Below are 72,089 nucleotides of genomic sequence, written 5' to 3'. Positions count from 1 at the left end.
TCCATTACATGTTTCATCACAATGCTTAATGGCTCTTGTCATCACAATGCTCCATGGCGCTTCTCATCACAATGTTCCATGCCCCTTGTCATCACAATGCCCCATAACCCCTTTTATCACAATAATCCATGACCCCTTTCATTACAATACTCCAGTACGCCTTTCATCACAATGCTGCATGGCCCTTGTCATCACAATGCTCCTTATCCACTGTCATCACAATGATTCATTACCACTTTCATCACAATGATCCATGACCCATCTCATCACAATGCTCCATGTTGAGGTTTTCTCCATTCTCCGGTCTTCTCCATGCTCCATGCCCTTGTCATCACAAAGCCCCATGACCCGTTTCATCCTAATGCTAAAAGGCCCTTGTCATCAAAATGCTACATGGAGCTTGTCATCACAATGCTCCATGCCCAATGTCATCAAAATGTTCCGTGACCACATTCATCACAATGCTCCATGACCTTGTCAGGACAACACTCCATGACCCCTGTCATCACAAGGCTCCATGGCCCTTGACATCACAATTCACCATGACACCTGACAACACAATGCTCCAGTACGCCTTTCATCACAATTCTCTAGGACCCCTGTCATCACAATGCACCATGATCCTTTTCATGACAGTAATCTATGACCCCTTTCATCACAATGCTCCAGTATGCCTTTCATCACAATGCTCGATGCCCCCTGTCATCACAATGCCCCATGACCACTGTCATCAAAATATTCAATGCCCCCTGTAGTCACAATGCTCCATAATCCCTGTCATCACAATGCTCCATGGTGATTGTCATCACAATGCTCCATGCCCCCTGTCATCGCAATGCTTCAAGACAACTTTCATCACAATGCTCCGTGACCCATTTCAAAACAATGCTCCATGACCTCTTTCATCACCATGCCCCATGACCTCTGACATCACAATGCTCCATGATCCATTTCATCAGAATGCTCCATGACCACTTTCAACACAATGCTGCATGATAGTTATCATGACAATGATCCATGACCACTTTCATCATAATGCCCTGGTATGCCTTTCACCAAAATGCTCCATGATCGCTGTCATCACAATGCTCCATGACCCCTGTCATGACAATGCTTCATGACAACATTCATCACAATCCTCAGTGAACTGTGTCATCACACTGCTTGTGTACCCCTTTCGTCACAATTCTCCATGGCCGCTGTCATCACAATGCTCCATAGCCCTTGTCATCACAATGCGTCATGACCCCTCACATCACAGTGCTCCATGACCCGTTTCATCACAATGCTTCATGCTCCTTGTCATCACAATTCTCCAGGACCACATTCATCACAAAGCTCCATGACACGTTTCATCACAATGCTAAAAGGCTCTTTTCATTAAAATGCTCCATGTCACTTGTCATCATAATGCTCCATGACCACATTCATCACAATGCTCCATGACCACATTCATCACAATGCTCAATGACACGTTTCATCACAATGCTAAAAGGCCCTTGTCATCACAATGTTCCATGGCGCTTCTCATCACAATGTTCCACACCCCCTGTTATCACAATGCCCCATAACACCTTTTATCACAATGCTCCATTACCCCTTTCATCACAATGCTCCCTGACCATTTTCATCACATTGCTCCATGACCCTAGCATCACAATGCTCAATGATCTCTTTCATCACAATAATCGATGAACCCTTTCATTACAATGCTCCAGTACGCATTTCATCACAATGCTCCATGCCCCCTGTCATCACAATGCCCAATGACCCATGTCATCAGAATGCTCCAAGGCCCTTGTCATCACAATGCTCCATGCGCCCTGTCATCACAATGCTTCATTACCACTTTCATCACAATGATCCATGACTCCTTTCATCACAATGCTCCTTGGTCTGTGTCATCACAATGCTCCTTGGTCTGTGTCATCACAATGCTCCATGACCCCTGTCATCATAATGCTTCATGACAACTTTCATCATAATGCTCAATGACCCGTGTCATCACAATGCTCGTGTACACATTTCATCACAATGGTCCATGGCTACTGTCATCGCAAGGCTCCATGACACCTGTCATCACAATGCTCCATGTCCACTGTCATCACCATGCTCCTTAACCCCTGACATCACAATGCTCCATGATCATTGTCATCACAATGCTCCAGTACCCCTTTCATCAGAATTCTTCATGCCCTCTGTCACCACAATGATCCATAACCGCTTTCATCACAATGCCCCATGACCTCTTTCATCACAAGTCTCCATGGAATTTGTCATCACAATGCTCCATGCCGGTGTCATCACAATGCTCCATGACACTTGTCATCACAGTGCTCCATGACCCATTTCAACACAATGCTCCATGACCGCTTTCATCATAATGCTCCATGATCGCTATCATCACAATGATCCATGACCCCTTTCATCACAATGCACCTTGGCTCGTGTCATCACAATGCTCCATGCCCCCTGTCATCACAATGCCCCATGAGCCCTGTCATCACAATGCTCCATGACCCCTGTCACCACAATGATCCATGACACTTTTCATCACAATGCTCCATGGTCCTTATCATCACACTGATCAATGCCCCCTGTCATTCAAATGCTTCAGGAACATTTTCATCACAATGCTCCTTATCCCATATCATCACAATTATCCATGACCCTTGTTGCCACAATGCTCCATGGCCCCTGTTATCACTATGCTCCATGACCACTGTCATCACAATGCTCCATGCCCCTTTTCATCACAATGATCCATGGCGCATTTCATCACAATGCTCCATGCCCACTGTCATTGTAATGCTCCATGAACATTCATCACAAAGCTCCATGACATGTTTCATCACAATGCTCAATAACCCCTGTCATCACAATGCTCCATGGCCCATTTCATCACAATGCTCCATGATCCCTGATATCACAATGCTCTGTGACACAATCCATCACAATGCTCAATGAACCCTGTCATCACAATGCTCCATGGCCCTTGTCATCAATGCTCCATGATCACTGATATCACAAAGCTACATGACACATTTCATCACAATGCACCATGACCCCTGTCATAACAATGCTCCGTGACCACATTCATCACGAAGCTCCATGACCCGTTTTATCACAATTCTAAAAGTCCCTTGTCACCAAAATTATCCATGACCCCTTTCATCACAATGCACCGTGGCCCGTGTCATCACAATGCTCTATGGCCGCTGTCATCACAATGTTCCCTAACTCTTTTGATCACAATCCTCCATGACCGCTCTCATTACAATACTCCATGCTGTGATCTTCTCCAGGCTCCATGCCCTTGTCATCACAATGCTACATGACCCTTTTCATCACAATGTTAAATTGCCCTTGTCATCACAATGCTCCATGACCCATGTCATCACAATGCTCCATGGACGTTCCCATGACAATGCGCCATGACTGCTTTCATCACAATGCTCCATGACCCTTGTCATCATAATGCTCCATGCTGTGGTCTTCACCATGTTCCATGCCGTTGTCATCACAGTGCTCCATGACCCTTTTCATCACAATGTTAAAGGATCCTTGTCATCAAAATGCACCATGAACCATGTCATTACAAGGCTCGATGGGCCTTCCCATGACAATGCACCAAGACTGCTTTCATCACAATGTTCCATGACCCCTGGCATCACAATGCTAAAAGGCCCTTGTCATCAAATTGCTAGATGGAGCTTGTCATCACAATGCTCCATGCCCAATGTCATCAAAATGCTCCATGACCACATTCATCACAATGCTCCATTACATGTTTCATCACAATGCTTAATGGCTCTTGTCATCACAATGCTCCATGGCGCTTCTCATCACAATGTTCCATGCCCCTTGTCATCACAATGCCCCATAACCCCTTTTATCACAATAATCCATGACCCCTTTCATTACAATACTCCAGTACGCCTTTCATCACAATGCTGCATGGCCCTTGTCATCACAATGCTCCTTATCCACTGTCATCACAATGATTCATTACCACTTTCATCACAATGATCCATGACCCATCTCATCACAATGCTCCATGTTGAGGTTTTCTCCATTCTCCGGTCTTCTCCATGCTCCATGCCCTTGTCATCACAAAGCCCCATGACCCGTTTCATCCTAATGCTAAAAGGCCCTTGTCATCAAAATGCTACATGGAGCTTGTCATCACAATGCTCCATGCCCAATGTCATCAAAATGTTCCGTGACCACATTCATCACAATGCTCCATGACCTTGTCAGGACAACACTCCATGACCCCTGTCATCACAAGGCTCCATGGCCCTTGACATCACAATTCACCATGACACCTGACAACACAATGCTCCAGTACGCCTTTCATCACAATTCTCTAGGACCCCTGTCATCACAATGCACCATGATCCTTTTCATGACAGTAATCTATGACCCCTTTCATCACAATGCTCCAGTATGCCTTTCATCACAATGCTCGATGCCCCCTGTCATCACAATGCCCCATGACCACTGTCATCAAAATATTCAATGCCCCCTGTAGTCACAATGCTCCATAATCCCTGTCATCACAATGCTCCATGGTGATTGTCATCACAATGCTCCATGCCCCCTGTCATCGCAATGCTTCAAGACAACTTTCATCACAATGCTCCGTGACCCATTTCAAAACAATGCTCCATGACCTCTTTCATCACCATGCCCCATGACCTCTGACATCACAATGCTCCATGATCCATTTCATCAGAATGCTCCATGACCACTTTCAACACAATGCTGCATGATAGTTATCATGACAATGATCCATGACCACTTTCATCATAATGCCCTGGTATGCCTTTCACCAAAATGCTCCATGATCGCTGTCATCACAATGCTCCATGACCCCTGTCATGACAATGCTTCATGACAACATTCATCACAATCCTCAGTGAACTGTGTCATCACACTGCTTGTGTACCCCTTTCGTCACAATTCTCCATGGCCGCTGTCATCACAATGCTCCATAGCCCTTGTCATCACAATGCGTCATGACCCCTCACATCACAGTGCTCCATGACCCGTTTCATCACAATGCTTCATGCTCCTTGTCATCACAATTCTCCAGGACCACATTCATCACAAAGCTCCATGACACGTTTCATCACAATGCTAAAAGGCTCTTTTCATTAAAATGCTCCATGTCACTTGTCATCATAATGCTCCATGACCACATTCATCACAATGCTCCATGACCACATTCATCACAATGCTCAATGACACGTTTCATCACAATGCTAAAAGGCCCTTGTCATCACAATGTTCCATGGCGCTTCTCATCACAATGTTCCACACCCCCTGTTATCACAATGCCCCATAACACCTTTTATCACAATGCTCCATTACCCCTTTCATCACAATGCTCCCTGACCATTTTCATCACATTGCTCCATGACCCTAGCATCACAATGCTCAATGATCTCTTTCATCACAATAATCGATGAACCCTTTCATTACAATGCTCCAGTACGCATTTCATCACAATGCTCCATGCCCCCTGTCATCACAATGCCCAATGACCCATGTCATCAGAATGCTCCAAGGCCCTTGTCATCACAATGCTCCATGCGCCCTGTCATCACAATGCTTCATTACCACTTTCATCACAATGATCCATGACTCCTTTCATCACAATGCTCCTTGGTCTGTGTCATCACAATGCTCCATGACCCCTGTCATCACAATGCTTCATGACAACTTTCATCATAATGCTCAATGACCCGTGTCATCACAATGCTCGTGTACACATTTCATCACAATGGTCCATGGCTACTGTCATCGCAAGGCTCCATGACACCTGTCATCACAATGCTCCATGTCCACTGTCATCACCATGCTCCTTAACCCCTGACATCACAATGCTCCATGATCATTGTCATCACAATGCTCCAGTACCCCTTTCATCAGAATTCTTCATGCCCTCTGTCACCACAATGATCCATAACCGCTTTCATCACAATGCCCCACGACCTCTTTCATCACAAGTCTCCATGGAATTTGTCATCACAATGCTCCATGCCGGTGTCATCACAATGCTCCATGACACTTGTCATCACAGTGCTCCATGACCCATTTCAACACAATGCTCCATGACCGCTTTCATCATAATGCTCCATGATCGCTATCATCACAATGATCCATGACCCCTTTCATCACAATGCACCTTGGCTCGTGTCATCACAATGCTCCATGCCCCCTGTCATCACAATGCCCCATGAGCCCTGTCATCACAATGCTCCATGACCCCTGTCACCACAATGATCCATGACACTTTTCATCACAATGCTCCATGGTCCTTATCATCACACTGATCAATGCCCCGTGTCATTCAAATGCTTCATGAACATTTTCATCACAATGCTCCTTATCCCATATCATCACAATTATCCATGACCCTTGTTGCCACAATGCTCCATGGCCCCTGTTATCACTATGCTCCATGACCACTGTCATCACAATGCTCCATGCCCCTTTTCATCACAATGATCCATGGCGCATTTCATCACAATGCTCCATGCCCACTGTCATTGTAATGCTCCATGAACATTCATCACAAAGCTCCATGACATGTTTCATCACAATGCTCAATAACCCCTGTCATCACAATGCTCCATGGCCCATTTCATCACAATGCTCCATGATCCCTGATATCACAATGCTCTGTGACACAATCCATCACAATGCTCAATGAACCCTGTCATCACAATGCTCCATGGCCCTTGTCATCAATGCTCCATGATCACTGATATCACAAAGCTACATGACACATTTCATCACAATGCACCATGACCCCTGTCATAACAATGCTCCGTGACCACATTCATCACGAAGCTCCATGACCCGTTTTATCACAATTCTAAAAGTCCCTTGTCACCAAAATTATCCATGACCCCTTTCATCACAATGCACCGTGGCCCGTGTCATCACAATGCTCTATGGCCGCTGTCATCACAATGTTCCCTAACTCTTTTCATCACAATCCTCCATGACCGCTCTCATTACAATACTCCATGCTGTGATCTTCTCCAGGCTCCATGCCCTTGTCATCACAATGCTACATGACCCTTTTCATCACAATGTTAAATTGCCCTTGTCATCACAATGCTCCATGACCCATGTCATCACAATGCTCCATGGACGTTCCCATGACAATGCGCCATGACTGCTTTCATCACAATGCTCCATGACCCTTGTCATCATAATGCTCCATGCTGTGGTCTTCACCATGTTCCATGCCGTTGTCATCACAGTGCTCCAAGACCCTTTTCATCACAATGTTAAAGGACCCTTGTCATCAAAATGCACCATGAACCATGTCATTACAAGGCTCGATGGGCCTTCCCATGACAATGCACCAAGACTGCTTTCATCACAATGTTCCATGACCCCTGGCATCACAATGCTAAAAGGCCCTTGTCATCAAATTGCTAGATGGAGCTTGTAATCACAATGCTCCATGCCCAATGTCATCAAAATGCTCCATGACCACATTCATCACAATGCTCCATTACATGTTTCATCACAATGCTTAATGGCTCTTGTCATCACAATGCTCCATGGCGCTTCTCATCACAATGTTCCATGCCCCTTGTCATCACAATGCCCCATAACCCCTTTTATCACAATAATCCATGACCCCTTTCATTACAATACTCCAGTACGTCTTTCATCACAATGCTGCATGGCCCTTGTCATCACAATGCTCCTTATCCACTGTCATCACAATGATTCATTACCACTTTCATCACAATGATCCATGACCCATCTCATCACAATGCTCCATGTTGAGGTTTTCTCCATTCTCCGGTCTTCTCCATGCTCCATGCCCTTGTCATCACAAAGCCCCATGACCCGTTTCATCCTAATGCTAAAAGGCCCTTGTCATCAAAATGCTACATGGAGCTTGTCATCACAATGCTCCATGCCCAATGTCATCAAAATGTTCCGTGACCACATTCATCACAATGCTCCATGACCTTGTCAGGACAACACTCCATGACCCCTGTCATCACAAGGCTCCATGGCCCTTGACATCACAATTCACCATGACACCTGACAACACAATGCTCCAGTACGCCTTTCATCACAATTCTCTAGGACCCCTGTCATCACAATGCACCATGATTCTTTTCATGACAGTAATCTATGACCCCTTTCATCACAATGCTCCAGTATGCCTTTCATCACAATGCTCGATGCCCCCTGTCATCACAATGCCCCATGACCACTGTCATCAAAATATTCAATGCCCCCTGTAGTCACAATGCTCCATAACCCCTGTCATCACAATGCTCCATGGTGATTGTCATCACAATGCTCCATGCCCCCTGTCATCGCAATGCTTCAAGACAACTTTCATCACAATGGTCCGTGACCCATTTCAACACAATGCTCCATGACCTCTTTCATCACCATGCCCCATGACCTCTGACATCACAATGCTCCATGATCCATTTCATCAGAATGCTCCATGACCACTTTCAACACAATGCTGCATGATAGTTATCATGACAATGATCCATGACCACTTTCATCATAATGCCCTGGTATGCCTTTCACCAAAATGCTCCATGATCGCTGTCATCACAATGCTCCATGACCCCTGTCATGACAATGCTTCATGACAACATTCATCACAATCCTCAGTGAACTGTGTCATCACACTGCTTGTGTACCCATTTCGTCACAATTCTCCATGGCCGCTGTCATCACAATGCTCCATAGCCCTTGTCATCACAATGCGTCATGACCCCTCACATCACAATGCTCCATGACCCGTTTCATCACAATGCTTCATGCTCCTTGTCATCACAATTCTTCAGGACCACATTCATCACAAAGCTCCATGACACGTTTCATCACAATGCTAAAAGGCTCTTTTCATTAAAATGCTCCATGTCACTTGTCATCATAATGCTCCATGACCACATTCATCACAATGCTCCATGACCACATTCATCACAATGCTCAATGACACGTTTCATCACAATGCTAAAAGGCCCTTGTCATCACAATGTTCCATGGCGCTTCTCATCACAATGTTCCACACCCCCTGTTATCACAATGCCCCATAACACCTTTTATCACAATGCTCCATTACCCCTTTCATCACAATGCTCCCTGACCATTTTCATCACATTGCTCCATGACCCTAGCATCACAATGCTCAATGATCTCTTTCATCACAATAATCGATGAACCCTTTCATTACAATGCTCCAGTACGCATTTCATCACAATGCTCCATGCCCCCTGTCATCACAATGCCCAATGACCCATGTCATCAGAATGCTCCAAGGCCCTTGTCATCACAATGCTCCATGCGCCCTGTCATCACAATGCTTCATTACCACTTTCATCACAATGATCCATGACTCCTTTCATCACAATGCTCCTTGGTCTGTGTCATCACAATGCTCCATGACCCCTGTCATCACAATGCTCCATGACCCCTGTCATCACAATGCTTCATGACAACTTTCATCATAATGCTCAATGACCCATGTCATCACAATGCTCGTGTACACATTTCATCACAATGGTCCATGGCTACTGTCATCGCAAGGCTCCATGACACCTGTCATCACAATGCTCCATGTCCACTGTCATCACCATGCTCCTTAACCCCTGACATCACAATGCTCCATGATCATTGTCATCACAATGCTCCAGTACCCCTTTCATCAGAATTCTTCATGCCCTCTGTCACCAGAATTATCCATAACCGCTTTCATCACAATGCCCCATGACCTCTTTCATCACAAGTCTCCATGGAATTTGTCATCACAATGCTCCATGCCAGTGTCATCACAATGCTCCATGACACTTGTCATCACAGTGCTCCATGACCCATTTCAACACAATGCTCCATGACCGCTTTCATCATAATGCTCCATGATCGCTATCATCACAATGATCCATGACCCCTTTCATCACAATGCACCTTGGCTCGTGTCATCACAATGCTCCATGCCCCCTGTCATCACAATGCCCCATGAGCCCTGTCATCACAATGCTCCATGACCCCTGTCACCACAATGATCCATGACACTTTTCATCACAATGCTCCATGGTCCTTATCATCACACTGATCAATGCCCCCTGTCATTCAAATGCTTCAGGAACATTTTCATCACAATGCTCCTTATCCCATATCATCACAATTATCCATGACCCTTGTTGCCACAATGCTCCATGGCCCCTGTTATCACTATGCTCCATGACCACTGTCATCACAATGCTCCATGCCCCTTTTCATCACAATGATCCATGGCGCATTTCATCACAATGCTCCATGCCCACTGTCATTGTAATGCTCCATGAACATTCATCACAAAGCTCCATGACATGTTTCATCAAAATGCTCAATAACCCCTGTCATCACAATGCTCCATGGCCCATTTCATCACAATGCTCCATGATCCCTGATATCACAATGCTCTGTGACACAATCCATCACAATGCTCAATGAACCCTGTCATCACAATGCTCCATGGCCCTTGTCATCAATGCTCCATGATCACTGATATCACAAAGCTACATGACACATTTCATCACAATGCACCATGACCCCTGTCATAACAATGCTCCGTGACCACATTCATCACGAAGCTCCATGACCCATTTTATCACAATTCTAAAAGTCCCTTGTCACCAAAATTATCCATGACCCCTTTCATCACAATGCACCGTGGCCCGTGTCATCACAATGCTCTATGGCCGCTGTCATCACAATATTCCCTAACTCTTTTCATCACAATCCTCCATGCTGTGATCTTCTCCAGGCTCCATGCCCTTGTCATCACAATGCTACATGACCCTTTTCATCACAATGTTAAATTGCCCTTGTCATCACAATGCTCCATGACCCATGTCATCACAATGCTCCATGGACGTTCCCATGACAATGCGCCATGACTGCTTTCATCACAATGCTCCATGACCCTTGTCATCATAATGCTCCATGCTGTGGTGTTCACCATGTTCCATGCCGTTGTCATCACAGTGCTCCATGACCCTTTTCATCACAATGTTAAATGACCCTTGTCATCAAAATGCACCATGAACCATGTCATTACAAGGCTCGATGGGCCTTCCCATGACAATGCACCAAGACTGCTTTCATCACAATGTTCCATGACCCCTGGCATCACAATGCTAAAAGGCCCTTGTCATCAAATTGCTAGATGGAGCTTGTAATCACAATGCTCCATGCCCAATGTCATCAAAATGCTCCATGACCACATTCATCACAATGCTCCATTACATGTTTCATCACAATGCTTAATGGCTCTTGTCATCACAATGCTCCATGGCGCTTCTCATCACAATGTTCCATGCCCCTTGTCATCACAATGCCCCATAACCCCTTTTATCACAATAATCCATGACCCCTTTCATTACAATACTCCAGTACGTCTTTCATCACAATGCTGCATGGCCCTTGTCATCACAATGCTCCTTATCCACTGTCATCACTATGATTCATTACCACTTTCATCACAATGATCCATGACCCATCTCATCACAATGCTCCATGTTGAGGTTTTCTCCATTCTCTGGTCTTCTCCATGCTCCATGCCCTTGTCATCACAAAGCCCCATGACCCGTTTCATCCTAATGCTAAAAGGCCCTTGTCATCAAAATGCTACATGGAGCTTGTCATCACAATGCTCCATGCACAATGTCATCAAAATGTTCCGTGACAACATTCATCACAATGCTCCATGACCTTGTCAGGACAACACTCCATGACCCCTGTCATCACAAGGCTCCATGGCCCTTGACATCACAATTCACCATGACACCTGACAACACAATGCTCCAGTACGCCTTTCATCACAATTCTCTAGGACCCCTGTCATCACAATGCACCATGATCCTTTTCATGACAGTAATCTATGACCCCTTTCATCACAATGCTCCAGTATGCCTTTCATCACAATGCTCGATGCCCCCTGTCATCACAATGCCCCATGACCACTGTCATCAAAATATTCAATGCCCCCTGTAGTCACAATGCTCCATAACCCCTGTCATCACAATGCTCCATGGTGATTGTCATCACAATGCTCCATGCCCCCTGTCATCGCAATGCTTCAAGACAACTTTCATCACAATGCTCCATGACCCATTTCAACACAATGCTCCATGAGCTCTTTCATCACCATGCCCCATGACCTCTGACATCACAATGCTCCATGATCCATTTCATCAGAATGCTCCATGACCACTTTCAACACAATGCTGCATGATAGTTATCATGACAATGATCCATGACCACTTTCATCATAATGCCCTGGTACGCCTTTCACCAAAATGCTCCATGATCGCTGTCATCACAATGCTCCATGACCCCTGTCATGACAATGCTTCATGACAACATTCATCACAATCCTCAGTGAACTGTGTCATCACACTGCTTGTGTACCCCTTTCGTCACAATTCTCCATGGCCGCTGTCATCACAATGCTCCATAGCCCTTGTCATCACAATGCGTCATGACCCCTCACATCACAATGCTCCATGACCCGTTTCATCACAATGCTTCATGCTCCTTGTCATCACAATTCTCCAGGACCACATTCATCACAAAGCTCCATGACACGTTTCATCACAATGCTAAAAGGCTCTTTTCATTAAAATGCTCCATGTCACTTGTCATCATAATGCTCCATGACCACATTCATCACAATGCTCCATGACCACATTCATCACAATGCTCAATGACACGTTTCATCACAATGCTAAAAGGCCCTTGTCATCACAATGTTCCATGGCGCTTCTCATCACAATGTTCCACACCCCCTGTTATCACAATGCCCCATAACACCTTTTATCACAATGCTCCATTACCCCTTTCATCACAATGCTCCCTGACCATTTTCATCACATTGCTCCATGACCCTAGCATCACAATGCTCAATGATCTCTTTCATCACAATAATCGATGAACCCTTTCATTACAATGCTCCAGTACGCATTTCATCACAATGCTCCATGCCCCCTGTCATCACAATGCCCAATGACCCATGTCATCAGAATGCTCCAAGGCCCTTGTCATCACAATGCTCCATGCGCCCTGTCATCACAATGCTTCATTACCACTTTCATCACAATGATCCATGACTCCTTTCATCACAATGCTCCTTGGTCTGTGTCATCACAATGCTCCATGACCCCTGTCATCACAATGCTCCATGACCCCTGTCATCACAATGCTTCATGACAACTTTCATCATAATGCTCAATGACCCGTGTCATCACAATGCTCGTGTACACATTTCATCACAATGGTCCATGGCTACTGTCATCGCAAGGCTCCATGACACCTGTCATCACAATGCTCCATGTCCACTATCATCACCATGCTCCTTAACCCCTGACATCACAATGCTCCATGATCATTGTCATCACAATGCTCCAGTACCCCTTTCATCAGAATTCTTCATGCCCTCTGTCACCACAATGATCCATAACCGCTTTCATCACAATGCCCCATGACCTCTTTCATCACAAGTCTCCATGGAATTTGTCATCACAATGCTCCATGCCGGTGTCATCACAATGCTCCATGACACTTGTCATCACAGTGCTCCATGACCCATTTCAACACAATGCTCCATGACCGCTTTCATCATAATGCTCCATGATCGCTATCATCACAATGATCCATGACCCCTTTCATCACAATGCACCTTGGCTCGTGTCATCACAATGCTCCATGCCCCCTGTCATCACAATGCCCCATGAGCCCTGTCATCACAATGCTCCATGACCCCTGTCACCACAATGATCCATGACACTTTTCATCACAATGCTCCATGGTCCTTATCATCACACTGATCAATGCCCCCTGTCATTCAAATGCTTCAGGAACATTTTCATCACAATGCTCCTTATCCCATATCATCACAATTATCCATGACCCTTGTTGCCACAATGCTCCATGGCCCCTGTTATCACTATGCTCCATGACCACTGTCATCACAATGCTCCATGCCCCTTTTCATCACAATGATCCATGGCGCATTTCATCACAATGCTCCATGCCCACTGTCATTGTAATGCTCCATGAACATTCATCACAAAGCTCCATGACATGTTTCATCACAATGCTCAATAACCCCTGTCATCACAATGCTCCATGGCCCATTTCATCACAATGCTCCATGATCCCTGATATCACAAAGCTCTGTGACACAATCCATCACAATGCTCAATGAACCCTGTCATCACAATGCTCCATGGCCCTTGTCATCAATGCTACATGATCACTGATATCACAAAGCTACATGACACATTTCATCACAATGCACCATGACCCCTGTCATAACAATGCTCCGTGACCACATTCATCACGAAGCTCCATGACCCGTTTTATCACAATTCTAAAAGTCCCTTGTCACCAAAATTATCCATGACCCCTTTCATCACAATGCACCGTGGCCCGTGTCATCACAATGCTCTATGGCCGCTGTCATCACAATGTTCCCTAACTCTTTTCATCACAATCCTCCATGACCGCTCTCATTACAATACTCCATGCTGTGATCTTCTCCAGGCTCCATGCCCTTGTCATCACAATGCTACATGACCCTTTTCATCACAATGTTAAATTGCCCTTGTCATCACAATGCTCCATGACCCATGTCATCACAATGCTCCATGGACGTTCCCATGACAATGCGCCATGACTGCTTTCATCACAATGCTCCATGACCCTTGTCATCATAATGCTCCATGCTGTGGTCTTCACCATGTTCCATGCCGTTGTCATCACAGTGCTCCATGACCCTTTTCATCACAATGTTAAATGACCCTTGTCATCAAAATGCACCATGAACCATGTCATTACAAGGCTCGATGGGCCTTCCCATGACAATGCACCAAGACTGCTTTCATCACAATGTTCCATGACCCCTGGCATCACAATGCTAAAAGGCCCTTGTCATCAAATTGCTAGATGGAGCTTGTCATCACAATGCTCCATGCCCAATGTCATCAAAATGCTCCATGACCACATTCATCACAATGCTCCATTACATGTTTCATCACAATGCTTAATGGCTCTTGTCATCACAATGCTCCATGGCGCTTCTCATCACAATGTTCCATGCCCCTTGTCATCACAATGCCCCATAACCCCTTTTATCACAATAATCCATGACCCTTTTCATTACAATACTCCAGTACGTCTTTCATCACATTGCTGCATGGCCCTTGTCATCACAATGCTCCTTATCCACTGTCATCACAATGATTCATTACCACTTTCATCACAATGATCCATGACCCATCTCATCACAATGCTCCATGTTGAGGTTTTCTCCATTCTCCGGTCTTCTCCATGCTCCATGCCCTTGTCATCACAAAGCCCCATGACCCGTTTCATCCTAATGCTAAAAGGCCCTTGTCATCAAAATGCTACATGGAGCTTGTCATCACAATGCTCCATGCCCAATGTAATCAAAATGTTCCGTGACCACATTCATCACAATGCTCCATGACCTTGTCAGGACAACACTCCATGACCCCTGTCATCACAAGGCTCCATGGCCCTTGACATCACAATTCACCATGACACCTGACAACACAATGCTCCAGTACGCCTTTCATCACAATTCTCTAGGACCCCTGTCATCACAATGCACCATGATCCTTTTCATGACAGTAATCTATGACCCCTTTCATCACAATGCTCCAGTATGCCTTTCATCACAATGCTCGATGCCCCCTGTCATCACAATGCCCCATGACCACTGTCATCAAAATATTCAATGCCCCCTGTAGTCACAATGCTCCATGCCCCCTGTCATCGCAATGCTTCAAGACAACTTTCATCACAATGCTCCGTGACCCATTTCAAAACAATGCTCCATGACCTCTTTCATCACCATGCCCCATGACCTCTGACATCACAATGCTCCATGATCCATTTCATCAGAATGCTCCATGACCACTTTCAACACAATGCTGCATGATAGTTATCATGACAATGATCCATGACCACTTTCATCATAATGCCCTGGTATGCCTTTCACCAAAATGCTCCATGATCGCTGTCATCACAATGCTCCATGACCCCTGTCATGACAATGCTTCATGACAACATTCATCACAATCCTCAGTGAACTGTGTCATCACACTGCTTGTGTACCCCTTTCGTCACAATTCTCCATGGCCGCTGTCATCACAATGCTCCATAGCCCTTGTCATCACAATGCGTCATGACCCCTCACATCACAATGCTCCATGACCCGTTTCATCACAATGCTTCATGCTCCTTGTCATCACAATTCTCCAGGACCACATTCATCACAAAGCTCCATGACACGTTTCATCACAATGCTAAAAGGCTCTTTTCATTAAAATGCTCCATGTCACTTGTCATCATAATGCTCCATGACCACATTCATCACAATGCTCCATGACCACATTCATCACAATGCTCAATGACACGTTTCATCACAATGCTAAAAGGCCCTTGTCATCACAATGTTCCATGGCGCTTCTCATCACAATGTTCCACACCCCCTGTTATCACAATGCCCCATAACACCTTTTATCACAATGCTCCATTACCCCTTTCATCACAATGCTCCCTGACCATTTTCATCACATTGCTCCATGACCCTAGCATCACAATGCTCAATGATCTCTTTCATCACAATAATCGATGAACCCTTTCATTACAATGCTCCAGTACGCATTTCATCACAATGCTCCATGCCCCCTGTCATCACAATGCCCAATGACCCATGTCATCAGAATGCTCCAAGGCCCTTGTCATCACAATGCTCCATGCGCCCTGTCATCACAATGCTTCATTACAACTTTCATCACAATGATCCATGACTCCTTTCATCACAATGCTCCTTGGTCTGTGTCATCACAATGCTCCATGACCCCTGTCATCACAATGCTCCATGACCCCTGTCATCACAATGCTTCATGACAACTTTCATCATAATGCTCAATGACCCGTGTCATCACAATGCTCGTGTACACATTTCATCACAATGGTCCATGGCTACTGTCATCGCAAGGCTCCATGACACCTGTCATCACAATGCTCCATGTCCACTGTCATCACCATGCTCCTTAACCCCTGACATCACAATGCTCCATGATCATTGTCATCACAATGCTCCAGTACCCCTTTCATCAGAATTCTTCATGCCCTCTGTCACCACAATGATCCATAACCGCTTTCATCACAATGCCCCATGACCTCTTTCATCACAAGTCTCCATGGAATTTGTCATCACAATGCTCCATGCCGGTGTCATCACAATGCTCCATGACACTTGTCATCACAGTGCTCCATGACCCATTTCAACACAATGCTCCATGACCGCTTTCATCATAATGCTCCATGATCGCTATCATCACAATGATCCATGACCCCTTTCATCACAATGCACCTTGGCTCGTGTCATCACAATGCTCCATGCCCCCTGTCATCACAATGCCCCATGAGCCCTGTCATCACAATGCTCCATGACCCCTGTCACCACAATGATCCATGACACTTTTCATCACAATGCTCCATGGTCCTTATCATCACACTGATCAATGCCCCCTGTCATTCAAATGCTTCAGGAACATTTTCATCACAATGCTCCTTATCCCATATCATCACAATTATCCATGACCCTTGTTGCCACAATGCTCCATGGCCCCTGTTATCACTATGCTCCATGACCACTGTCATCACAATGCTCCATGCCCCTTTTCATCACAATGATCCATGGCGCATTTCATCACAATGCTCCATGCCCACTGTCATTGTAATGCTCCATGAACATTCATCACAAAGCTCCATGACATGTTTCATCACAATGCTCAATAACCCCTGTCATCACAATGCTCCATGGCCCATTTCATCACAATGCTCCATGATCCCTGATATCACAATGCTCTGTGACACAATCCATCACAATGCTCAATGAACCCTGTCATCACAATGCTCCATGGCCCTTGTCATCAATGCTCCATGATCACTGATATCACAAAGCTACATGACACATTTCATCACAATGCACCATGACCCCTGTCATAACAATGCTCCGTGACCACATTCATCACGAAGCTCCATGACCCGTTTTATCACAATTCTAAAAGTCCCTTGTCACCAAAATTATCCATGACCCCTTTCATCACAATGCACCGTGGCCCGTGTCATCACAATGCTCTATGGGCGCTGTCATCACAATGTTCCCTAACTCTTTTCATCACAATCCTCCATGACCGCTCTCATTACAATACTCCATGCTGTGATCTTCTCCAGGCTCCATGCCCTTGTCATCACAATGCTACATGACCCTTTTCATCACAATGTTAAATTGCCCTTGTCATCACAATGCTCCATGACCCATGTCATCACAATGCTCCATGGACGTTCCCATGACAATGCGCCATGACTGCTTTCATCACAATGCTCCATGACCCTTGTCATCATAATGCTCCATGCTGTGGTCTTCACCATGTTCCATGCCGTTGTCATCACAGTGCTCCATGACCCTTTTCATCACAATGTTAAATGACCCTTGTCATCAAAATGCACCATGAACCATGTCATTACAAGGCTCGATGGGCCTTCCCATGACAATGCACCAAGACTGCTTTCATCACAATGTTCCATGACCCCTGGCATCACAATGCTAAAAGGCCCTTGTCATCAAATTGCTAGATGGAGCTTGTCATCACAATGCTCCATGCCCAATGTCATCAAAATGCTCCATGACCACATTCATCACAATGCTCCATTACATGTTTCATCACAATGCTTAATGGCTCTTGTCATCACAATGCTCCATGGCGCTTCTCATCACAATGTTCCATGCCCCTTGTCATCACAATGCCCCATAACCCCTTTTATCACAATAATCCATGACCCCTTTCATTACAATACTCCAGTACGCCTTTCATCACAATGCTGCATGGCCCTTGTCATCACAATGCTCCTTATCCACTGTCATCACAATGATTCATTACCACTTTCATCACAATGATCCATGACCCATCTCATCACAATGCTCCATGTTGAGGTTTTCTCCATTCTCCGGTCTTCTCCATGCTCCATGCCCTTGTCATCACAAAGCCCCATGACCCGTTTCATCCTAATGCTAAAAGGCCCTTGTCATCAAAATGCTACATGGAGCTTGTCATCACAATGCTCCATGCCCAATGTCATCAAAATGTTCCGTGACCACATTCATCACAATGCTCCATGACCTTGTCAGGACAACACTCCATGACCCCTGTCATCACAAGGCTCCATGGCCCTTGACATCACAATTCACCATGACACCTGACAACACAATGCTCCAGTACGCCTTTCATCACAATTCTCTAGGACCCCTGTCATCACAATGCACCATGATCCTTTTCATGACAGTAATCTATGACCCCTTTCATCACAATGCTCCAGTATGCCTTTCATCACAATGCTCGATGCCCCCTGTCATCACAATGCCCCATGACCACTGTCATCAAAATATTCAATGCCCCCTGTAGTCACAATGCTCCATAACCCCTGTCATCACAATGCTCCATGGTGATTGTCATCACAATGCTCCATGCCCCCTGTCATCGCAATGCTTCAAGACAACTTTCATCACAATGCTCCATGACCCATTTCAACACAATGCTCCATGAGCTCTTTCATCACCATGCCCCATGACCTCTGACATCACAATGCTCCATGATCCATTTCATCAGAATGCTCCATGACCACTTTCAACACAATGCTGCATGATAGTTATCATGACAATGATCCATGACCACTTTCATCATAATGCCCTGGTACGCCTTTCACCAAAATGCTCCATGATCGCTGTCATCACAATGCTCCATGACCCCTGTCATGACAATGCTTCATGACAACATTCATCACAATCCTCAGTGAACCGTGTCATCACACTGCTTGTGTACCCCTTTCGTCACAATTCTCCATGGCCGCTGTCATCACAATGCTCCATAGCCCTTGTCATCACAATGCGTCATGACCCCTCACATCACAATGCTCCATGACACGTTTCATCACAATGCTAAAAGGCTCTTTTCATCAAAATGCTCCATGTCACTTGTCATCATAATGCTCCATGACCACATTCATCACAATGCTCCATGACCACATTCATCACAATGCTCAATGACACGTTTCATCACAATGCTAAAAGGCCCTTGTCATCACAATGTTCCATGGCGCTTCTCATCACAATGTTCCACACCCCCTGTTATCACAATGCCCCATAACACCTTTTATCACAATGCTCCATTACCCCTTTCATCACAATGCTCCCTGACCATTTTCATCACATTGCTCCATGACCCTAGCATCACAATGCTCAATGATCTCTTTCATCACAATAATCGATGAACCCTTTCATTACAATGCTCCAGTACGCATTTCATCACAATGCTCCATGCCCCCTGTCATCACAATGCCCAATGACCCATGTCATCAGAATGCTCCAAGGCCCTTGTCATCACAATGCTCCATGCGCCCTGTCATCACAATGCTTCATTACCACTTTCATCACAATGATCCATGACTCCTTTCATCACAATGCTCCTTGGTCTGTGTCATCACAATGCTCCATGACCCCTGTCATCACAATGCTCCATGACCCCTGTCATCACAATGCTTCATGACAACTTTCATCATAATGCTCAATGACCCGTGTCATCACAATGCTCGTGTACACATTTCATCACAATGGTCCATGGCTACTGTCATCGCAAGGCTCCATGACACCTGTCATCACAATGCTCCATGTCCACTGTCATCACCATGCTCCTTAACCCCTGACATCACAATGCTCCATGATCATTGTCATCACAATGCTCCAGTACCCCTTTCATCAGAATTCTTCATGCCCTCTGTCACCACAATGATCCATAACCGCTTTCATCACAATGCCCCATGACCTCTTTCATCACAAGTCTCCATGGAATTTGTCATCACAATGCTCCATGCCGGTGTCATCACAATGCTCCATGACACTTGTCATCACAGTGCTCCATGACCCATTTCAACACAATGCTCCATGACCGCTTTCATCATAATGCTCCATGATCGCTATCATCACAATGATCCATGACCCCTTTCATCACAATGCACCTTGGCTCGTGTCATCACAATGCTCCATGCCCCCTGTCATCACAATGCCCCATGAGCCCTGTCATCACAATGCTCCATGACCCCTGTCACCACAATGATCCATGACACTTTTCATCACAATGCTCCATGGTCCTTATCATCACACTGATCAATGCCCCCTGTCATTCAAATGCTTCAGGAACATTTTCATCACAATGCTCCTTATCCCATATCATCACAATTATCCATGACCCTTGTTGCCACAATGCTCCATGGCCCCTGTTATCACTATGCTCCATGACCACTGTCATCACAATGCTCCATGCCCCTTTTCATCACAATGATCCATGGCGCATTTCATCACAATGCTCCATGCCCACTGTCATTGTAATGCTCCATGAACATTCATCACAAAGCTCCATGACATGTTTCATCACAATGCTCAATAACCCCTGTCATCACAATGCTCCATGGCCCATTTCATCACAATGCTCCATGATCCCTGATATCACAATGCTCTGTGACACAATCCATCACAATGCTCAATGAACCCTGTCATCACAATGCTCCATGGCCCTTGTCATCAATGCTCCATGATCACTGATATCACAAAGCTACATGACACATTTCATCACAATGCACCATGACCCCTGTCATAACAATGCTCCGTGACCACATTCATCACGAAGCTCCATGACCCGTTTTATCACAATTCTAAAAGTCCCTTGTCACCAAAATTATCCATGACCCCTTTCATCACAATGCACCGTGGCCCGTGTCATCACAATGCTCTATGGGCGCTGTCATCACAATGTTCCCTAACTCTTTTCATCACAATCCTCCATGACCGCTCTCATTACAATACTCCATGCTGTGATCTTCTCCAGGCTCCATGCCCTTGTCATCACAATGCTACATGACCCTTTTCATCACAATGTTAAATTGCCCTTGTCATCACAATGCTCCATGACCCATGTCATCACAATGCTCCATGGACGTTCCCATGACAATGCGCCATGACTGCTTTCATCACAATGCTCCATGACCCTTGTCATCATAATGCTCCATGCTGTGGTCTTCACCATGTTCCATGCCGTTGTCATCACAGTGCTCCATGACCCTTTTCATCACAATGTTAAATGACCCTTGTCATCAAAATGCACCATGAACCATGTCATTACAAGGCTCGATGGGCCTTCCCATGACAATGCACCAAGACTGCTTTCATCACAATGTTCCATGACCCCTGGCATCACAATGCTAAAAGGCCCTTGTCATCAAATTGCTAGATGGAGCTTGTCATCACAATGCTCCATGCCCAATGTCATCAAAATGCTCCATGACCACATTCATCACAATGCTCCATTACATGTTTCATCACAATGCTTAATGGCTCTTGTCATCACAATGCTCCATGGCGCTTCTCATCACAATGTTCCATGCCCCTTGTCATCACAATGCCCCATAACCCCTTTTATCACAATAATCCATGACCCCTTTCATTACAATACTCCAGTACGCCTTTCATCACAATGCTGCATGGCCCTTGTCATCACAATGCTCCTTATCCACTGTCATCACAATGATTCATTACCACTTTCATCACAATGATCCATGACCCATCTCATCACAATGCTCCATGTTGAGGTTTTCTCCATTCTCCGGTCTTCTCCATGCTCCATGCCCTTGTCATCACAAAGCCCCATGACCCGTTTCATCCTAATGCTAAAAGGCCCTTGTCATCAAAATGCTACATGGAGCTTGTCATCACAATGCTCCATGCCCAATGTCATCAAAATGTTCCGTGACCACATTCATCACAATGCTCCATGACCTTGTCAGGACAACACTCCATGACCCCTGTCATCACAAGGCTCCATGGCCCTTGACATCACAATTCACCATGACACCTGACAACACAATGCTCCAGTACGCCTTTCATCACAATTCTCTAGGACCCCTGTCATCACAATGCACCATGATCCTTTTCATGACAGTAATCTATGACCCCTTTCATCACAATGCTCCAGTATGCCTTTCATCACAATGCTCGATGCCCCCTGTCATCACAATGCCCCATGACCACTGTCATCAAAATATTCAATGCCCCCTGTAGTCACAATGCTCCATAACCCCTGTCATCACAATGCTCCATGGTGATTGTCATCACAATGCTCCATGCCCCCTGTCATCGCAATGCTTCAAGACAACTTTCATCACAATGCTCCATGACCCATTTCAACACAATGCTCCATGAGCTCTTTCATCACCATGCCCCATGACCTCTGACATCACAATGCTCCATGATCCATTTCATCAGAATGCTCCATGACCACTTTCAACACAATGCTGCATGATAGTTATCATGACAATGATCCATGACCACTTTCATCATAATGCCCTGGTACGCCTTTCACCAAAATGCTCCATGATCGCTGTCATCACAATGCTCCATGACCCCTGTCATGACAATGCTTCATGACAACATTCATCACAATCCTCAGTGAACCGTGTCATCACACTGCTTGTGTACCCCTTTCGTCACAATTCTCCATGGCCGCTGTCATCACAATGCTCCATAGCCCTTGTCATCACAATGCGTCATGACCCCTCACATCACAATGCTCCATGACCCGTTTCATCACAATGCTTCATGCTCCTTGTCATCACAATTCTCCAGGACCACATTCATCACAAAGCTCCATGACACGTTTCATCACAATGCTAAAAGGCTCTTTTCATCAAAATGCTCCATGTCACTTGTCATCATAATGCTCCATGACCACATTCATCACAATGCTCCATGACCACATTCATCACAATGCTCAATGACACGTTTCATCACAATGCTAAAAGGCCCTTGTCATCACAATGTTCCATGGCGCTTCTCATCACAATGTTCCACACCCCCTGTTATCACAATGCCCCATAACACCTTTTATCACAATGCTCCATTACCCCTTTCATCACAATGCTCCCTGACCATTTTCATCACATTGCTCCATGACCCTAGCATCACAATGCTCAATGATCTCTTTCATCACAATAATCGATGAACCCTTTCATTACAATGCTCCAGTACGCATTTCATCACAATGCTCCATGCCCCCTGTCATCACAATGCCCAATGACCCATGTCATCAGAATGCTCCAAGGCCCTTGTCATCACAATGCTCCATGCGCCCTGTCATCACAATGCTTCATTACCACTTTCATCACAATGATCCATGACTCCTTTCATCACAATGCTCCTTGGTCTGTGTCATCACAATGCTCCATGACCCCTGTCATCACAATGCTCCATGACCCCTGTCATCACAATGCTTCATGACAACTTTCATCATAATGCTCAATGACCCGTGTCATCACAATGCTCGTGTACACATTTCATCACAATGGTCCATGGCTACTGTCATCGCAAGGCTCCATGACACCTGTCATCACAATGCTCCATGTCCACTGTCATCACCATGCTCCTTAACCCCTGACATCACAATGCTCCATGATCATTGTCATCACAATGCTCCAGTACCCCTTTCATCAGAATTCTTCATGCCCTCTGTCACCACAATGATCCATAACCGCTTTCATCACAATGCCCCATGACCTCTTTCATCACAAGTCTCCATGGAATTTGTCATCACAATGCTCCATGCCGGTGTCATCACAATGCTCCATGACACTTGTCATCACAGTGCTCCATGACCCATTTCAACACAATGCTCCATGACCGCTTTCATCATAATGCTCCATGATCGCTATCATCACAATGATCCATGACCCCTTTCATCACAATGCACCTTGGCTCGTGTCATCACAATGCTCCATGCCCCCTGTCATCACAATGCCCCATGAGCCCTGTCATCACAATGCTCCATGACCCCTGTCACCACAATGATCCATGACACTTTTCATCACAATGCTCCATGGTCCTTATCATCACACTGATCAATGCCCCCTGTCATTCAAATGCTTCAGGAACATTTTCATCACAATGCTCCTTATCCCATATCATCACAATTATCCATGACCCTTGTTGCCACAATGCTCCATGGCCCCTGTTATCACTATGCTCCATGACCACTGTCATCACAATGCTCCATGCCCCTTTTCATCACAATGATCCATGGCGCATTTCATCACAATGCTCCATGCCCACTGTCATTGTAATGCTCCATGAACATTCATCACAAAGCTCCATGACATGTTTCATCACAATGCTCAATAACCCCTGTCATCACAATGCTCCATGGCCCATTTCATCACAATGCTCCATGATCCCTGATATCACAATGCTCTGTGACACAATCCATCACAATGCTCAATGAACCCTGTCATCACAATGCTCCATGGCCCTTGTCATCAATGCTCCATGATCACTGATATCACAAAGCTACATGACACATTTCATCACAATGCACCATGACCCCTGTCATAACAATGCTCCGTGACCACATTCATCACGAAGCTCCATGACCCGTTTTATCACAATTCTAAAAGTCCCTTGTCACCAAAATTATCCATGACCCCTTTCATCACAATGCACCGTGGCCCGTGTCATCACAATGCTCTATGGCCGCTGTCATCAAAATGTTCCCTAACTCTTTTCATCACAATCCTCCATGACCGCTCTCATTACAATACTCCATGCTGTGATCTTCTCCAGGCTCCATGCCCTTGTCATCACAATGCTACATGACCCTTTTCATCACAATGTTAAATTGCCCTTGTCATCACAATGCTCCATGACCCATGTCATCACAATGCTCCATGGACGTTCCCATGACAATGCGCCATGACTGCTTTCATCACAATGCTCCATGACCCTTGTCATCATAATGCTCCATGCTGTGGTCTTCACCATGTTCCATGCCGTTGTCATCACAGTGCTCCATGACCCTTTTCATCACAATGTTAAAGGATCCTTGTCATCAAAATGCACCATGAACCATGTCATTACAAGGCTCGATGGGCCTTCCCATGACAATGCACCAAGACTGCTTTCATCACAATGTTCCATGACCCCTGGCATCACAATGCTAAAAGGCCCTTGTCATCAAATTGCTAGATGGAGCTTGTCATCACAATGCTCCATGCCCAATGTCATCAAAATGCTCCATGACCACATTCATCACAATGCTCCATTACATGTTTCATCACAATGCTTAATGGCTCTTGTCATCACAATGCTCCATGGCGCTTCTCATCACAATGTTCCATGCCCCTTGTCATCACAATGCCCCATAACCCCTTTTATCACAATAATCCATGACCCCTTTCATTACAATACTCCAGTACGCCTTTCATCACAATGCTGCATGGCCCTTGTCATCACAATGCTCCTTATCCACTGTCATCACAATGATTCATTACCACTTTCATCACAATGATCCATGACCCATCTCATCACAATGCTCCATGTTGAGGTTTTCTCCATTCTCCGGTCTTCTCCATGCTCCATGCCCTTGTCATCACAAAGCCCCATGACCCGTTTCATCCTAATGCTAAAAGGCCCTTGTCATCAAAATGCTACATGGAGCTTGTCATCACAATGCTCCATGCCCAATGTCATCAAAATGTTCCGTGACCACATTCATCACAATGCTCCATGACCTTGTCAGGACAACACTCCATGACCCCTGTCATCACAAGGCTCCATGGCCCTTGACATCACAATTCACCATGACACCTGACAACACAATGCTCCAGTACGCCTTTCATCACAATTCTCTAGGACCCCTGTCATCACAATGCACCATGATCCTTTTCATGACAGTAATCTATGACCCCTTTCATCACAATGCTCCAGTATGCCTTTCATCACAATGCTCGATGCCCCCTGTCATCACAATGCCCCATGACCACTGTCATCAAAATATTCAATGCCCCCTGTAGTCACAATGCTCCATAACCCCTGTCATCACAATGCTCCATGGTGATTGTCATCACAATGCTCCATGCCCCCTGTCATCGCAATGCTTCAAGACAACTTTCATCACAATGCTCCATGACCCATTTCAACACAATGCTCCATGAGCTCTTTCATCACCATGCCCCATGACCTCTGACATCACAATGCTCCATGATCCATTTCATCAGAATGCTCCATGACCACTTTCAACACAATGCTGCATGATAGTTATCATGACAATGATCCATGACCACTTTCATCATAATGCCCTGGTACGCCTTTCACCAAAATGCTCCATGATCGCTGTCATCACAATGCTCCATGACCCCTGTCATGACAATGCTTCATGACAACATTCATCACAATCCTCAGTGAACCGTGTCATCACACTGCTTGTGTACCCCTTTCGTCACAATTCTCCATGGCCGCTGTCATCACAATGCTCCATAGCCCTTGTCATCACAATGCGTCATGACCCCTCACATCACAATGCTCCATGACCCGTTTCATCACAATGCTTCATGCTCCTTGTCATCACAATTCTCCAGGACCACATTCATCACAAAGCTCCATGACACGTTTCATCACAATGCTAAAAGGCTCTTTTCATCAAAATGCTCCATGTCACTTGTCATCATAATGCTCCATGACCACATTCATCACAATGCTCCATGACCACATTCATCACAATGCTCAATGACACGTTTCATCACAATGCTAAAAGGCCCTTGTCATCACAATGTTCCATGGCGCTTCTCATCACAATGTTCCACACCCCCTGTTATCACAATGCCCCATAACACCTTTTATCACAATGCTCCATTACCCCTTTCATCACAATGCTCCCTGACCATTTTCATCACATTGCTCCATGACCCTAGCATCACAATGCTCAATGATCTCTTTCATCACAATAATCGATGAACCCTTTCATTACAATGCTCCAGTACGCATTTCATCACAATGCTCCATGCCCCCTGTCATCACAATGCCCAATGACCCATGTCATCAGAATGCTCCAAGGCCCTTGTCATCACAATGCTCCATGCGCCCTGTCATCACAATGCTTCATTACCACTTTCATCACAATGATCCATGACTCCTTTCATCACAATGCTCCTTGGTCTGTGTCATCACAATGCTCCATGACCCCTGTCATCACAATGCTCCATGACCCCTGTCATCATAATGCTTCATGACAACTTTCATCATAATGCTCAATGACCCGTGTCATCACAATGCTCGTGTACACATTTCATCACAATGGTCCATGGCTACTGTCATCGCAAGGCTCCATGACACCTGTCATCACAATGCTCCATGTCCACTGTCATCACCATGCTCCTTAACCCCTGACATCACAATGCTCCATGATCATTGTCATCACAATGCTCCAGTACCCCTTTCATCAGAATTCTTCATGCCCTCTGTCACCACAATGATCCATAACCGCTTTCATCACAATGCCCCATGACCTCTTTCATCACAAGTCTCCATGGAATTTGTCATCACAATGCTCCATGCCGGTGTCATCACAATGCTCCATGACACTTGTCATCACAGTGCTCCATGACCCATTTCAACACAATGCTCCATGACCGCTTTCATCATAATGCTCCATGATCGCTATCATCACAATGATCCATGACCCCTTTCATCACAATGCACCTTGGCTCGTGTCATCACAATGCTCCATGCCCCCTGTCATCACAATGCCCCATGAGCCCTGTCATCACAATGCTCCATGACCCCTGTCACCACAATGATCCATGACACTTTTCATCACAATGCTCCATGGTCCTTATCATCACACTGATCCATGCCCCCTGTCATTCAAATGCTTCAGGAACATTTTCATCACAATGCTCCTTATCCCATATCATCACAATTATCCATGACCCTTGTTGCCACAATGCTCCATGGCCCCTGTTATCACTATGCTCCATGACCACTGTCATCACAATGCTCCATGCCCCTTTTCATCACAATGATCCATGGCGCATTTCATCACAATGCTCCATGCCCACTGTCATTGTAATGCTCCATGAACATTCATCACAAAGCTCCATGACATGTTTCATCACAATGCTCAATAACCCCTGTCATCACAATGCTCCATGGCCCATTTCATCACAATGCTCCATGATCCCTGATATCACAATGCTCTGTGACACAATCCATCACAATGCTCAATGAACCCTGTCATCACAATGCTCCATGGCCCTTGTCATCAATGCTCCATGATCACTGATATCACAAAGCTACATGACACATTTCATCACAATGCACCATGACCCCTGTCATAACAATGCTCCGTGACCACATTCATCACGAAGCTCCATGACCCGTTTTATCACAATTCTAAAAGTCCCTTGTCACCAAAATTATCCATGACCCCTTTCATCACAATGCACCGTGGCCCGTGTCATCACAATGCTCTATGGCCGCTGTCATCACAATGTTCCCTAACTCTTTTGATCACAATCCTCCATGACCGCTCTCATTACAATACTCCATGCTGTGATCTTCTCCAGGCTCCATGCCCTTGTCATCACAATGCTACATGACCCTTTTCATCACAATGTTAAATTGCCCTTGTCATCACAATGCTCCATGACCCATGTCATCACAATGCTCCATGGACGTTCCCATGACAATGCGCCATGACTGCTTTCATCACAATGCTCCATGACCCTTGTCATCATAATGCTCCATGCTGTGGTCTTCACCATGTTCCATGCCGTTGTCATCACAGTGCTCCATGACCCTTTTCATCACAATGTTAAAGGATCCTTGTCATCAAAATGCACCATGAACCATGTCATTACAAGGCTCGATGGGCCTTCCCATGACAATGCACCAAGACTGCTTTCATCACAATGTTCCATGACCCCTGGCATCACAATGCTAAAAGGCCCTTGTCATCAAATTGCTAGATGGAGCTTGTCATCACAATGCTCCATGCCCAATGTCATCAAAATGCTCCATGACCACATTCATCACAATGCTCCATTACATGTTTCATCACAATGCTTAATGGCTCTTGTCATCACAATGCTCCATGGCGCTTCTCATCACAATGTTCCATGCCCCTTGTCATCACAATGCCCCATAACCCCTTTTATCACAATAATCCATGACCCCTTTCATTACAATACTCCAGTACGCCTTTCATCACAATGCTGCATGGCCCTTGTCATCACAATGCTCCTTATCCACTGTCATCACAATGATTCATTACCACTTTCATCACAATGATCCATGACCCATCTCATCACAATGCTCCATGTTGAGGTTTTCTCCATTCTCCAGTCTTCTCCATGCTCCATGCCCTTGTCATCACAAAGCCCCATGACCCGTTTCATCCTAATGCTAAAAGGCCCTTGTCATCAAAATGCTACATGGAGCTTGTCATCACAATGCTCCATGCCCAATGTCATCAAAATATTCCGTGACCACATTCATCACAATGCTCCATGACCTTGTCAGGACAACACTCCATGACCCCTGTCATCACAAGGCTCCATGGCCCTTGACATCACAATTCACCATGACACCTGACAACACAATGCTCCAGTACGCCTTTCATCACAATTCTCTAGGACCCCTGTCATCACAATGCACCATGATCCTTTTCATGACAGTAATCTATGACCCCTTTCATCACAATGCTCCAGTATGCCTTTCATCACAATGCTCGATGCCCCCTGTCATCACAATGCCCCATGACCACTGTCATCAAAATATTCAATGCCCCCTGTAGTCACAATGCTCCATAATCCCTGTCATCACAATGCTCCATGGTGATTGTCATCACAATGCTCCATGCCCCCTGTCATCGCAATGCTTCAAGACAACTTTCATCACAATGGTCCGTGACCCATTTCAACACAATGCTCCATGACCTCTTTCATCACCATGCCCCATGACCTCTGACATCACAATGCTCCATGATCCATTTCATCAGAATGCTCCATGACCACTTTCAACACAATGCTGCATGATAGTTATCATGACAATGATCCATGACCACTTTCATCATAATGCCCTGGTATGCCTTTCACCAAAATGCTCCATGATCGCTGTCATCACAATGCTCCATGACCCCTGTCATGACAATGCTTCATGACAACATTCATCACAATCCTCAGTGAACTGTGTCATCACACTGCTTGTGTACCCCTTTCGTCACAATTCTCCATGGCCGCTGTCATCACAATGCTCCATAGCCCTTGTCATCACAATGCGTCATGACCCCTCACATCACAATGCTCCATGACCCGTTTCATCACAATGCTTCATGCTCCTTGTCATCACAATTCTCCAGGACCACATTCATCACAAAGCTCCATGACACGTTTCATCACAATGCTAAAAGGCTCTTTTCATCAAAATGCTCCATGTCACTTGTCATCATAATGCTCCATGACCACATTCATCACAATGCTCCATGACCACATTCATCACAATGCTCAATGACACGTTTCATCACAATGCTAAAAGGCCCTTGTCATCACAATGTTCCATGGCGCTTCTCATCACAATGTTCCACACCCCCTGTTATCACAATGCCCCATAACACCTTTTATCACAATGCTCCATTACCCCTTTCATCACAATGCTCCCTGACCATTTTCATCACATTGCTCCATGACCCTAGCATCACAATGCTCAATGATCTCTTTCATCACAATAATCGATGAACCCTTTCATTACAATGCTCCAGTACGCATTTCATCACAATGCTCCATGCCCCCTGTCATCACAATGCCCAATGACCCATGTCATCAGAATGCTCCAAGGCCCTTGTCATCACAATGCTCCATGCGCCCTGTCATCACAATGCTTCATTACCACTTTCATCACAATGATCCATGACTCCTTTCATCACAATGCTCCTTGGTCTGTGTCATCACAATGCTCCATGACCCCTGTCATCACAATGCTTCATGACAACTTTCATCATAATGCTCAATGACCCGTGTCATCACAATGCTCGTGTACACATTTCATCACAATGGTCCATGGCTACTGTCATCGCAAGGCTCCATGACACCTGTCATCACAATGCTCCATGTCCACTGTCATCACCATGCTCCTTAACCCCTGACATCACAATGCTCCATGATCATTGTCATCACAATGCTCCAGTACCCCTTTCATCAGAATTCTTCATGCCCTCTGTCACCACAATGATCCATAACCGCTTTCATCACAATGCCCCACGACCTCTTTCATCACAAGTCTCCATGGAATTTGTCATCACAATGCTCCATGCCGGTGTCATCACAATGCTCCATGACACTTGTCATCACAGTGCTCCATGACCCATTTCAACACAATGCTCCATGACCGCTTTCATCATAATGCTCCATGATCGCTATCATCACAATGATCCATGACCCCTTTCATCACAATGCACCTTGGCTCGTGTCATCACAATGCTCCATGCCCCCTGTCATCACAATGCCCCATGAGCCCTGTCATCACAATGCTCCATGACCCCTGTCACCACAATGATCCATGACACTTTTCATCACAATGCTCCATGGTCCTTATCATCACACTGATCAATGCCCCGTGTCATTCAAATGCTTCATGAACATTTTCATCACAATGCTCCTTATCCCATATCATCACAATTATCCATGACCCTTGTTGCCACAATGCTCCATGGCCCCTGTTATCACTATGCTCCATGACCACTGTCATCACAATGCTCCATGCCCCTTTTCATCACAATGATCCATGGCGCATTTCATCACAATGCTCCATGCCCACTGTCATTGTAATGCTCCATGAACATTCATCACAAAGCTCCATGACATGTTTCATCACAATGCTCAATAACCCCTGTCATCACAATGCTCCATGGCCCATTTCATCACAATGCTCCATGATCCCTGATATCACAATGCTCTGTGACACAATCCATCACAATGCTCAATGAACCCTGTCATCACAATGCTCCATGGCCCTTGTCATCAATGCTCCATGATCACTGATATCACAAAGCTACATGACACATTTCATCACAATGCACCATGACCCCTGTCATAACAATGCTCCGTGACCACATTCATCACGAAGCTCCATGACCCGTTTTATCACAATTCTAAAAGTCCCTTGTCACCAAAATTATCCATGACCCCTTTCATCACAATGCACCGTGGCCCGTGTCATCACAATGCTCTATGGCCGCTGTCATCACAATGTTCCCTAACTCTTTTCATCACAATCCTCCATGACCGCTCTCATTACAATACTCCATGCTGTGATCTTCTCCAGGCTCCATGCCCTTGTCATCACAATGCTACATGACCCTTTTCATCACAATGTTAAATTGCCCTTGTCATCACAATGCTCCATGACCCATGTCATCACAATGCTCCATGGACGTTCCCATGACAATGCGCCATGACTGCTTTCATCACAATGCTCCATGACCCTTGTCATCATAATGCTCCATGCTGTGGTCTTCACCATGTTCCATGCCGTTGTCATCACAGTGCTCCAAGACCCTTTTCATCACAATGTTAAAGGACCCTTGTCATCAAAATGCACCATGAACCATGTCATTACAAGGCTCGATGGGCCTTCCCATGACAATGCACCAAGACTGCTTTCATCACAATGTTCCATGACCCCTGGCATCACAATGCTAAAAGGCCCTTGTCATCAAATTGCTAGATGGAGCTTGTAATCACAATGCTCCATGCCCAATGTCATCAAAATGCTCCATGACCACATTCATCACAATGCTCCATTACATGTTTCATCACAATGCTTAATGGCTCTTGTCATCACAATGCTCCATGGCGCTTCTCATCACAATGTTCCATGCCCCTTGTCATCACAATGCCCCATAACCCCTTTTATCACAATAATCCATGACCCCTTTCATTACAATACTCCAGTACGTCTTTCATCACAATGCTGCATGGCCCTTGTCATCACAATGCTCCTTATCCACTGTCATCACAATGATTCATTACCACTTTCATCACAATGATCCATGACCCATCTCATCACAATGCTCCATGTTGAGGTTTTCTCCATTCTCCGGTCTTCTCCATGCTCCATGCCCTTGTCATCACAAAGCCCCATGACCCGTTTCATCCTAATGCTAAAAGGCCCTTGTCATCAAAATGCTACATGGAGCTTGTCATCACAATGCTCCATGCCCACTGTCATTGTAATGCTCCATGAACATTCATCACAAAGCTCCATGACATGTTTCATCACAATGCTCAATAACCCCTGTCATCACAATGCTCCATGGCCCATTTCATCACAATGCTCCATGATCCCTGATATCACAAAGCTCTGTGACACAATCCATCACAATGCTCAATGAACCCTGTCATCACAATGCTCCATGGCCCTTGTCATCAATGCTACATGATCACTGATATCACAAAGCTACATGACACATTTCATCACAATGCACCATGACCCCTGTCATAACAATGCTCCGTGACCACATTCATCACGAAGCTCCATGACCCGTTTTATCACAATTCTAAAAGTCCCTTGTCACCAAAATTATCCATGACCCCTTTCATCACAATGCACCGTGGCCCGTGTCATCACAATGCTCTATGGCCGCTGTCATCACAATGTTCCCTAACTCTTTTCATCACAATCCTCCATGACCGCTCTCATTACAATACTCCATGCTGTGATCTTCTCCAGGCTCCATGCCCTTGTCATCACAATGCTACATGACCCTTTTCATCACAATGTTAAATTGCCCTTGTCATCACAATGCTCCATGACCCATGTCATCACAATGCTCCATGGACGTTCCCATGACAATGCGCCATGACTGCTTTCATCACAATGCTCCATGACCCTTGTCATCATAATGCTCCATGCTGTGGTCTTCACCATGTTCCATGCCGTTGTCATCACAGTGCTCCATGACCCTTTTCATCACAATGTTAAATGACCCTTGTCATCAAAATGCACCATGAACCATGTCATTACAAGGCTCGATGGGCCTTCCCATGACAATGCACCAAGACTGCTTTCATCACAATGTTCCATGACCCCTGGCATCACAATGCTAAAAGGCCCTTGTCATCAAATTGCTAGATGGAGCTTGTCATCACAATGCTCCATGCCCAATGTCATCAAAATGCTCCATGACCACATTCATCACAATGCTCCATTACATGTTTCATCACAATGCTTAATGGCTCTTGTCATCACAATGCTCCATGGCGCTTCTCATCACAATGTTCCATGCCCCTTGTCATCACAATGCCCCATAACCCCTTTTATCACAATAATCCATGACCCTTTTCATTACAATACTCCAGTACGTCTTTCATCACATTGCTGCATGGCCCTTGTCATCACAATGCTCCTTATCCACTGTCATCACAATGATTCATTACCACTTTCATCACAATGATCCATGACCCATCTCATCACAATGCTCCATGTTGAGGTTTTCTCCATTCTCCGGTCTTCTCCATGCTCCATGCCCTTGTCATCACAAAGCCCCATGACCCGTTTCATCCTAATGCTAAAAGGCCCTTGTCATCAAAATGCTACATGGAGCTTGTCATCACAATGCTCCATGCCCAATGTAATCAAAATGTTCCGTGACCACATTCATCACAATGCTCCATGACCTTGTCAGGACAACACTCCATGACCCCTGTCATCACAAGGCTCCATGGCCCTTGACATCACAATTCACCATGACACCTGACAACACAATGCTCCAGTACGCCTTTCATCACAATTCTCTAGGACCCCTGTCATCACAATGCACCATGATCCTTTTCATGACAGTAATCTATGACCCCTTTCATCACAATGCTCCAGTATGCCTTTCATCACAATGCTCGATGCCCCCTGTCATCACAATGCCCCATGACCACTGTCATCAAAATATTCAATGCCCCCTGTAGTCACAATGCTCCATGCCCCCTGTCATCGCAATGCTTCAAGACAACTTTCATCACAATGCTCCGTGACCCATTTCAAAACAATGCTCCATGACCTCTTTCATCACCATGCCCCATGACCTCTGACATCACAATGCTCCATGATCCATTTCATCAGAATGCTCCATGACCACTTTCAACACAATGCTGCATGATAGTTATCATGACAATGATCCATGACCACTTTCATCATAATGCCCTGGTATGCCTTTCACCAAAATGCTCCATGATCGCTGTCATCACAATGCTCCATGACCCCTGTCATGACAATGCTTCATGACAACATTCATCACAATCCTCAGTGAACTGTGTCATCACACTGCTTGTGTACCCCTTTCGTCACAATTCTCCATGGCCGCTGTCATCACAATGCTCCATAGCCCTTGTCATCACAATGCGTCATGACCCCTCACATCACAATGCTCCATGACCCGTTTCATCACAATGCTTCATGCTCCTTGTCATCACAATTCTCCAGGACCACATTCATCACAAAGCTCCATGACACGTTTCATCACAATGCTAAAAGGCTCTTTTCATTAAAATGCTCCATGTCACTTGTCATCATAATGCTCCATGACCACATTCATCACAATGCTCCATGACCACATTCATCACAATGCTCAATGACACGTTTCATCACAATGCTAAAAGGCCCTTGTCATCACAATGTTCCATGGCGCTTCTCATCACAATGTTCCACACCCCCTGTTATCACAATGCCCCATAACACCTTTTATCACAATGCTCCATTACCCCTTTCATCACAATGCTCCCTGACCATTTTCATCACATTGCTCCATGACCCTAGCATCACAATGCTCAATGATCTCTTTCATCACAATAATCGATGAACCCTTTCATTACAATGCTCCAGTACGCATTTCATCACAATGCTCCATGCCCCCTGTCATCACAATGCCCAATGACCCATGTCATCAGAATGCTCCAAGGCCCTTGTCATCACAATGCTCCATGCGCCCTGTCATCACAATGCTTCATTACCACTTTCATCACAATGATCCATGACTCCTTTCATCACAATGCTCCTTGGTCTGTGTCATCACAATGCTCCATGACCCCTGTCATCACAATGCTCCATGACCCCTGTCATCACAATGCTTCATGACAACTTTCATCATAATGCTCAATGACCCGTGTCATCACAATGCTCGTGTACACATTTCATCACAATGGTCCATGGCTACTGTCATCGCAAGGCTCCATGACACCTGTCATCACAATGCTCCATGTCCACTGTCATCACCATGCTCCTTAACCCCTGACATCACAATGCTCCATGATCATTGTCATCACAATGCTCCAGTACCCCTTTCATCAGAATTCTTCATGCCCTCTGTCACCACAATGATCCATAACCGCTTTCATCACAATGCCCCATGACCTCTTTCATCACAAGTCTCCATGGAATTTGTCATCACAATGCTCCATGCCGGTGTCATCACAATGCTCCATGACACTTGTCATCACAGTGCTCCATGACCCATTTCAACACAATGCTCCATGACCGCTTTCATCATAATGCTCCATGATCGCTATCATCACAATGATCCATGACCCCTTTCATCACAATGCACCTTGGCTCGTGTCATCACAATGCTCCATGACCCCTGTCATCACAATGCCCCATGAGCCCTGTCATCACAATGCTCCATGACCCCTGTCACCACAATGATCCATGACACTTTTCATCACAATGCTCCATGGTCCTTATCATCACACTGATCAATGCCCCCTGTCATTCAAATGCTTCAGGAACATTTTCATCACAATGCTCCTTATCCCATATCATCACAATTATCCATGACCCTTGTTGCCACAATGCTCCATGGCCCCTGTTATCACTATGCTCCATGACCACTGTCATCACAATGCTCCATGCCCCTTTTCATCACAATGATCCATGGCGCATTTCATCACAATGCTCCATGCCCACTGTCATTGTAATGCTCCATGAACATTCATCACAAAGCTCCATGACATGTTTCATCACAATGCTCAATAACCCCTGTCATCACAATGCTCCATGGCCCATTTCATCACAATGCTCCATGATCCCTGATATCACAATGCTCTGTGACACAATCCATCACAATGCTCAATGAACCCTGTCATCACAATGCTCCATGGCCCTTGTCATCAATGCTCCATGATCACTGATATCACAAAGCTACATGACACATTTCATCACAATGCACCATGACCCCTGTCATAACAATGCTCCGTGACCACATTCATCACGAAGCTCCATGACCCGTTTTATCACAATTCTAAAAGTCCCTTGTCACCAAAATTATCCATGACCCCTTTCATCACAATGCACCGTGGCCCGTGTCATCACAATGCTCTATGGGCGCTGTCATCACAATGTTCCCTAACTCTTTTCATCACAATCCTCCATGACCGCTCTCATTACAATACTCCATGCTGTGATCTTCTCCAGGCTCCATGCCCTTGTCATCACAATGCTACATGACCCTTTTCATCACAATGTTAAATTGCCCTTGTCATCACAATGCTCCATGACCCATGTCATCACAATGCTCCATGGACGTTCCCATGACAATGCGCCATGACTGCTTTCATCACAATGCTCCATGACCCTTGTCATCATAATGCTCCATGCTGTGGTCTTCACCATGTTCCATGCCGTTGTCATCACAGTGCTCCATGACCCTTTTCATCACAATGTTAAATGACCCTTGTCATCAAAATGCACCATGAACCATGTCATTACAAGGCTCGATGGGCCTTCCCATGACAATGCACCAAGACTGCTTTCATCACAATGTTCCATGACCCCTGGCATCACAATGCTAAAAGGCCCTTGTCATCAAATTGCTAGATGGAGCTTGTCATCACAATGCTCCATGCCCAATGTCATCAAAATGCTCCATGACCACATTCATCACAATGCTCCATTACATGTTTCATCACAATGCTTAATGGCTCTTGTCATCACAATGCTCCATGGCGCTTCTCATCACAATGTTCCATGCCCCTTGTCATCACAATGCCCCATAACCCCTTTTATCACAATAATCCATGACCCCTTTCATTACAATACTCCAGTACGCCTTTCATCACAATGCTGCATGGCCCTTGTCATCACAATGCTCCTTATCCACTGTCATCACAATGATTCATTACCACTTTCATCACAATGATCCATGACCCATCTCATCACAATGCTCCATGTTGAGGTTTTCTCCATTCTCCGGTCTTCTCCATGCTCCATGCCCTTGTCATCACAAAGCCCCATGACCCGTTTCATCCTAATGCTAAAAGGCCCTTGTCATCAAAATGCTACATGGAGCTTGTCATCACAATGCTCCATGCCCAATGTCATCAAAATGTTCCGTGACCACATTCATCACAATGCTCCATGACCTTGTCAGGACAACACTCCATGACCCCTGTCATCACAAGGCTCCATGGCCCTTGACATCACAATTCACCATGACACCTGACAACACAATGCTCCAGTACGCCTTTCATCACAATTCTCTAGGACCCCTGTCATCACAATGCACCATGATCCTTTTCATGACAGTAATCTATGACCCCTTTCATCACAATGCTCCAGTATGCCTTTCATCACAATGCTCGATGCCCCCTGTCATCACAATGCCCCATGACCACTGTCATCAAAATATTCAATGCCCCCTGTAGTCACAATGCTCCATAACCCCTGTCATCACAATGCTCCATGGTGATTGTCATCACAATGCTCCATGCCCCCTGTCATCGCAATGCTTCAAGACAACTTTCATCACAATGCTCCATGACCCATTTCAACACAATGCTCCATGAGCTCTTTCATCACCATGCCCCATGACCTCTGACATCACAATGCTCCATGATCCATTTCATCAGAATGCTCCATGACCACTTTCAACACAATGCTGCATGATAGTTATCATGACAATGATCCATGACCACTTTCATCATAATGCCCTGGTACGCCTTTCACCAAAATGCTCCATGATCGCTGTCATCACAATGCTCCATGACCCCTGTCATGACAATGCTTCATGACAACATTCATCACAATCCTCAGTGAACCGTGTCATCACACTGCTTGTGTACCCCTTTCGTCACAATTCTCCATGGCCGCTGTCATCACAATGCTCCATAGCCCTTGTCATCACAATGCGTCATGACCCCTCACATCACAATGCTCCATGACCCGTTTCATCACAATGCTTCATGCTCCTTGTCATCACAATTCTCCAGGACCACATTCATCACAAAGCTCCATGACACGTTTCATCACAATGCTAAAAGGCTCTTTTCATCAAAATGCTCCATGTCACTTGTCATCATAATGCTCCATGACCACATTCATCACAATGCTCCATGACCACATTCATCACAATGCTCAATGACACGTTTCATCACAATGCTAAAAGGCCCTTGTCATCACAATGTTCCATGGCGCTTCTCATCACAATGTTCCACACCCCCTGTTATCACAATGCCCCATAACACCTTTTATCACAATGCTCCATTACCCCTTTCATCACAATGCTCCCTGACCATTTTCATCACATTGCTCCATGACCCTAGCATCACAATGCTCAATGATCTCTTTCATCACAATAATCGATGAACCCTTTCATTACAATGCTCCAGTACGCATTTCATCACAATGCTCCATGCCCCCTGTCATCACAATGCCCAATGACCCATGTAATCAGAATGCTCCAAGGCCCTTGTCATCACAATGCTCCATGCGCCCTGTCATCACAATGCTTCATTACCACTTTCATCACAATGATCCATGACTCCTTTCATCACAATGCTCCTTGGTCTGTGTCATCACAATGCTCCATGACCCCTGTCATCACAATGCTCCATGACCCCTGTCATCACAATGCTTCATGACAACTTTCATCATAATGCTCAATGACCCGTGTCATCACAATGCTCGTGTACACATTTCATCACAATGGTCCATGGCTACTGTCATCGCAAGGCTCCATGACACCTGTCATCACAATGCTCCATGTCCACTGTCATCACCATGCTCCTTAACCCCTGACATCACAATGCTCCATGATCATTGTCATCACAATGCTCCAGTACCCCTTTCATCAGAATTCTTCATGCCCTCTGTCACCACAATGATCCATAACCGCTTTCATCACAATGCCCCATGACCTCTTTCATCACAAGTCTCCATGGAATTTGTCATCACAATGCTCCATGCCGGTGTCATCACAATGCTCCATGACACTTGTCATCACAGTGCTCCATGACCCATTTCAACACAATGCTCCATGACCGCTTTCATCATAATGCTCCATGATCGCTATCATCACAATGATCCATGACCCCTTTCATCACAATGCACCTTGGCTCGTGTCATCACAATGCTCCATGACCCCTGTCATCACAATGCCCCATGAGCCCTGTCATCACAATGCTCCATGACCCCTGTCACCACAATGATCCATGACACTTTTCATCACAATGCTCCATGGTCCTTATCATCACACTGATCAATGCCCCCTGTCATTCAAATGCTTCAGGAACATTTTCATCACAATGCTCCTTATCCCATATCATCACAATTATCCATGACCCTTGTTGCCACAATGCTCCATGGCCCCTGTTATCACTATGCTCCATGACCACTGTCATCACAATGCTCCATGCCCCTTTTCATCACAATGATCCATGGCGCATTTCATCACAATGCTCCATGCCCACTGTCATTGTAATGCTCCATGAACATTCATCACAAAGCTCCATGACATGTTTCATCACAATGCTCAATAACCCCTGTCATCACAATGCTCCATGGCCCATTTCATCACAATGCTCCATGATCCCTGATATCACAATGCTCTGTGACACAATCCATCACAATGCTCAATGAACCCTGTCATCACAATGCTCCATGGCCCTTGTCATCAATGCTCCATGATCACTGATATCACAAAGCTACATGACACATTTCATCACAATGCACCATGACCCCTGTCATAACAATGCTCCGTGACCACATTCATCACGAAGCTCCATGACCCGTTTTATCACAATTCTAAAAGTCCCTTGTCACCAAAATTATCCATGACCCCTTTCATCACAATGCACCGTGGCCCGTGTCATCACAATGCTCTATGGCCGCTGTCATCACAATGTTCCCTAACTCTTTTCATCACAATCCTCCATGACCGCTCTCATTACAATACTCCATGCTGTGATCTTCTCCAGGCTCCATGCCCTTGTCATCACAATGCTACATGACCCTTTTCATCACAATGTTAAATTGCCCTTGTCATCACAATGCTCCATGACCCATGTCATCACAATGCTCCATGGACGTTCCCATGACAATGCGCCATGACTGCTTTCATCACAATGCTCCATGACCCTTGTCATCATAATGCTCCATGCTGTGGTCTTCACCATGTTCCATGCCGTTGTCATCACAGTGCTCCATGACCCTTTTCATCACAATGTTAAATGACCCTTGTCATCAAAATGCACCATGAACCATGTCATTACAAGGCTCGATGGGCCTTCCCATGACAATGCACCAAGACTGCTTTCATCACAATGTTCCATGACCCCTGGCATCACAATGCTAAAAGGCCCTTGTCATCAAATTGCTAGATGGAGCTTGTCATCACAATGCTCCATGCCCAATGTCATCAAAATGCTCCATGACCACATTCATCACAATGCTCCATTACATGTTTCATCACAATGCTTAATGGCTCTTGTCATCACAATGCTCCATGGCGCTTCTCATCACAATGTTCCATGCCCCTTGTCATCACAATGCCCCATAACCCCTTTTATCACAATAATCCATGACCCCTTTCATTACAATACTCCAGTACGCCTTTCATCACAATGCTGCATGGCCCTTGTCATCACAATGCTCCTTATCCACTGTCATCACAATGATTCATTACCACTTTCATCACAATGATCCATGACCCATCTCATCACAATGCTCCATGTTGAGGTTTTCTCCATTCTCCGGTCTTCTCCATGCTCCATGCCCTTGTCATCACAAAGCCCCATGACCCGTTTCATCCTAATGCTAAAAGGCCCTTGTCATCAAAATGCTACATGGAGCTTGTCATCACAATGCTCCATGCCCAATGTCATCAAAATGTTCCGTGACCACATTCATCACAATGCTCCATGACCTTGTCAGGACAACACTCCATGACCCCTGTCATCACAAGGCTCCATGGCCCTTGACATCACAATTCACCATGACACCTGACAACACAATGCTCCAGTACGCCTTTCATCACAATTCTCTAGGACCCCTGTCATCACAATGCACCATGATCCTTTTCATGACAGTAATCTATGACCCCTTTCATCACAATGCTCCAGTATGCCTTTCATCACAATGCTCGATGCCCCCTGTCATCACAATGCCCCATGACCACTGTCATCAAAATATTCAATGCCCCCTGTAGTCACAATGCTCCATAACCCCTGTCATCACAATGCTCCATGGTGATTGTCATCACAATGCTCCATGCCCCCTGTCATCGCAATGCTTCAAGACAACTTTCATCACAATGCTCCATGACCCATTTCAACACAATGCTCCATGAGCTCTTTCATCACCATGCCCCATGACCTCTGACATCACAATGCTCCATGATCCATTTCATCAGAATGCTCCATGACCACTTTCAACACAATGCTGCATGATAGTTATCATGACAATGATCCATGACCACTTTCATCATAATGCCCTGGTACGCCTTTCACCAAAATGCTCCATGATCGCTGTCATCACAATGCTCCATGACCCCTGTCATGACAATGCTTCATGACAACATTCATCACAATCCTCAGTGAACCGTGTCATCACACTGCTTGTGTACCCCTTTCGTCACAATTCTCCATGGCCGCTGTCATCACAATGCTCCATAGCCCTTGTCATCACAATGCGTCATGACCCCTCACATCACAATGCTCCATGACCCGTTTCATCACAATGCTTCATGCTCCTTGTCATCACAATTCTCCAGGACCACATTCATCACAAAGCTCCATGACACGTTTCATCACAATGCTAAAAGGCTCTTTTCATCAAAATGCTCCATGTCACTTGTCATCATAATGCTCCATGACCACATTCATCACAATGCTCCATGACCACATTCATCACAATGCTCAATGACACGTTTCATCACAATGCTAAAAGGCCCTTGTCATCACAATGTTCCATGGCGCTTCTCATCACAATGTTCCACACCCCCTGTTATCACAATGCCCCATAACACCTTTTATCACAATGCTCCATTACCCCTTTCATCACAATGCTCCCTGACCATTTTCATCACATTGCTCCATGACCCTAGCATCACAATGCTCAATGATCTCTTTCATCACAATAATCGATGAACCCTTTCATTACAATGCTCCAGTACGCATTTCATCACAATGCTCCATGCCCCCTGTCATCACAATGCCCAATGACCCATGTCATCAGAATGCTCCAAGGCCCTTGTCATCACAATGCTCCATGCGCCCTGTCATCACAATGCTTCATTACCACTTTCATCACAATGATCCATGACTCCTTTCATCACAATGCTCCTTGGTCTGTGTCATCACAATGCTCCATGACCCCTGTCATCACAATGCTCCATGACCCCTGTCATCACAATGCTTCATGACAACTTTCATCATAATGCTCAATGACCCGTGTCATCACAATGCTCGTGTACACATTTCATCACAATGGTCCATGGCTACTGTCATCGCAAGGCTCCATGACACCTGTCATCACAATGCTCCATGTCCACTGTCATCACCATGCTCCTTAACCCCTGACATCACAATGCTCCATGATCATTGTCATCACAATGCTCCAGTACCCCTTTCATCAGAATTCTTCATGCCCTCTGTCACCACAATGATCCATAACCGCTTTCATCACAATGCCCCATGACCTCTTTCATCACAAGTCTCCATGGAATTTGTCATCACAATGCTCCATGCCGGTGTCATCACAATGCTCCATGACACTTGTCATCACAGTGCTCCATGACCCATTTCAACACAATGCTCCATGACCGCTTTCATCATAATGCTCCATGATCGCTATCATCACAATGATCCATGACCCCTTTCATCACAATGCACCTTGGCTCGTGTCATCACAATGCTCCATGCCCCCTGTCATCACAATGCCCCATGAGCCCTGTCATCACAATGCTCCATGACCCCTGTCACCACAATGATCCATGACACTTTTCATCACAATGCTCCATGGTCCTTATCATCACACTGATCAATGCCCCCTGTCATTCAAATGCTTCAGGAACATTTTCATCACAATGCTCCTTATCCCATATCATCACAATTATCCATGACCCTTGTTGCCACAATGCTCCATGGCCCCTGTTATCACTATGCTCCATGACCACTGTCATCACAATGCTCCATGCCCCTTTTCATCACAATGATCCATGGCGCATTTCATCACAATGCTCCATGCCCACTGTCATTGTAATGCTCCATGAACATTCATCACAAAGCTCCATGACATGTTTCATCACAATGCTCAATAACCCCTGTCATCACAATGCTCCATGGCCCATTTCATCACAATGCTCCATGATCCCTGATATCACAATGCTCTGTGACACAATCCATCACAATGCTCAATGAACCCTGTCATCACAATGCTCCATGGCCCTTGTCATCAATGCTCCATGATCACTGATATCACAAAGCTACATGACACATTTCATCACAATGCACCATGACCCCTGTCATAACAATGCTCCGTGACCACATTCATCACGAAGCTCCATGACCCGTTTTATCACAATTCTAAAAGTCCCTTGTCACCAAAATTATCCATGACCCCTTTCATCACAATGCACCGTGGCCCGTGTCATCACAATGCTCTATGGCCGCTGTCATCAAAATGTTCCCTAACTCTTTTCATCACAATCCTCCATGACCGCTCTCATTACAATACTCCATGCTGTGATCTTCTCCAGGCTCCATGCCCTTGTCATCACAATGCTACATGACCCTTTTCATCACAATGTTAAATTGCCCTTGTCATCACAATGCTCCATGACCCATGTCATCACAATGCTCCATGGACGTTCCCATGACAATGCGCCATGACTGCTTTCATCACAATGCTCCATGACCCTTGTCATCATAATGCTCCATGCTGTGGTCTTCACCATGTTCCATGCCGTTGTCATCACAGTGCTCCATGACCCTTTTCATCACAATGTTAAAGGATCCTTGTCATCAAAATGCACCATGAACCATGTCATTACAAGGCTCGATGGGCCTTCCCATGACAATGCACCAAGACTGCTTTCATCACAATGTTCCATGACCCCTGGCATCACAATGCTAAAAGGCCCTTGTCATCAAATTGCTAGATGGAGCTTGTCATCACAATGCTCCATGCCCAATGTCATCAAAATGCTCCATGACCACATTCATCACAATGCTCCATTACATGTTTCATCACAATGCTTAATGGCTCTTGTCATCACAATGCTCCATGGCGCTTCTCATCACAATGTTCCATGCCCCTTGTCATCACAATGCCCCATAACCCCTTTTATCACAATAATCCATGACCCCTTTCATTACAATACTCCAGTACGCCTTTCATCACAATGCTGCATGGCCCTTGTCATCACAATGCTCCTTATCCACTGTCATCACAATGATTCATTACCACTTTCATCACAATGATCCATGACCCATCTCATCACAATGCTCCATGTTGAGGTTTTCTCCATTCTCCGGTCTTCTCCATGCTCCATGCCCTTGTCATCACAAAGCCCCATGACCCGTTTCATCCTAATGCTAAAAGGCCCTTGTCATCAAAATGCTACATGGAGCTTGTCATCACAATGCTCCATGCCCAATGTCATCAAAATGTTCCGTGACCACATTCATCACAATGCTCCATGACCTTGTCAGGACAACACTCCATGACCCCTGTCATCACAAGGCTCCATGGCCCTTGACATCACAATTCACCATGACACCTGACAACACAATGCTCCAGTACGCCTTTCATCACAATTCTCTAGGACCCCTGTCATCACAATGCACCATGATCCTTTTCATGACAGTAATCTATGACCCCTTTCATCACAATGCTCCAGTATGCCTTTCATCACAATGCTCGATGCCCCCTGTCATCACAATGCCCCATGACCACTGTCATCAAAATATTCAATGCCCCCTGTAGTCACAATGCTCCATAACCCCTGTCATCACAATGCTCCATGGTGATTGTCATCACAATGCTCCATGCCCCCTGTCATCGCAATGCTTCAAGACAACTTTCATCACAATGCTCCATGACCCATTTCAACACAATGCTCCATGAGCTCTTTCATCACCATGCCCCATGACCTCTGACATCACAATGCTCCATGATCCATTTCATCAGAATGCTCCATGACCACTTTCAACACAATGCTGCATGATAGTTATCATGACAATGATCCATGACCACTTTCATCATAATGCCCTGGTACGCCTTTCACCAAAATGCTCCATGATCGCTGTCATCACAATGCTCCATGACCCCTGTCATGACAATGCTTCATGACAACATTCATCACAATCCTCAGTGAACCGTGTCATCACACTGCTTGTGTACCCCTTTCGTCACAATTCTCCATGGCCGCTGTCATCACAATGCTCCATAGCCCTTGTCATCACAATGCGTCATGACCCCTCACATCACAATGCTCCATGACCCGTTTCATCACAATGCTTCATGCTCCTTGTCATCACAATTCTCCAGGACCACATTCATCACAAAGCTCCATGACACGTTTCATCACAATGCTAAAAGGCTCTTTTCATCAAAATGCTCCATGTCACTTGTCATCATAATGCTCCATGACCACATTCATCACAATGCTCCATGACCACATTCATCACAATGCTCAATGACACGTTTCATCACAATGCTAAAAGGCCCTTGTCATCACAATGTTCCATGGCGCTTCTCATCACAATGTTCCACACCCCCTGTTATCACAATGCCCCATAACACCTTTTATCACAATGCTCCATTACCCCTTTCATCACAATGCTCCCTGACCATTTTCATCACATTGCTCCATGACCCTAGCATCACAATGCTCAATGATCTCTTTCATCACAATAATCGATGAACCCTTTCATTACAATGCTCCAGTACGCATTTCATCACAATGCTCCATGCCCCCTGTCATCACAATGCCCAATGACCCATGTCATCAGAATGCTCCAAGGCCCTTGTCATCACAATGCTCCATGCGCCCTGTCATCACAATGCTTCATTACCACTTTCATCACAATGATCCATGACTCCTTTCATCACAATGCTCCTTGGTCTGTGTCATCACAATGCTCCATGACCCCTGTCATCACAATGCTCCATGACCCCTGTCATCATAATGCTTCATGACAACTTTCATCATAATGCTCAATGACCCGTGTCATCACAATGCTCGTGTACACATTTCATCACAATGGTCCATGGCTACTGTCATCGCAAGGCTCCATGACACCTGTCATCACAATGCTCCATGTCCACTGTCATCACCATGCTCCTTAACCCCTGACATCACAATGCTCCATGATCATTGTCATCACAATGCTCCAGTACCCCTTTCATCAGAATTCTTCATGCCCTCTGTCACCACAATGATCCATAACCGCTTTCATCACAATGCCCCATGACCTCTTTCATCACAAGTCTCCATGGAATTTGTCATCACAATGCTCCATGCCGGTGTCATCACAATGCTCCATGACACTTGTCATCACAGTGCTCCATGACCCATTTCAACACAATGCTCCATGACCGCTTTCATCATAATGCTCCATGATCGCTATCATCACAATGATCCATGACCCCTTTCATCACAATGCACCTTGGCTCGTGTCATCACAATGCTCCATGCCCCCTGTCATCACAATGCCCCATGAGCCCTGTCATCACAATGCTCCATGACCCCTGTCACCACAATGATCCATGACACTTTTCATCACAATGCTCCATGGTCCTTATCATCACACTGATCAATGCCCCCTGTCATTCAAATGCTTCAGGAACATTTTCATCACAATGCTCCTTATCCCATATCATCACAATTATCCATGACCCTTGTTGCCACAATGCTCCATGGCCCCTGTTATCACTATGCTCCATGACCACTGTCATCACAATGCTCCATGCCCCTTTTCATCACAATGATCCATGGCGCATTTCATCACAATGCTCCATGCCCACTGTCATTGTAATGCTCCATGAACATTCATCACAAAGCTCCATGACATGTTTCATCACAATGCTCAATAACCCCTGTCATCACAATGCTCCATGGCCCATTTCATCACAATGCTCCATGATCCCTGATATCACAATGCTCTGTGACACAATCCATCACAATGCTCAATGAACCCTGTCATCACAATGCTCCATGGCCCTTGTCATCAATGCTCCATGATCACTGATATCACAAAGCTACATGACACATTTCATCACAATGCACCATGACCCCTGTCATAACAATGCTCCGTGACCACATTCATCACGAAGCTCCATGACCCGTTTTATCACAATTCTAAAAGTCCCTTGTCACCAAAATTATCCATGACCCCTTTCATCACAATGCACCGTGGCCCGTGTCATCACAATGCTCTATGGCCGCTGTCATCACAATGTTCCCTAACTCTTTTGATCACAATCCTCCATGACCGCTCTCATTACAATACTCCATGCTGTGATCTTCTCCAGGCTCCATGCCCTTGTCATCACAATGCTACATGACCCTTTTCATCACAATGTTAAATTGCCCTTGTCATCACAATGCTCCATGACCCATGTCATCACAATGCTCCATGGACGTTCCCATGACAATGCGCCATGACTGCTTTCATCACAATGCTCCATGACCCTTGTCATCATAATGCTCCATGCTGTGGTCTTCACCATGTTCCATGCCGTTGTCATCACAGTGCTCCATGACCCTTTTCATCACAATGTTAAAGGATCCTTGTCATCAAAATGCACCATGAACCATGTCATTACAAGGCTCGATGGGCCTTCCCATGACAATGCACCAAGACTGCTTTCATCACAATGTTCCATGACCCCTGGCATCACAATGCTAAAAGGCCCTTGTCATCAAATTGCTAGATGGAGCTTGTCATCACAATGCTCCATGCCCAATGTCATCAAAATGCTCCATGACCACATTCATCACAATGCTCCATTACATGTTTCATCACAATGCTTAATGGCTCTTGTCATCACAATGCTCCATGGCGCTTCTCATCACAATGTTCCATGCCCCTTGTCATCACAATGCCCCATAACCCCTTTTATCACAATAATCCATGACCCCTTTCATTACAATACTCCAGTACGCCTTTCATCACAATGCTGCATGGCCCTTGTCATCACAATGCTCCTTATCCACTGTCATCACAATGATTCATTACCACTTTCATCACAATGATCCATGACCCATCTCATCACAATGCTCCATGTTGAGGTTTTCTCCATTCTCCGGTCTTCTCCATGCTCCATGCCCTTGTCATCACAAAGCCCCATGACCCGTTTCATCCTAATGCTAAAAGGCCCTTGTCATCAAAATGCTACATGGAGCTTGTCATCACAATGCTCCATGCCCAATGTCATCAAAATGTTCCGTGACCACATTCATCACAATGCTCCATGACCTTGTCAGGACAACACTCCATGACCCCTGTCATCACAAGGCTCCATGGCCCTTGACATCACAATTCACCATGACACCTGACAACACAATGCTCCAGTACGCCTTTCATCACAATTCTCTAGGACCCCTGTCATCACAATGCACCATGATCCTTTTCATGACAGTAATCTATGACCCCTTTCATCACAATGCTCCAGTATGCCTTTCATCACAATGCTCGATGCCCCCTGTCATCACAATGCCCCATGACCACTGTCATCAAAATATTCAATGCCCCCTGTAGTCACAATGCTCCATAATCCCTGTCATCACAATGCTCCATGGTGATTGTCATCACAATGCTCCATGCCCCCTGTCATCGCAATGCTTCAAGACAACTTTCATCACAATGCTCCGTGACCCATTTCAAAACAATGCTCCATGACCTCTTTCATCACCATGCCCCATGACCTCTGACATCACAATGCTCCATGATCCATTTCATCAGAATGCTCCATGACCACTTTCAACACAATGCTGCATGATAGTTATCATGACAATGATCCATGACCACTTTCATCATAATGCCCTGGTATGCCTTTCACCAAAATGCTCCATGATCGCTGTCATCACAATGCTCCATGACCCCTGTCATGACAATGCTTCATGACAACATTCATCACAATCCTCAGTGAACTGTGTCATCACACTGCTTGTGTACCCCTTTCGTCACAATTCTCCATGGCCGCTGTCATCACAATGCTCCATAGCCCTTGTCATCACAATGCGTCATGACCCCTCACATCACAATGCTCCATGACCCGTTTCATCACAATGCTTCATGCTCCTTGTCATCACAATTCTCCAGGACCACATTCATCACAAAGCTCCATGACACGTTTCATCACAATGCTAAAAGGCTCTTTTCATCAAAATGCTCCATGTCACTTGTCATCATAATGCTCCATGACCACATTCATCACAATGCTCCATGACCACATTCATCACAATGCTCAATGACACGTTTCATCACAATGCTAAAAGGCCCTTGTCATCACAATGTTCCATGGCGCTTCTCATCACAATGTTCCACACCCCCTGTTATCACAATGCCCCATAACACCTTTTATCACAATGCTCCATTACCCCTTTCATCACAATGCTCCCTGACCATTTTCATCACATTGCTCCATGACCCTAGCATCACAATGCTCAATGATCTCTTTCATCACAATAATCGATGAACCCTTTCATTACAATGCTCCAGTACGCATTTCATCACAATGCTCCATGCCCCCTGTCATCACAATGCCCAATGACCCATGTCATCAGAATGCTCCAAGGCCCTTGTCATCACAATGCTCCATGCGCCCTGTCATCACAATGCTTCATTACCACTTTCATCACAATGATCCATGACTCCTTTCATCACAATGCTCCTTGGTCTGTGTCATCACAATGCTCCATGACCCCTGTCATCACAATGCTTCATGACAACTTTCATCATAATGCTCAATGACCCGTGTCATCACAATGCTCGTGTACACATTTCATCACAATGGTCCATGGCTACTGTCATCGCAAGGCTCCATGACACCTGTCATCACAATGCTCCATGTCCACTGTCATCACCATGCTCCTTAACCCCTGACATCACAATGCTCCATGATCATTGTCATCACAATGCTCCAGTACCCCTTTCATCAGAATTCTTCATGCCCTCTGTCACCACAATGATCCATAACCGCTTTCATCACAATGCCCCACGACCTCTTTCATCACAAGTCTCCATGGAATTTGTCATCACAATGCTCCATGCCGGTGTCATCACAATGCTCCATGACACTTGTCATCACAGTGCTCCATGACCCATTTCAACACAATGCTCCATGACCGCTTTCATCATAATGCTCCATGATCGCTATCATCACAATGATCCATGACCCCTTTCATCACAATGCACCTTGGCTCGTGTCATCACAATGCTCCATGCCCCCTGTCATCACAATGCCCCATGAGCCCTGTCATCACAATGCTCCATGACCCCTGTCACCACAATGATCCATGACACTTTTCATCACAATGCTCCATGGTCCTTATCATCACACTGATCAATGCCCCGTGTCATTCAAATGCTTCATGAACATTTTCATCACAATGCTCCTTATCCCATATCATCACAATTATCCATGACCCTTGTTGCCACAATGCTCCATGGCCCCTGTTATCACTATGCTCCATGACCACTGTCATCACAATGCTCCATGCCCCTTTTCATCACAATGATCCATGGCGCATTTCATCACAATGCTCCATGCCCACTGTCATTGTAATGCTCCATGAACATTCATCACAAAGCTCCATGACATGTTTCATCACAATGCTCAATAACCCCTGTCATCACAATGCTCCATGGCCCATTTCATCACAATGCTCCATGATCCCTGATATCACAATGCTCTGTGACACAATCCATCACAATGCTCAATGAACCCTGTCATCACAATGCTCCATGGCCCTTGTCATCAATGCTCCATGATCACTGATATCACAAAGCTACATGACACATTTCATCACAATGCACCATGACCCCTGTCATAACAATGCTCCGTGACCACATTCATCACGAAGCTCCATGACCCGTTTTATCACAATTCTAAAAGTCCCTTGTCACCAAAATTATCCATGACCCCTTTCATCACAATGCACCGTGGCCCGTGTCATCACAATGCTCTATGGCCGCTGTCATCACAATGTTCCCTAACTCTTTTCATCACAATCCTCCATGACCGCTCTCATTACAATACTCCATGCTGTGATCTTCTCCAGGCTCCATGCCCTTGTCATCACAATGCTACATGACCCTTTTCATCACAATGTTAAATTGCCCTTGTCATCACAATGCTCCATGACCCATGTCATCACAATGCTCCATGGACGTTCCCATGACAATGCGCCATGACTGCTTTCATCACAATGCTCCATGACCCTTGTCATCATAATGCTCCATGCTGTGGTCTTCACCATGTTCCATGCCGTTGTCATCACAGTGCTCCAAGACCCTTTTCATCACAATGTTAAAGGACCCTTGTCATCAAAATGCACCATGAACCATGTCATTACAAGGCTCGATGGGCCTTCCCATGACAATGCACCAAGACTGCTTTCATCACAATGTTCCATGACCCCTGGCATCACAATGCTAAAAGGCCCTTGTCATCAAATTGCTAGATGGAGCTTGTAATCACAATGCTCCATGCCCAATGTCATCAAAATGCTCCATGACCACATTCATCACAATGCTCCATTACATGTTTCATCACAATGCTTAATGGCTCTTGTCATCACAATGCTCCATGGCGCTTCTCATCACAATGTTCCATGCCCCTTGTCATCACAATGCCCCATAACCCCTTTTATCACAATAATCCATGACCCCTTTCATTACAATACTCCAGTACGTCTTTCATCACAATGCTGCATGGCCCTTGTCATCACAATGCTCCTTATCCACTGTCATCACAATGATTCATTACCACTTTCATCACAATGATCCATGACCCATCTCATCACAATGCTCCATGTTGAGGTTTTCTCCATTCTCCGGTCTTCTCCATGCTCCATGCCCTTGTCATCACAAAGCCCCATGACCCGTTTCATCCTAATGCTAAAAGGCCCTTGTCATCAAAATGCTACATGGAGCTTGTCATCACAATGCTCCATGCCCAATGTCATCAAAATGTTCCGTGACCACATTCATCACAATGCTCCATGACCTTGTCAGGACAACACTCCATGACCCCTGTCATCACAAGGCTCCATGGCCCTTGACATCACAATTCACCATGACACCTGACAACACAATGCTCCAGTACGCCTTTCATCACAATTCTCTAGGACCCCTGTCATCACAATGCACCATGATCCTTTTCATGACAGTAATCTATGACCCCTTTCATCACAATGCTCCAGTATGCCTTTCATCACAATGCTCGATGCCCCCTGTCATCACAATGCCCCATGACCACTGTCATCAAAATATTCAATGCCCCCTGTAGTCACAATGCTCCATAAACCCTGTCATCACAATGCTCCATGGTGATTGTCATCACAATGCTCCATGCCCCCTGTCATCGCAATGCTTCAAGACAACTTTCATCACAATGGTCCGTGACCCATTTCAACACAATGCTCCATGACCTCTTTCATCACCATGCCCCATGACCTCTGACATCACAATGCTCCATGATCCATTTCATCAGAATGCTCCATGACCACTTTCAACACAATGCTGCATGATAGTTATCATGACAATGATCCATGACCACTTTCATCATAATGCCCTGGTATGCCTTTCACCAAAATGCTCCATGATCGCTGTCATCACAATGCTCCATGACCCCTGTCATGACAATGCTTCATGACAACATTCATCACAATCCTCAGTGAACTGTGTCATCACACTGCTTGTGTACCCATTTCGTCACAATTCTCCATGGCCGCTGTCATCACAATGCTCCATAGCCCTTGTCATCACAATGCGTCATGACCCCTCACATCACAATGCTCCATGACCCGTTTCATCACAATGCTTCATGCTCCTTGTCATCACAATTCTTCAGGACCACATTCATCACAAAGCTCCATGACACGTTTCATCACAATGCTAAAAGGCTCTTTTCATTAAAATGCTCCATGTCACTTGTCATCATAATGCTCCATGACCACATTCATCACAATGCTCCATGACCACATTCATCACAATGCTCAATGACACGTTTCATCACAATGCTAAAAGGCCCTTGTCATCACAATGTTCCATGGCGCTTCTCATCACAATGTTCCACACCCCCTGTTATCACAATGCCCCATAACACCTTTTATCACAATGCTCCATTACCCCTTTCATCACAATGCTCCCTGACCATTTTCATCACATTGCTCCATGACCCTAGCATCACAATGCTCAATGATCTCTTTCATCACAATAATCGATGAACCCTTTCATTACAATGCTCCAGTACGCATTTCATCACAATGCTCCATGCCCCCTGTCATCACAATGCCCAATGACCCATGTCATCAGAATGCTCCAAGGCCCTTGTCATCACAATGCTCCATGCGCCCTGTCATCACAATGCTTCATTACCACTTTCATCACAATGATCCATGACTCCTTTCATCACAATGCTCCTTGGTCTGTGTCATCACAATGCTCCATGACCCCTGTCATCACAATGCTCCATGACCCCTGTCATCACAATGCTTCATGACAACTTTCATCATAATGCTCAATGACCCATGTCATCACAATGCTCGTGTACACATTTCATCACAATGGTCCATGGCTACTGTCATCGCAAGGCTCCATGACACCTGTCATCACAATGCTCCATGTCCACTGTCATCACCATGCTCCTTAACCCCTGACATCACAATGCTCCATGATCATTGTCATCACAATGCTCCAGTACCCCTTTCATCAGAATTCTTCATGCCCTCTGTCACCAGAATTATCCATAACCGCTTTCATCACAATGCCCCATGACCTCTTTCATCACAAGTCTCCATGGAATTTGTCATCACAATGCTCCATGCCAGTGTCATCACAATGCTCCATGACACTTGTCATCACAGTGCTCCATGACCCATTTCAACACAATGCTCCATGACCGCTTTCATCATAATGCTCCATGATCGCTATCATCACAATGATCCATGACCCCTTTCATCACAATGCACCTTGGCTCGTGTCATCACAATGCTCCATGCCCCCTGTCATCACAATGCCCCATGAGCCCTGTCATCACAATGCTCCATGACCCCTGTCACCACAATGATCCATGACACTTTTCATCACAATGCTCCATGGTCCTTATCATCACACTGATCAATGCCCCCTGTCATTCAAATGCTTCAGGAACATTTTCATCACAATGCTCCTTATCCCATATCATCACAATTATCCATGACCCTTGTTGCCACAATGCTCCATGGCCCCTGTTATCACTATGCTCCATGACCACTGTCATCACAATGCTCCATGCCCCTTTTCATCACAATGATCCATGGCGCATTTCATCACAATGCTCCATGCCCACTGTCATTGTAATGCTCCATGAACATTCATCACAAAGCTCCATGACATGTTTCATCACAATGCTCAATAACCCCTGTCATCACAATGCTCCATGGCCCATTTCATCACAATGCTCCATGATCCCTGATATCACAATGCTCTGTGACACAATCCATCACAATGCTCAATGAACCCTGTCATCACAATGCTCCATGGCCCTTGTCATCAATGCTCCATGATCACTGATATCACAAAGCTACATGACACATTTCATCACAATGCACCATGACCCCTGTCATAACAATGCTCCGTGACCACATTCATCACGAAGCTCCATGACCCATTTTATCACAATTCTAAAAGTCCCTTGTCACCAAAATTATCCATGACCCCTTTCATCACAATGCACCGTGGCCCGTGTCATCACAATGCTCTATGGCCGCTGTCATCACAATATTCCCTAACTCTTTTCATCACAATCCTCCATGCTGTGATCTTCTCCAGGCTCCATGCCCTTGTCATCACAATGCTACATGACCCTTTTCATCACAATGTTAAATTGCCCTTGTCATCACAATGCTCCATGACCCATGTCATCACAATGCTCCATGGACGTTCCCATGACAATGCGCCATGACTGCTTTCATCACAATGCTCCATGACCCTTGTCATCATAATGCTCCATGCTGTGGTGTTCACCATGTTCCATGCCGTTGTCATCACAGTGCTCCATGACCCTTTTCATCACAATGTTAAATGACCCTTGTCATCAAAATGCACCATGAACCATGTCATTACAAGGCTCGATGGGCCTTCCCATGACAATGCACCAAGACTGCTTTCATCACAATGTTCCATGACCCCTGGCATCACAATGCTAAAAGGCCCTTGTCATCAAATTGCTAGATGGAGCTTGTAATCACAATGCTCCATGCCCAATGTCATCAAAATGCTCCATGACCACATTCATCACAATGCTCCATTACATGTTTCATCACAATGCTTAATGGCTCTTGTCATCACAATGCTCCATGGCGCTTCTCATCACAATGTTCCATGCCCCTTGTCATCACAATGCCCCATAACCCCTTTTATCACAATAATCCATGACCCCTTTCATTACAATACTCCAGTACGTCTTTCATCACAATGCTGCATGGCCCTTGTCATCACAATGCTCCTTATCCACTGTCATCACTATGATTCATTACCACTTTCATCACAATGATCCATGACCCATCTCATCACAATGCTCCATGTTGAGGTTTTCTCCATTCTCTGGTCTTCTCCATGCTCCATGCCCTTGTCATCACAAAGCCCCATGACCCGTTTCATCCTAATGCTAAAAGGCCCTTGTCATCAAAATGCTACATGGAGCTTGTCATCACAATGCTCCATGCACAATGTCATCAAAATGTTCCGTGACAACATTCATCACAATGCTCCATGACCTTGTCAGGACAACACTCCATGACCCCTGTCATCACAAGGCTCCATGGCCCTTGACATCACAATTCACCATGACACCTGACAACACAATGCTCCAGTACGCCTTTCATCACAATTCTCTAGGACCCCTGTCATCACAATGCACCATGATCCTTTTCATGACAGTAATCTATGACCCCTTTCATCACAATGCTCCAGTATGCCTTTCATCACAATGCTCGATGCCCCCTGTCATCACAATGCCCCATGACCACTGTCATCAAAATATTCAATGCCCCCTGTAGTCACAATGCTCCATAACCCCTGTCATCACAATGCTCCATGGTGATTGTCATCACAATGCTCCATGCCCCCTGTCATCGCAATGCTTCAAGACAACTTTCATCACAATGCTCCATGACCCATTTCAACACAATGCTCCATGAGCTCTTTCATCACCATGCCCCATGACCTCTGACATCACAATGCTCCATGATCCATTTCATCAGAATGCTCCATGACCACTTTCAACACAATGCTGCATGATAGTTATCATGACAATGATCCATGACCACTTTCATCATAATGCCCTGGTACGCCTTTCACCAAAATGCTCCATGATCGCTGTCATCACAATGCTCCATGACCCCTGTCATGACAATGCTTCATGACAACATTCATCACAATCCTCAGTGAACCGTGTCATCACACTGCTTGTGTACCCCTTTCGTCACAATTCTCCATGGCCGCTGTCATCACAATGCTCCATAGCCCTTGTCATCACAATGCGTCATGACCCCTCACATCACAATGCTCCATGACCCGTTTCATCACAATGCTTCATGCTCCTTGTCATCACAATTCTCCAGGACCACATTCATCACAAAGCTCCATGACACGTTTCATCACAATGCTAAAAGGCTCTTTTCATCAAAATGCTCCATGTCACTTGTCATCATAATGCTCCATGACCACATTCATCACAATGCTCCATGACCACATTCATCACAATGCTCAATGACACGTTTCATCACAATGCTAAAAGGCCCTTGTCATCACAATGTTCCATGGCGCTTCTCATCACAATGTTCCACACCCCCTGTTATCACAATGCCCCATAACACCTTTTATCACAATGCTCCATTACCCCTTTCATCACAATGCTCCCTGACCATTTTCATCACATTGCTCCATGACCCTAGCATCACAATGCTCAATGATCTCTTTCATCACAATAATCGATGAACCCTTTCATTACAATGCTCCAGTACGCATTTCATCACAATGCTCCATGCCCCCTGTCATCACAATGCCCAATGACCCATGTCATCAGAATGCTCCAAGGCCCTTGTCATCACAATGCTCCATGCGCCCTGTCATCACAATGCTTCATTACCACTTTCATCACAATGATCCATGACTCCTTTCATCACAATGCTCCTTGGTCTGTGTCATCACAATGCTCCATGACCCCTGTCATCACAATGCTCCATGACCCCTGTCATCATAATGCTTCATGACAACTTTCATCATAATGCTCAATGACCCGTGTCATCACAATGCTCGTGTACACATTTCATCACAATGGTCCATGGCTACTGTCATCGCAAGGCTCCATGACACCTGTCATCACAATGCTCCATGTCCACTGTCATCACCATGCTCCTTAACCCCTGACATCACAATGCTCCATGATCATTGTCATCACAATGCTCCAGTACCCCTTTCATCAGAATTCTTCATGCCCTCTGTCACCACAATGATCCATAACCGCTTTCATCACAATGCCCCATGACCTCTTTCATCACAAGTCTCCATGGAATTTGTCATCACAATGCTCCATGCCGGTGTCATCACAATGCTCCATGACACTTGTCATCACAGTGCTCCATGACCCATTTCAACACAATGCTCCATGACCGCTTTCATCATAATGCTCCATGATCGCTATCATCACAATGATCCATGACCCCTTTCATCACAATGCACCTTGGCTCGTGTCATCACAATGCTCCATGCCCCCTGTCATCACAATGCCCCATGAGCCCTGTCATCACAATGCTCCATGACCCCTGTCACCACAATGATCCATGACACTTTTCATCACAATGCTCCATGGTCCTTATCATCACACTGATCAATGCCCCCTGTCATTCAAATGCTTCAGGAACATTTTCATCACAATGCTCCTTATCCCATATCATCACAATTATCCATGACCCTTGTTGCCACAATGCTCCATGGCCCCTGTTATCACTATGCTCCATGACCACTGTCATCACAATGCTCCATGCCCCTTTTCATCACAATGATCCATGGCGCATTTCATCACAATGCTCCATGCCCACTGTCATTGTAATGCTCCATGAACATTCATCACAAAGCTCCATGATATGTTTCATCACAATGCTCAATAACCCCTGTCATCACAATGCTCCATGGCCCATTTCATCACAATGCTCCATGATCCCTGATATCACAATGCTCTGTGACACAATCCATCACAATGCTCAATGAACCCTGTCATCACAATGCTCCATGGCCCTTGTCATCAATGCTCCATGATCACTGATATCACAAAGCTACATGACACATTTCATCACAATGCACCATGACCCCTGTCATAACAATGCTCCGTGACCACATTCATCACGAAGCTCCATGACCCGTTTTATCACAATTCTAAAAGTCCCTTGTCACCAAAATTATCCATGACCCCTTTCATCACAATGCACCGTGGCCCGTGTCATCACAATGCTCTATGGCCGCTGTCATCAAAATGTTCCCTAACTCTTTTCATCACAATCCTCCATGACCGCTCTCATTACAATACTCCATGCTGTGATCTTCTCCAGGCTCCATGCCCTTGTCATCACAATGCTACATGACCCTTTTCATCACAATGTTAAATTGCCCTTGTCATCACAATGCTCCATGACCCATGTCATCACAATGCTCCATGGACGTTCCCATGACAATGCGCCATGACTGCTTTCATCACAATGCTCCATGACCCTTGTCATCATAATGCTCCATGCTGTGGTCTTCACCATGTTCCATGCCGTTGTCATCACAGTGCTCCATGACCCTTTTCATCACAATGTTAAATGACCCTTGTCATCAAAATGCACCATGAACCATGTCATTACAAGGCTCGATGGGCCTTCCCATGACAATGCACCAAGACTGCTTTCATCACAATGTTCCATTACCCCTGTCATCACAATGCTAAAAGGCCCTTGTCATCAAATTGCTAGATGGAGCTTGTCATCACAATGCTCCATGCCCAATGTCATCAAAATGCTCCATGACCCATTTCAACACAATGCTCCATGACCTCTTTCATCACCATACCCCTTGACCTCTGACATCACAATGCTCCATGATCCATTTCATCAGAATGCTCCATGACCACTTTCAACACAATGCTGCATGATAGTTATCATGACAATGATCCATGACCACTTTCATCATAATGCCCTGGTACGCCTTTCACCAAAATGCTCCATGATCGCTGTCATCACAATGCTCCATGACCCCTGTCATGACAATGCTTCATGACAACATTCATCACAATCCTCAGTGAACCGTGTCATCACACTGCTTGTGTACCCCTTTCGTCACAATTCTCCATGGCCGCTGTCATCACAATGCTCCATAGCCCTTGTCATCACAATGCGTCATGACCCCTCACATCACAATGCTCCATGACCCGTTTCATCACAATGCTTCATGCTCCTTGTCATCACAATTCTCCAGGACCACATTCATCACAAAGCTCCATGACACGTTTCATCACAATGCTAAAAGGCTCTTTTCATCAAAATGCTCCATGTCACTTGTCATCATAATGCTCCATGACCACATTCATCACAATGCTCCATGACCACATTCATCACAATGCTCAATGACACGTTTCATCACAATGCTAAAAGGCCCTTGTCATCACAATGTTCCATGGCGCTTCTCATCACAATGTTCCACACCCCCTGTTATCACAATGCCCCATAACACCTTTTATCACAATGCTCCATTACCCCTTTCATCACAATGCTCCCTGACCATTTTCATCACATTGCTCCATGACCCTAGCTTCACAATGCTCAATGATCTCTTTCATCACAATAATAGATGAACCCTTTCATTACAATGCTCCAGTACGCATTTCATCACAATGCTCCATGACCCCTGTCATCACAATGTCCAATGACCCATGTCATCAGAATGCTCTAAGGCCCTTTTCATCACAATGCTCCATGCGCCCTGTCATCACAATGCTTCATTACCACTTTCATCACAATGATCCATGACTCCTTTCATCACAATGCTCCTTGGTCTGTGTCATCACAATGCTCCATGACCCCTGACATCACAATGCTTCATGACAACTTTCATCATAATGCTCAATGACCCGTGTCATCACAATGCTCGTGTACACATTTCATCACAATGGTCGATGGCTACTGTCATCGCAAGGCTCCATGACACCTGTCATCACAATGCTCCATGTCCACTGTCATCACCATGCTCCTTAACCCCTGACATCACAATGCTCCATGATCATTGTCATCACAATGCTCCAGTACCCCTTTCATCAGAATTCTTCATGCCCTCTGTCACCACAATGATCCATAACCGCTTTCATCACAATGCCCCATGACCTCTTTCATCACAAGTCTCCATGGAATTTGTCATCACAATGCTCCATGCCGGTGTCATCACAATGCTCCATGACACTTGTCATCACAGTGCTCCATGACCCATTTCAACACAATGCTCCATGACCGCTTTCATCATAATGCTCCATGATCGCTATCATCACAATGATCCATGACCCCTTTCATCACAATGCACCTTGGCTCGTGTCATCACAGTGCTCCATGCCCCCTGTCATCACAATGCCCAATGAGCCCTGTCATCACAATGCTCCATGACCCCTGTCACCACAATGATCCATGACACTTTTCATCACAATGCTCCATGGTCCTTATCATCACACTGATCAATGCCCCCTGTCATTCAAATGCTTCATGAACATTTTCATCACAATGCTCCTTATCCCATATCATCACAATTATCCATGACCCTTGTTGCCACAATGCTCCATGGCCCCTGTTATCACTATGCTCCATGACCACTGTCATCACAATGCTCCATGCCCCTTTTCATCACAATGATCCATGGCGCATTTCATCACAATGCTCCATGCCCACTGTCATTGTAATGCTCCATGAACATTCATCACAAAGCTCCATGCCCACTGTCATTGTAATGCTCCATGAACATTCATCACAAAGCTCCATGACATGTTTCATCACAATGCTCAATAACCCCTGTCATCACAATGCTCCATGGCCCATTTCATCACAATGCTCCATGATCCCTGATATCACAATGCTCTGTGACACAATCCATCACAATGCTCAATGTACCCTGTCATCACAATGCTCCATGGCCCTTGTCATCAATGCTCCATGATCACTGATATCACAAAGCTACATGACACATTTCATCACAATGCACCATGACCCCTGTCATAACAATGCTCCGTGACCACATTCATCACGAAGCTCCATGACCCGTTTTATCACAATTCTAAAAGTCCCTTGTCACCAAAATTATCCATGACCCCTTTCATCACAATGCACCGTGGCCCATGTCATCACAATGCTCTATGGCCGCTGTCATCACAATGTTCCCTAACTCTTTTCATCACAATCCTCCATGACCGCTCTCATTACAATACTCCATGCTGTGATCTTCTCCAGGCTCCATGCCCTTGTCATCACAATGCTACATGACCCTTTTCATCACAATGTTAAATTGCCCTTGTCATCACAATGCTCCATGACCCATGACATCACAATGCTCCATGGACATTCCCATGACAATGCGCCATGACTGCTTTCATCACAATGCTCCATGACCCTTGTCATCATAATGCTCCATGCTGTGGTCTTCACCATGTTCCATGCCGTTGTCATCACAGTGCTCCATGACCCTTTTCATCACAATGTTAAATGACCCTTGTCATCAAAATGCACCATGAACCATGTCATTACAAGGCTCGATGGGCCTTCCCATGACAATGCACCAAGACTGCTTTCATCACAATGTTCCATTACCCCTGTCATCACAATGCTAAAAGGCCCTTGTCATCAAATTGCTAGATGGAGCTTGTCATCACAATGCTCCATGCCCAATGTCATCAAAATGCTCCATGACCCATTTCAACACAATGCTCCATGACCTCTTTCATCACCATATCCCTTGACCTCTGACATCACAATGCTCCATGATCCATTTCATCAGAATGCTCCATGACCACTTTCAACACAATGCTGCATGATAGTTATCATGACAATGATCCATGACCACTTTCATCATAATGCCCTGGTACGCCTTTCACCAAAATGCTCCATGATCGCTGTCATCACAATGCTCCATGACCCCTGTCATGACAATGCTTCATGACAACATTCATCACAATCCTCAGTGAACCGTGTCATCACACTGCTTGTGTACCCCTTTCGTCACAATTCTCCATGGCCGCTGTCATCACAATGCTCCATAGCCCTTGTCATCACAATGCGTCATGACCCCTCACATCACAATGCTCCATGACCCGTTTCATCACAATGCTTCATGCTCCTTGTCATCACAATTCTCCAGGACCACATTCATCACAAAGCTCCATGACACGTTTCATCACAATGCTAAAAGGCTCTTTTCATCAAAATGCTCCATGTCACTTGTCATCATAATGCTCCATGACCACATTCATCACAATGCTCCATGACCACATTCATCACAATGCTCAATGACACGTTTCATCACAATGCTAAAAGGCCCTTGTCATCACAATGTTCCATGGCGCTTCTCATCACAATGTTCCACACCCCCTGTTATCACAATGCCCCATAACACCTTTTATCACAATGCTCCATTACCCCTTTCATCACAATGCTCCCTGACCATTTTCATCACATTGCTCCATGACCCTAGCTTCACAATGCTCAATGATCTCTTTCATCACAATAATAGATGAACCCTTTCATTACAATGCTCCAGTACGCATTTCATCACAATGCTCCATGACCCCTGTCATCACAATGTCCAATGACCCATGTCATCAGAATGCTCTAAGGCCCTTTTCATCACAATGCTCCATGCGCCCTGTCATCACAATGCTTCATTACCACTTTCATCACAATGATCCATGACTCCTTTCATCACAATGCTCCTTGGTCTGTGTCATCACAATGCTCCACGACCCCTGACATCACAATGCTTCATGACAACTTTCATCATAATGCTCAATGACCCGTGTCATCACAATGCTCGTGTACACATTTCATCACAATGGTCCATGGCTACTGTCATCGCAAGGCTCCATGACACCTGTCATCACAATGCTCCATGTCCACTGTCATCACCATGCTCCTTAACCCCTGACATCACAATGCTCCATGATCATTGTCATCACAATGCTCCAGTACCCCTTTCATCAGAATTCTTCATGCCCTCTGTCACCACAATGATCCATAACCGCTTTCATCACAATGCCCCATGACCTCTTTCATCACAAGTCTCCATGGAATTTGTCATCACAATGCTCCATGCCGGTGTCATCACAATGCTCCATGACACTTGTCATCACAGTGCTCCATGACCCATTTCAACACAATGCTCCATGACCGCTTTCATCATAATGCTCCATGATCGCTATCATCACAATGATCCATGACCCCTTTCATCACAATGCACCTTGGCTCGTGTCATCACAATGCTCCATGCCCCCTGTCATCACAATGCCCAATGAGCCCTGTCATCACAATGCTCCATGACCCCTGTCACCACAATGATCCATGACACTTTTCATCACAATGCTCCATGGTCCTTATCATCACACTGATCAATGCCCCCTGTCATTCAAATGCTTCAGGAACATTTTCATCACAATGCTCCTTATCCCATATCATCACAATTATCCATGACCCTTGTTGCCACAATGCTCCATGGCCCCTGTTATCACTATGCTCCATGACCACTGTCATCACAATGCTCCATGCCCCTTTTCATCAAAATGATCCATGGCGCATTTCATCACAATGCTCCATGCCCACTGTCATTGTAATGCTCCATGAACATTCATCACAAAGCTCCATGCCCACTGTCATTGTAATGCTCCATGAACATTCATCACAAAGCTCCATGACATGTTTCATCACAATGCTCAATAACCCCTGTCATCACAATGCTCCATGGCCCATTTCATCACAATGCTCCATGATCCCTGATATCACAATGCTCTGTGACACAATCCATCACAATGCTCAGTGTACCCTGTCATCACAATGCTCCATGGCCCTTGTCATCAATGCTCCATGATCACTGATATCACAAAGCTACATGACACATTTCATCACAATGCACCATGACCCCTGTCATAACAATGCTCCGTGACCACATTCATCACGAAGCTCCATGACCCGTTTTATCACAATTCTAAAAGTCCCTGGTCACCAAAATTATCCATGACCCCTTTCATCACAATGCACCGTGGCCCATGTCATCACAATGCTCTATGGCCGCTGTCATCACAATGTTCCCTAACTCTTTTCATCACAATCCTCCATGACCGCTCTCATTACAATACTCCATGCTGTGATCTTCTCCAGGCTCCATGCCCTTGTCATCACAATGCTACATGACCCTTTTCATCACAATGTTAAATTGCCCTTGTCATCACAATGCTCCATGACCCATGTCATCACAATGCTCCATGGACGTTCCCATGACAATGCGCCATGACTGCTTTCATCACAATGCTCCATGACCCTTGTCATCATAATGCTCCATGCTGTGGTCTTCACCATGTTCCATGCCGTTGTCATCACAGTGCTCCATGACCCTTTTCATCACAATGTTAAATGACCCTTGTCATCAAAATGCACCATGAACCATGTCATTACAAGGCTCGATGGGCCTTCCCATGACAATGCACCAAGACTGCTTTCATCACAATGTTCCATTACCCCTGTCATCACAATGCTAAAAGGCCCTTGTCATCAAATTGCTAGATGGAGCTTGTCATCACAATGCTCCATGCCCAATGTCATCAAAATGCTCCATGACCCATTTCAACACAATGCTCCATGACCTCTTTCATCACCATACCCCTTGACCTCTGACATCACAATGCTCCATGATCCATTTCATCAGAATGCTCCATGACCACTTTCAACACAATGCTGCATGATAGTTATCATGACAATGATCCATGACCACTTTCATCATAATGCCCTGGTACGCCTTTCACCAAAATGCTCCATGATCGCTGTCATCACAATGCTCCATGACCCCTGTCATGACAATGCTTCATGACAACATTCATCACAATCCTCAGTGAACCGTGTCATCACACTGCTTGTGTACCCCTTTCGTCACAATTCTCCATGGCCGCTGTCATCACAATGCTCCATAGCCCTTGTCATCACAATGCGTCATGACCCCTCACATCACAATGCTCCATGACCCGTTTCATCACAATGCTTCATGCTCCTTGTCATCACAATTCTCCAGGACCACATTCATCACAAAGCTCCATGACACGTTTCATCACAATGCTAAAAGGCTCTTTTCATCAAAATGCTCCATGTCACTTGTCATCATAATGCTCCATGACCACATTCATCACAATGCTCCATGACCACATTCATCACAATGCTCAATGACACGTTTCATCACAATGCTAAAAGGCCCTTGTCATCACAATGTTCCATCGCGCTTCTCATCACAATGTTCCACACCCCCTGTTATCACAATGCCCCATAACACCTTTTATCACAATGCTCCATTACCCCTTTCATCACAATGCTCCCTGACCATTTTCATCACATTGCTCCATGACCCTAGCTTCACAATGCTCAATGATCTCTTTCATCACAATAATAGATGAACCCTTTCATTACAATGCTCCAGTACGCATTTCATCACAATGCTCCATGACCCCTGTCATCACAATGTCCAATGACCCATGTCATCAGAATGCTCTAAGGCCCTTTTCATCACAATGCTCCATGCGCCCTGTCATCACAATGCTTCATTACCACTTTCATCACAATGATCCATGACTCCTTTCATCACAATGCTCCTTGGTCTGTGTCATCACAATGCTCCATGACCCCTGACATCACAATGCTTCATGACAACTTTCATCATATTGCTCAATGACCCGTGTCATCACAATGCTCGTGTACACATTTCATCACAATGGTCGATGGCTACTGTCATCGCAAGGCTCCATGACACCTGTCATCACAATGCTCCATGTCCACTGTCATCACCATGCTCCTTAACCCCTGACATCACAATGCTCCATGATCATTGTCATCACAATGCTCCAGTACCCCTTTCATCAGAATTCTTCATGCCCTCTGTCACCACAATGATCCATAACCGCTTTCATCACAATGCCCCATGACCTCTTTCATCACAAGTCTCCATGGAATTTGTCATCACAATGCTCCATGCCGGTGTCATCACAATGCTCCATGACACTTGTCATCACAGTGCTCCATGACCCATTTCAACACAATGCTCCATGACCGCTTTCATCATAATGCTCCATGATCGCTATCATCACAATGATCCATGACCCCTTTCATCACAATGCACCTTGGCTCGTGTCATCACAGTGCTCCATGCCCCCTGTCATCACAATGCCCAATGAGCCCTGTCATCACAATGCTCCATGACCCCTGTCACCACAATGATCCATGACACTTTTCATCACAATGCTCCATGGTCCTTATCATCACACTGATCAATGCCCCCTGTCATTCAAATGCTTCATGAACATTTTCATCACAATGCTCCTTATCCCATATCATCACAATTATCCATGACCCTTGTTGCCACAATGCTCCATGGCCCCTGTTATCACTATGCTCCATGACCACTGTCATCACAATGCTCCATGCCCCTTTTCATCACAATGATCCATGGCGCATTTCATCACAATGCTCCATGCCCACTGTCATTGTAATGCTCCATGAACATTCATCACAAAGCTCCATGCCCACTGTCATTGTAATGCTCCATGAACATTCATCACAAAGCTCCATGACATGTTTCATCACAATGCTCAATAACCCCTGTCATCACAATGCTCCATGGCCCATTTCATCACAATGCTCCATGATCCCTGATATCACAATGCTCTGTGATACAATCCATCACAATGCTCAATGTACCCTGTCATCACAATGCTCCATGGCCCTTGTCATCAATGCTCCATGATCACTGATATCACAAAGCTACATGACACATTTCATCACAATGCACCATGACCCCTGTCATAACAATGCTCCGTGACCACATTCATCACGAAGCTCCATGACCCGTTTTATCACAATTCTAAAAGTCCCTTGTCACCAAAATTATCCATGACCCCTTTCATCACAATGCACCGTGGCCCGTGTCATCACAATACTCTATGGCCGCTGTCATCACAATGTTCCCTAACTCTTTTGATCACAATCCTCCATGACCGCTCTCATTACAATACTCCATGCTGTGATCTTCTCCAGGCTCCATGCCCTTGTCATCACAATGTTAAATTGCCCTTGTCATCACAATGCTCCATGACCCATGTCATCACAATGTTCCATGGACGTTCCCATGACAATGCGCCATGACTGCTTTCATCACAATGCTCCATGACCCTTGTCATCATAATGCTCCATGCTGTGGTCTTCACCATGTTCCATGCCGTTGTCATCACAGTGCTCCATGACCCTTTTCATCACAATGTTAAATGACCCTTGTCATCAAAATGCACCATGAACCATGTCATTACAAGGCTCGATGGGCCTTCCCATGACAATGCACCAAGACTGCTTTCATCACAATGTTCCATTACCCCTGTCATCACAATGCTAAAAGGCCCTTGTCATCAAATTGCTAGATGGAGCTTGTCATCACAATGCTCCATGCCCAATGTCATCAAAATGCTCCATGACCCATTTCAACACAATGCTCCATGACCTCTTTCATCACCATACCCCTTGACCTCTGACATCACAATGCTCCATGATCCATTTCATCAGAATGCTCCATGACCACTTTCAACACAATGCTGCATGATAGTTATCATGACAATGATCCATGACCACTTTCATCATAATGCCCTGGTACGCCTTTCACCAAAATGCTCCATGATCGCTGTCATCACAATGCTCCATGACCCCTGTCATGACAATGCTTCATGACAACATTCATCACAATCCTCAGTGAACCGTGTCATCACACTGCTTGTGTACCCCTTTCGTCACAATTCTCCATGGCCGCTGTCATCACAATGCTCCATAGCCCTTGTCATCACAATGCGTCATGACCCCTCACATCACAATGCTCCATGACCCGTTTCATCACAATGCTTCATGCTCCTTGTCATCACAATTCTCCAGGACCACATTCATCACAAAGCTCCATGACACGTTTCATCACAATGCTAAAAGGCTCTTTTCATCAAAATGCTCCATGTCACTTGTCATCATAATGCTCCATGACCACATTCATCACAATGCTCCATGACCACATTCATCACAATGCTCAATGACACGTTTCATCACAATGCTAAAAGGCCCTTGTCATCACAATGTTCCATCGCGCTTCTCATCACAATGTTCCACACCCCCTGTTATCACAATGCCCCATAACACCTTTTATCACAATGCTCCATTACCCCTTTCATCACAATGCTCCCTGACCATTTTCATCACATTGCTCCATGACCCTAGCTTCACAATGCTCAATGATCTCTTTCATCACAATAATAGATGAACCCTTTCATTACAATGCTCCAGTACGCATTTCATCACAATGCTCCATGACCCCTGTCATCACAATGTCCAATGACCCATGTCATCAGAATGCTCTAAGGCCCTTTTCATCACAATGCTCCATGCGCCCTGTCATCACAATGCTTCATTACCACTTTCATCACAATGATCCATGACTCCTTTCATCACAATGCTCCTTGGTCTGTGTCATCACAATGCTCCATGACCCCTGACATCACAATGCTTCATGACAACTTTCATCATATTGCTCAATGACCCGTGTCATCACAATGCTCGTGTACACATTTCATCACAATGGTCGATGGCTACTGTCATCGCAAGGCTCCATGACACCTGTCATCACAATGCTCCATGTCCACTGTCATCACCATGCTCCTTAACCCCTGACATCACAATGCTCCATGATCATTGTCATCACAATGCTCCAGTACCCCTTTCATCAGAATTCTTCATGCCCTCTGTCACCACAATGATCCATAACCGCTTTCATCACAATGCCCCATGACCTCTTTCATCACAAGTCTCCATGGAATTTGTCATCACAATGCTCCATGCCGGTGTCATCACAATGCTCCATGACACTTGTCATCACAGTGCTCCATGACCCATTTCAACACAATGCTCCATGACCGCTTTCATCATAATGCTCCATGATCGCTATCATCACAATGATCCATGACCCCTTTCATCACAATGCACCTTGGCTCGTGTCATCACAGTGCTCCATGCCCCCTGTCATCACAATGCCCAATGAGCCCTGTCATCACAATGCTCCATGACCCCTGTCACCACAATGATCCATGACACTTTTCATCACAATGCTCCATGGTCCTTATCATCACACTGATCAATGCCCCCTGTCATTCAAATGCTTCATGAACATTTTCATCACAATGCTCCTTATCCCATATCATCACAATTATCCATGACCCTTGTTGCCACAATGCTCCATGGCCCCTGTTATCACTATGCTCCATG

The sequence above is a fragment of the Balaenoptera physalus genome (genome assembly GCF_965194825.1).
Source record: "Balaenoptera physalus genome assembly, chromosome: 1".
Classification (NCBI taxonomy): Eukaryota; Metazoa; Chordata; class Mammalia; order Artiodactyla; family Balaenopteridae; genus Balaenoptera; species Balaenoptera physalus.
Note: the sequence above shows the minus strand (reverse complement) of the source record.